The sequence below is a fragment of the Vigna unguiculata genome, chromosome 1 (genome assembly GCF_004118075.2).
Source record: "Vigna unguiculata cultivar IT97K-499-35 chromosome 1, ASM411807v1, whole genome shotgun sequence".
Taxonomy (NCBI): Eukaryota; Viridiplantae; Streptophyta; class Magnoliopsida; order Fabales; family Fabaceae; genus Vigna; species Vigna unguiculata.
This window is the reverse complement of record NC_040279.1, coordinates 11,603,563-11,675,651: the sequence shown is the minus strand read 5'-3', so window position 1 is coordinate 11,675,651 and position 72,089 is coordinate 11,603,563. Positions and strand designations below refer to the sequence as shown.

General features: G+C 33.9%; 2 protein-coding genes and 1 non-coding gene across 3 annotated transcripts; 1 reads left to right on the top strand and 2 right to left on the bottom strand.

Annotated features, from left to right (window-relative positions):
- Positions 1-23,392: 23,392 nt before the first annotated feature.
- On the bottom strand, positions 23,393-23,464 carry TRNAD-GUC. Its single transcript has one exon. It is a non-coding gene; the product is annotated as a tRNA-Asp (tRNA).
- Positions 23,465-43,614: 20,150 nt separating this feature from the next.
- On the top strand, positions 43,615-44,910 carry LOC114188206 (probable aspartic protease At2g35615). Its single transcript, XM_028076770.1, has one exon. It carries the CDS (start codon positions 43,615-43,617, stop codon positions 44,908-44,910), a length of 1,296 nt encoding a protein of 431 aa, XP_027932571.1.
- Positions 44,911-60,402: 15,492 nt separating this feature from the next.
- LOC114162847 lies at positions 60,403-63,090 on the bottom strand. The gene is made up of 5 exons (XM_028046829.1): positions 62,269-63,090; positions 62,089-62,146; positions 61,908-61,991; positions 61,684-61,819; positions 60,403-61,286 (listed from the first exon to the last, which is right to left on the bottom strand). The coding sequence occupies exons 1-5, from the start codon at positions 62,906-62,908 to the stop codon at positions 60,996-60,998; spliced, it is 1,209 nt and encodes a 402-aa protein (XP_027902630.1). The 5' UTR covers positions 62,909-63,090; the 3' UTR covers positions 60,403-60,995.
- Positions 63,091-72,089: the final 8,999 nt, after the last annotated feature.

Genomic DNA, 72,089 nt, shown 5'->3' with positions numbered 1-72,089 from the left:
TACCCGGAAGGATCGGCCTTTTTCCTGGACGGATGGTTGTGAGAGGTGCTTTGAGGAGATGAAGAGAAGGTTGATTAGAGCTCCAATCTTGGCAATTCCAGATACGGCTAAGACATTTGAAGTATACTATGATGCATCGTATCAAGGTCTAGGTTGTGTTCTGATGCAAGAGGGAAGACCGGTGGCTTATGCATCTAGACAATTAAAGGTGCACGAAAAGAACTATCCCACTCATGATTTGGAATTAGCTGCATTTGTCTTTGCTCTCAAAACGTGGCGGCATTATCTGTATGGCTCGTAATTCTAAGTTTTTAGCAATCATAAGAGTCTGAAGTACTTATTTGATCAGAATGAGCTAAACATGCGACAGAGACGGTGGATGGAATACCTCAAGGACTACGACTTTGAGTTGTTATACCATCCTGGTAAGACTAATGTTGTAGCATATGCATTGAGCAAAAAATGAGTACACATGTCCTCTATGATGGTGAAGGAACTGGAGTTGATTGAGAAGGTCCGAGACAAGAACCTGGAACTACAGATGGAATCATATCACATACGTTGTGGTATGTTGAAGGTTACTAATGATTTCCTTAGTGAGATTAAAGCAGAACAAGCGAAGGACCAAGAACTACAACATATTATGGGGTGGTTGGGCACAGAATAAGGTAAAGATTACAATATAGGACTGACGGTATTCTTCGTTTCAAGAATAGGGTGTGTGTTCCGTGGGGACCAAGGTTGAGGAAGAGAATTCTGGAAGAGGGTCACAAGAGTCGTCTTAGCATACATCCTGGTATGACTAAGATGTATGAGGACTTGAAAGACTCTTTTTGGTGGACTGGTATGAAGATGGATGTAGCAGACTTTGTAGCATCTTGTCTGGTTTGCCAAAAGGCAAAGATAGAACACCAGAGGCCGGGAGGTACACTAGAACCGTTAGAGATTCCTCAGTGGAAGTGGGACAACATAGCGATGGACTTCGTAACCCACTTACCTAAGTCCACTAGGGGTTATGATGCGATCTGGGTTATTGTAGATCGATTGACGAAGTGTGCCCATTTCTTGTCGATAAACCAGAAGTTGTCAGTGGATAAATTAACAGAGTTATATATGAGTGAGGTGGTCAGACTGCATGGAGTGCCAGCCAGTATAATATCTGATCGGGATCCGAGGTTTACGTCGAGGTTTTGGCAGTCATTGCAAGCAGCACTGGGTACACAACTAAGGATGAGTTTAGCATATCATCCTCAAACTGACGGACAGTCAGAGAGGACTATCCAGTCCTTGGAGGACTTGTTGCGAGCTTGTGTGCTAGATCATTTGGGCAGTTGGAGTGAGGTACTCCCTTTGGTGGAGTTTACTTATAATAACAGTTACCACTCTTGTATCGGGATGGCACCTTATGAGGCCTTGTATGGGAGGAGGTGCAAGACTCCATTGTGTTGGAATCAGGATGGTGAATCTGTAGTACTCGGTCCCGAGTTTTTACAGATGACCACTAACAAGGTGAAACTGATACAGGATAATGCGAGCTGCCCAGAGCAGACAAAAATCATATGCAGATAAGAGACGATGACTGTTGGAGTTTGAGGCTGGAGACCATGTTTTTCTCAGGGTGACTCCAACCACAGGTGTTGGGAGGGTTCTCAAGTCAAGAAAGTTGACCCCCAGATTTATTGGGCCGTATTAGATCACTCGAAAGATAGGTCCAGTAGCTTACGAGATAACATTACCACCTCATTTGGTGAATCTGCATAATGTTTTCCATGTGTCACAATTGAGGAAGTATATTGCAGACCCTTCGCATATATTGGAAGCTGACGATATCCAGGTTTGAGAGGATCTGACTATGGAGGCTGGACCGGTGCAGATTTTGGACTCACAAGTTAAGCAACTGAGAGGGAAGGAGATAAGGACGGTGAAGGTCCATTGGGACGAAGCCACACAAGAAATGACCTGGGAGATGGAGGACCTAATGAGACAGTCTTACCCGTATCTTTTTTCCTGATAAGTTCTAATTTTCGAGGACGAAAATTTTTAAGGTGGGGGGAATGTAAGACCCGAGAAATTTAAATAATTAAATAAATAATTATTTAATAAATGCGGGTAGTGGAAGTCTTTATGGCAATTAATGTTAACCTTCGTGATGTGGAAAAGTACTAGTTCAAGTGGTTGAGAGTACTTAATTGTGTAAGAGGACTTGTGTTTGAGTCCTATATGTGTCAATTTTGTGTTAATTGATTTTATTATTTTTATGATATATGGCGCATGATAAGAGAGCTGTGTGTTCGAACCTTGTCTAGAGCAAAATCATAATATTTAATTTTTGCCTTCTTAGGAAAGAATTTGAGTAGGTGAAGAGTTAGAGGTGAGTTCTACGAATCTGGACACAGACAAGGGAGTTATAGTCTTAATTAGACTTTAAGGACATAAATTAAGTAGAGAATTTTAATTTATTTTCGTTTTTATTTTATTAAAATTATATTTAGGGCAGAAAAGAGGAGGGGACTAGGTAAATTTGGTGTGGCTATTACCAGAGTGTTTAGAACCCTAAAAGAGTTGAGTTAGGAAGGTGTTAGAAGGCTAGGAGAAGGTTTCAAGGGCGGAGATTAAAGTTGGCGCAAAGAAGAGTGTTCGTGGATTAATTTTTAGCAGGAATTACAGGTTAGGGGAGCTAAGTTTGTTTTTTGTTTTTGTTTGAAGCCTTCTTTCTTTTCTTTTATCGTTATTGTTTGATGCGTAAAAGTGGATTGCTCGTGGTTGCGTTGGGTTTGGATGAGTTGTGACTGTGCATATGTATTATTGTCTGCGTGATTGAATTGGTGATTGGTGTTGCATGGTTACTGTTTGTTTCCATAAACTAGTGTTGGGGTTTTAACTTTTACTTTGCTTTCTTTATACTTTGGTTGTTATATGTTGTGTGGGTGTGCATATCCCGCGAATGGAACACATGGTTCCATTGCCATGATCCTTGTTGTTTAATAGGTAGTGAAAATTTCTTTTATGTGAAATGAGGATGCTTAGGTATCCTATCTTCTTTGCTGATATGCGTCTGGCTTTGAGGGATTCCTGATGCCATATGCATTATGGGAATCAACCCACATCCTAGCCCTAGTTGGATGTTTCTTTTATAAGAAAAGGAATATGGTGCGTGGAGGTGATTCTCTCAAGTGTTCGTGAGTTGGAGGGATGTTCAAAGCTGGTGCAGGGATGCTAATTTTGGGCTGTTTACGTGGTCGCGCAAGTTAGAATCAGATTAGTTCTTGGTGTTGCAGAGGAGTCACGTGAGACGAGTCGCCTGGTTTCGTTTCGTTTCCTTATACACCACACCACCTGTTTTCCTGTTGCATAAGAATCACAAGATGTATTCCAATTTTCCTTTCCTCGTTCATGCCATATTTTATTCCATCATCCTTGCAAATGTTTTATTTATCGTTGAAACATGCCTGGAGGAGTTGGGTGTGAACCATAACTTTTTCGTGGGACCCTTAGGATGTTTTTTTTCCTTATTTTATTCATGATGCAACTTTTCTTCATTTTCATACTAAGTTATTTAATAGGATTGGTGGCTGGAAGAAATAATGGGGTCCACTTACACATAAATGAACATAAATGAACTTTCTCCCTTTTCTTTTACCATATCCTTAGCATTCTCAAAGCAATCTTTTATTTCCTTTTTATTCCATTATGGTTAGGTGTACCTTTAATCACGTAATGATGATGATAGGAGAGATGATTTAATTGTTAACTTTTCTCATGGGTTATTCTCACGTGATGAATAGTTTTCCCTTGGTTTTATATATCACACTTTAATTTGATTGGTACATTAGTGTGTGATAAATAAAAGTACATTATTTTAGTAATTGGTGTAGTAGCATTTGTTTGGTTATAACCACGACAGTTGATTTCTTTTTTTTTCTTCTTTGCTACCATTTTTCACGTAAAGGTATGATTTAATAATTGTATGTGAAATTGTATGTAAACGAATATATGAATTTATATTCGTTAACGATTAATATTAATATAATTTGGTTTTGATATTAGAAATAATTAAAGTATAATTATATATATATATATATATATATATAATATAATATAATATAAAAAGGTTAGAAATTTAACCCATCTTGAGGAGACTGCAATGGGGTATTCACGAATTTTGAATGTTAAGGGTACTATGATTAAACACATATATTTGTATTTTGGTAGGAACTTGGTGCCTGGCGGTGTGAGATGCCCGCTAGGCAGTCTGGAACCAGATTCCGCCTAGAGGCGTGAGATGCGCGCCAAGCAGTTTTGGAGTTTTGGTGTAGTGTTTGTGCGTGAGGAGGATTTCTACACAGCTTTAGGTGATGTTCATGATGCGATGCTTTGGCTGGGGGCCAGTTACGAGTGAATCTTGTAGTGGGGAAACACGTGGCCACTTTAGGTTGTAGCCTGGTGGTTTAGGAAGTCCAGTGGAGTGTGCGAGTTGTGGCTTGTACAACGAAGTTTTAGGTGATTGCCCTCTTTAGTGCATCTGTTAGAGTTTTTGGTAGTTTGGGAACAACAACAAACTTATGTTTTTTTTTTGGGAGCTCCACTTGGTGTCACGGTGAGATGCTGTGGCAAAGTCATTCCCACGTGTGGACTATCAGGTGGTGGCCTGTTGTCGGAGGGATGAGTAGACACTCGTGCAGCAAAGATTGATCATTGATCTCACCTAAAGGGTATAGAAATGTTAGACGTCTAAAGCATCTGTTGGAAATGGAGAACTAATGATAAAGGCAAAATACTAACCCGAGTTATAACATTGAGATGATGTACTTATTTATGATATTTGTTTGGTTTTATTTAAATGAGCTAACCCTATCTGTGTGTGTGTGGCGATGATCATGTAACTTGTTACATGGGAGTAGATGTTGATGCAGGTGAGCAGGCTGAGGCGTAGATACGGAGTGGGGATCACTTAGGGATTTTTCACTGATTTATTTTTTCAGTCTGAGGATTTATTGTAATAGCTTTATAAACAATTATACTTGTAATACTGTAATGCCATGAATTATATTTTCTAGTTTGGCGCGTTGATCTTAAAGACTTAATTTTTCCCGCGTTTTGGGGAATCGTATGAAATAAATGAAGTTGTTTTGTTAATTTTTATTTTATTTTTAAAAAGTAATTTTCGGCTAGGACGTTACAATATTCAATTGAAGCACAGTCAGAAAACTGTGTATACAAGATATCGAAAGTTCCTTCCTCAAAATCATCCTTATCGTAGAATGAAAAAAACATTTAATGGAAGCCTTGAGGATGAAGTTGTAGCGAGACCCTGCAATGGTGAAGAAATATACAACCAAGTGGAAAACATTGGCATTGTGTTTGGAAAACATCCAAAGAAAAAGATCACGGAGAAAAGCATTTGGAAGAAACGATCATTCTTCTTTAATCTTCCATATTGGTGTAAACTTGATGTACGACATTGTATAGACGTGATACACGTTGAAAAAGATGTATATGATAGCGTCATCGGGACTTTACTAAATGTAAAAGGAAAGACTAAAGATGGAGTTAAAGCACGACAAGATTTGGCTGATATGGGCATCCGTTCTGAGTTACATCCACAATCAAATGGAAGACGAACCTACTTGCCTCCAGCTTCTCACACTCTTTCTACAAAAGAGAAGCAAATTTTTTGTGAGTGTTTAAGAAGTGTGAAGGTTCCCCAAGGTTACTCTTCAAATATTAGTAGCCTTGTTTCTATGCAAGATTTAAAGTTAGTCGGTTTAAAGTCTCACGATTGTCATGTGTTGATGCAACAACTTTTACCAGTAGCTTTTCGAGCCATCTTACCTACTTTTGTCAGAGGTATTCTAACACGTTTGTGTATGTTCTTCAATGCCATATGCAAGAAAGTTATTGACCCTCGAGTGTTAGACGATTTGGAAAATGAGGCCAGTAGACTATTGTGTCAATTGGAAATGTATTTTCCACCTTCATTTTTCGATATCATGGTTCATTTGATAATTCATCTTGTGAGGGAAATTCGATTATGTGGGACAGTTTTCTTGAGATGGATGTACCTAGTGGAAAGATACATGAAGATCTTAAAGGGATATGTCAAGAATCAGTATCGACCAGAAGCTTCAATTATAGAGCGGTACATTGCAGAAGAAGCCATTGAATTCTGCTCAAGTTATATGGCAAGTTATGAACCATTGAAGTTCCTAAGACTAGACATGAAGGTAAATGTGAAGGTAAGGGTGTGCATGGAGTAAAGATTCAAAGTGTTAGTAAAAAATTAGTTGATCAAGCCCATTTGTACATGTTAAACAACACTGTAGAGGTCAATCCTTACATTACGCAACACATTGATGAAACGAAATCAGCACATCCACGAATGAGTGAAAAATTGGCACTTAATGAACATAACAAAACATTCTTATCATGGTTTAAGAAAAAGGTTTACGCGACTCCAAATGTTTATGAAACTCTATTGAGGCTAGCTCGTGGACCGAACACTGATGTCATTACATATGGCGGGTACTACACAAACAATCATTATTTCTATTCAAAGATGGAAAATGACAAAAGTAGCGTTCAAAATAGTGGGGTTACACTTCAAGCTGAATCTGTACATTTTGCCAGTTCTAAGGACAAGAATCCAATTACAACATCCATGAGTTACTTTGGAATAATACACGGAATATGGGAAGTTCACTATGTGACTTTTAGAGTGTCAGTTTTCAAGTGTAAATGGGTTGATAGTAATTCGGGTGTTGGGACAGATGACTTGGGCTTCACTTTGGTGGATCTTAACAAAATGAGTGATACAAATGAACCATTTATTATGACTAGTCAAGCAAGACAAATTTTTTATGTCATTGATCCAGTCAATCAAAAATTGTCAATTGTATTAGAAGGAAGAAACATGCACGTAAATGATGATGAAGATTGTCTAGACATACTTGAGACAACGTCTTTCTCATCAAGAACCACTCAAGACAAAGTTGATGATGTAACTGATGACATCCATGCTATTCGAAGTGATCACAATGAAGACATATGGGAGAACACAATTTCTTGATAGGTGTTTATTTAATAATGTTGTTACATTTATAATTTTTTATTTTTCTTGCTATTTTAATATAATAGAGGTTAATTGAGTATATTTTCATTGTTAACATTTCCTAATGATATGTTTCAGGTATGACAAGCTCCGGATCAGACCACGAGGGACCTGGTAGATCTGTGACTCGGTTGTCGGATGTCACAAACCGATGAGAGAGGATGCCGGTCCACATTGATCCTCGATCGGGTGAACCTAGTGGCCCTTGGGAAAAAAAGTATCGTAGCTACATAGGAATGTTGGCCAAAACGAAAGTTTTTATTGCAATTGCATGTTGGGATGACGTCGCGGAGGTCAAGAAGAACCTCCTATGGCAGGATCTTGTGGTATGTTTACTAAAACCAACTATAGTATTTTTTATGTTACTGTTAACATAACATATTTTATGTTTTAAACAACACAAATTTGAGATTACTCCGAACACTGAGCGAATTAGAAAGAAAGTCTTATCTCACATAGCCACCAGATGGAGGGACTTCAAGGTAAGGCTCACACGTCTATATGTGTTTGGAGACAGACAACATGACACTCCTTGTGCTAAGTACAAAATCTCTGAGGAGGAGTGGATGCAATTTTATGCATGTAGAGAGTCCGGAGACTGGCAGGTTTGTTTGTTAAATTTGTTTATAATGACACTAGTCATATATTTATGTATTAAAACTATTAAATAATGTTATGTGTGACAGGAAAAAAGGACAGCAGCCCAACAAAGACAAAGGCTTAATGATACATCACATGTACTCTCTCGAGGTGGCTATGCATTATTGGAGAAAAAATTGAAAAAGTCTCGTGCAGTCTCTGGGACTTGAGTCCCCTGACCTAGTGGATGCAATTCCTAGGTACAAGATGTGGAAGGTTGCTCGGACTAAGTCCGATGGGCAAATGACATCACAATCAACTCAAATCATATCTCAAAAAAATAGTAAGTACAAAACTTATTTGACTATCATAGTTCATATGTTTCTCCTTTTGATTAAACTTTCTTTTGTGGTGCAGGATGAATTAATTGAGTAAGAGACTCAGGGTTCGTTTGTTGGCCATGGTCGGGACGATATACTCACAACGGCAATTGGAAGGCCAAAGCACCCAGGACGTGTGTGTGGTGTTGGAGGTGCCATTGGTCTTCGAGATTACTTTGAGTCAAGAGACCTTGAGGAAGATGGAGCAACAAATGGAGGAAAGATTCAACCAACGCATGGGAATTATAGAGCAACGTTTTATGGAACAACTTCAACAACAACAGCAACAAATACAAATAACACTTGAAGAAAAGCTTCAGTCCATGCAGCAACAGAACATGGAATATCCCACTCAAGCTCCAACAGCATAACGTGTGAGTACAAAAGGCTCATGCTATGATGTAGATCATATTGACTACAGAAGTCAGTATGAGCTATTGGTTGATGAAGACCCCCCGCGCGTAGTGGCCATAGGACGACAACTTCAAGGTGGGGAGACTATCCATGGTGTTCCTCTATTGCCCAGTATGCACGTGTGATGATTGATGAAGTTCGAGATCCCCATGCTCAAGTGCATGTGCCAACTTCAGAAATCCAATTTGTTGGGGAGGCTTTAGGCACATTTATTGCTTGGTCTAAAGCATTGATCATGCCATACTTTAACCCACCAAAGGTATTATGACATCATGTTTTTAGTAGTTCAATCTTACAATTTATAAAACTTTTAACGTCAAACCTTTCTAAATCTTTATTTCAGTCCATTCGTCCTGAAAAACAGCCAGTCCGACGTCCACGTGTTATACGTGAAGATGATGAAATGGCAGAAGTAGAAGATGATCCTCTAGGAAAGTTGCTTCTGAAATTACACAAGTTGAAAAGAGAACCAGTAGAGCTAGAGTGGGAGTTAAGAGTATTTGGCCTCCATTGTCATGTCCCATTGTACATTAACCTGAATGATGCACTAGAGATCATTACAGGAGACAAGATGTTAAATATTTCAGTTATACAACTATGGTGCATGTCAGATTTTTTTATTGTATTTCATATTTAAAGCAAGGAATTGGTACCTTTTAATATTATACCTAACTGTCTTCTTGTAGGTACATGGACAAAGTCATTGTGGACCAAGGTCGACCTTTCGTCTATGGATTCATTGAACCTCAAACAATTCAACCTTCGGGAAACTCACCTAACCACATCAAACTTTATTTGCAAACATGGATGGTTGAGTCAAATAGAGAGATCTACTTTGCACCATACATTGATGCGTAAGTGTTTTTGCTAATAATATTTTATGAAGTATTATTAATTATTTCGGCTAAGTACTTGTGATTGATGGTAGGTATCATTGGCAACTATGTCTCATCATTCCAAGACAATGCCTAATTGTATGGTTTTGTTCATGCCATAGGAAGATTCCTCCTGCTTTTAAAAACATGTTACAAGAGTAAGTATTATTTTTTTTCAATCCTAACCTATAAATCTACTTAGTTATAAAAACTAACATATGTTTTATGTTTCCAAAATTTCATTAGAATTATGGGTAAGCCTAGAGGCCAACAACTTAAAATATTATATCCAAAGGTTATAACTCATTCATTTTAAAGTTATTAATTTATGTATGTCAACTTATGACTTTGATGTGTTTATTTTATTTGTAATGTTCAATGTAACAAGCAAAAAGATTCATGGGAATGTGGATATTATGTCATGTCTTGGACAAGAACAATCATTCGAGTTGCAATTGAAGATGAATGGATAGAGGTAATTATATATATCTTTCACATATTATAAATCATATCAAACTTTAAAGAATGATATTCATACATAATGAAATTGTATTACTTTTTCAGCGATTTAAGAATTCATCACCTCTACCAGATGACATTATCCACACACTAAGACATGAGTGGGCAGCATATCTATTGGAAAGATGGAGTTGATACCACATGAATTAGACCTCCTTTCAAAAACTTTGTTGTACAAGAATTTCATGTTGAAACTTTTAGTTTGATGTTATTTATATTAGTTTAGAATATATGTATAACTGTAACTCTAGAATTGTGCTGCAAGTATTATGAAACTGTTCTGGGAATTTTCTGATTTTCAGGTGTAAGAATGTTGTAAAAACAGCCAATTTTTTTTTAAAAAACATAGCATTTTAACGTCTGGTGGTGCTTTGACAAACGTTATTTAACGTTTGACCATACCAAGGCCGACGTTATTTAACGTCTGGCAGGCATTGACAGACGTCAAATTGCTCTCATTTTGGCTCCATTCAACGCGAAAATTGATGTCTGCTGTTATTGGCCTCGACGTTGGATAACGTCGGACCCCTAATGCACCGAAGTTAATTGACGTATACTAATTTTTTGACGTTATTTTGACGTCACCCAATACGACGTCGGTGTTTGGGCAGACGTCAAAGGTCAAAAATATCGGACGTTAAAAGACTTTTTTGTGTTAGTGAAGGGACCTAAGAAACATGTATTTTAATTTTAAAAGAAATTCATTTATTAGAAAATTTGGTGTATGACAATCACATTTATTTATTCATTAAAGAAATCTCATAAAATTTATGGAAAATTAGATGATCAAAGTGGACAGATAAGCAATTACAATTTCAATGGCAAATGACATGAAAATACTAGTGTTCTTAATTTCGTGTTATCATTTGTTTTGTATTAGTGAGAGCATGAGATTGCATTAGTAAATACCTCTAAATTTCTCATTTGTTTTGTATCTTCAACTTTTTGTTTTTCAGAAGATCTTGCAATGTGTCTGTATTGATGCTCCAATGCAATCAATTTTTCCAACAAGTATAGTGGGTAGTTTGTAGTACAACAAGTTTGATTTGAATGAAACAATGTTTGGTTTGCAAAGGAAATATGAGAACAAATTTAATATGAAAAATATTGTTGATCTAAATTAATAAAGTAGATTAAGGTTTAATTAGTCGAATGGTCCCCACTTTGGTAGGGATGTGTCAATTTGGTCCTCGCTTTTAAAAACATTTCAATTGCACCCCAACTTTTGAAAAAATGTCTCAATTAGGTCTTTTCAAAATAAAAATTAATAACGACGTGTTATCTGTCAATCTGTAATTTTTTAAATTTTTATTTTATTCTTTTAAAGTTTTTATTTATTTTATTTTTGAAAAAACAATATTTGCCACGCGTCAGGTCCTTAATGTGACATGTGAAACTCTTAATGCCACATGGCTAGACAATGTAAGGTGTTAGTGTCACTACCATGTGTCATTATCTTAATTTCAATTTAATCCACACATATGTCTCTTTGTTTCAGTTTAGTCCCCATATATGTTTTTTGATTCAATTTAGTCCTATTTTTTTTTTTCAAAATAAAATAATATTGTCTCTCTCTTAAATTTGATTGGCGACCAAATTTATTATTATATAAATGTTATATTGATATTTTTTATTGAAAATCACTTACAAAATTAATTATTGATATTTATATTAAAATTTAGTGGTAAAAGTCATGATTAACAAAACATGAATTAACAATTAAGAAAAATGGAATATGTTAAAAATGTCATTTTCAATAAAAAAAATATCAGTATAACATTTATATAAATAATAAATTTGGTCTCAAATTTAAGAGATACAATATTACTCTATTTTGAAAAAAAAAATGGGACTAAATTGAACCAAAAAGGCATTTGCGGAGACTAAATTGAATCAAAGAGACATATGTGGGGACTAAATTAAAATCAAAACAATGACACTTGGTAGTTATACTAACACATTGCATTGCCTTGCCACGTGGCACTATCACACAAGGAACCTGACACATGGCAATTTAAAAATTTTAAAAAAATTTAAAACAAGTGAAAAAAAACAAAGATTGACATGTGGCACGTTGTGAATTCCATTAGTATTTTTTTTTAAAAGAACCTAATTAAGATACTTTTTCAAAAGTTGTGACACAATTGAAATGTTTTTAAAAGCAAGGACCAAATTGATACATTCCCACCAAAGTGGGGAGCATTCGACTAATTAAGCCTCAAATTAGAAACATATTTGAATAAGGGTTGATTTCAAAGTTAAAAATACGTGTTGAAACTAGATTTCACCACTTTGTCCTTCTCTTGTATTGATTCAACCATCATTTATAAAGATACAATAATTCATGTCCTGAGTGTTCTCTTAAATGTATTGGCATCTAGAGCCTAGGATCATCAAACTTCAGTATGATTCCTCCGTGACTGCTTAGATTAATCACCTACATTAAGATTAAGACTCTATAATAAGCTAGAGCCTTAGATTTATTCATAACATCTAAACAAAAGAGGAGAATTAGTTGTTCCACAATTTAGAACTAGTTCCCACTTAATCCCAAGCTAGTGAAATAAGATAAGTGATCATTTCATTCAACACCAAGCATAAACTAATTCACAAACATGTAATGAAAGCATACTTTAATAAATATAGTAGTACCAATACAAGAGAGTTCCAAAGAGTTTCATCTTTGCTTCAACACTTAAAGATGTTAGCACAAGTGACCTTAGTGCATGAATTTCATAAAGCAAGTGCATGAAGCTCTGTGTTATTCAATCAGTTGAATTGTTATATAATCTACTAATTTCACTTAAAGTCAAGTTAAATCAATAGATTGTACGGACAAATCAACCTGTTGAATTCCTTTATGAACAAGCTATATTAGCTAGTTTTGAAGAGAGTGGAGTAACACTTGAGATTTCTGAGCGCGAAATTCGTGAAACGGATTTGGAAAACTCTCACTAGATTATATAGTATGCAACTCGTGATTAAAGATTTTTGGATCTTAGAGCAAAGTCTTGCTTGTGTTAAAGCATTAAAGAATGCATTTTAGTTGGCAAGGGAGAACCACCACTTAGGATTGGTTTTTCTTGTGTTTCTAGGTGTTTCCTGGTGTGATTCCATGTATTTCAAGTTGGATCTTGCAGTGTAGGGGTTAAGGTTCTTGTGGGAATAAAGAAGCTTGATGTTTTAGCTTTATTCAAAAGTGTAATTTTTGAAGGATTTTGTAATTCTTTTGATATAGTACATGATGAGGCTCAAATTGTCCTGATAAACTAGATGTAGCTCAGATATTGAGTTAACCAGTATAAAAATCAGCGTGTGATCCTCTCTCCCTCATCTTGTTCTTCATTTAAATCTTAAGAAAACACATTTAATTAATCTTAGTAAGGTGTGCATGTGTTTTAATGTAATCTGGTGGTACAACTAAGTTGGATATATTGATTGGAACAAATCTTGGATGATAATGCATGATGTTTGAGATAGTTTGGTGTTTTTCGTATTTTTGTAGAATTTTATATTTTAACACGAATGTGCCTGACAACTAGGACGGGCCCAACGACCCGGACAAGCCTGACGACTCGGACGGGCCCAACGACCCAGACAGGCCTAATGATCCGAACGGGCCCGATGACCCAGATGGACCTGATGATCCAGACAGGCCGAACAACTCGAACGAGCCCAACAACCCGGACGGGACCAACGACCCGGACGAGCTCGACAACCCGAACAGGTCCATCCACCAGGAGGAGCCCGATGATCCGCACAGGCCCAATGACCCGATTAGGCCTGTCCATGTCGTCGGGTCCGTTCGGGTCGCCGGGTCCATCCGGGTCATCGAGCTCTTTCGAGTCATTAAGCTTGTCTGGATCATCGAGCCCATCTGGGTCATTGGGCCTGTTTGGGTCATCGAGCCCGTATAGGTCTTCGGGCCAGTTCGGGTCGTTGGGCCCGTCTAGATCGTCGGGCCCCTCCGGGTCGTGGGGCCTGTATGGATCATCAGGCCCGTCCGAGTCGTCAGGCTCATCCAGGTCGTTGGGCTCGTCTGGGTTGTCGGGCCCGTCTAGGTCGTAGGGCCTATTCGGGTCGTCAGGTCCGTACGTGTCATCGGGCCCGTTAGGATCGTTGGGCCCCTTCGGATCGTTGGGCTCGTCGGGGTCGTTGGGCTCGTCCGAGTCGTCGGGCCTGTCCGTGTTATCGGGCATGTTCGGGTTGTCAGGCTCGTCTTGGTCGTCGGGGCCATCGTGGTCATCAAGCTCATTCAAGTCATTAAGCATGTCTAGATCATCGAGCCCATCCGAGTCATTAGCCCCGTTTGGATCATCGGGTCCGTATGAGTGTTCGGGCTTGTTCGGGTCGTTGGGCCCATCTAGGTCATTGGGCCCCTCCGGGTCGTGGAGCTTGTATGGATCATCAGCTCGTCTAGGTCGTTAGGACCGTTTGAGTCGTCGGGCTCGTTAGCATCGTTGGGCCCCTTCGGATCGTTAGGCCCGTCCTAGTCGTCGGGCCCGTTCGGGTTATCAGGCTCATACTGGTCGTCGGGCTCGTCCAATTTGTCGGGTCCGTCTAGGTCGTAGGTCCCATTCGGGTCGTCAGGTCCGTACATATCATCGGGCCCGTCTGGGTGTCGGGCCTGTCTGGGTAGTCAGGTCCATACGGGTCGTCGGACCCGTTCGGGTAGTTGGGCCTGTCTGGATCATTGGGCCCTTTTGGATCGTCGGGCTCGTCCGAGTCGTTGCTTCGTTCGGATCGTTGGGCCCGTCTGGGTCATAAGGCACATTCGTCTCATCGGGCCCGTCCGGGTCATCGGGCCCGTTTGGGTCGTCGGGCCCGTCCATGTTGTCGGGCATGTCCGGGTTGTCGGGCATGTCCGGGTTGTCAGGCCCGTCCTGGTCGTCGGGCCAATATTGGTCGTCGGGCCCGTCCTTGTCATCGGGCCTGTCCTTGTCATTGGGCTCGTCTGGGTCGTTGAGCCTGTCCTGGTCATCGGGCCCATTCGGGTCACTCGACTTGATCTTTGACTCTGGCTTAATGTAGTATTATTTTGGGGGCTAACCCACATTAACCCTAAACCTAACCCACTAGAGAGGGGGCTTTGGGGGCTGGGGCTTTTTTTTGGCCCCCTAAAAGGGGGCTTTATGAAGAGTGGGTCAGGGTTGGCCCATGGACTAGGGGCCAAATTGACACCTCTACTGAAATGTATGGTCATGCAATAATAAAATTTTGATTTGTTGGTCAATTGAATTCAAACTGAAAGGGTTTTTACACGTTTTAATTGAGCATAATTTTTAGTACTTAGCTAATTCAACCCCTCTTCTTGGCTAAGAAAGACATTTTAAACCTACAATTGGTATAAAGAGCGGGTTTTTGAAAGGTATTCAAGTGTGATCATAAATAGTTTTTTTTTTTTGAAAAAATGACTGAAAACAAACTTCCTTTTGTAGAATGTGCTTCTATACATAGGCCTCCTACGTTTAGATGTATTAACTATCAAATTACACACACACACACACACACACACACACACACACACACACACACACACACACACACACACACACACACACACACACACACACACACACACACACACACACACACACACACATATATATATATATATAAAGAGATAAACATCTTTGGTGTCCTTTTTTATTTTTCAATTTTATTCTCTTAATTATTATATTTTCAATTTAAATAATTATTTATAATAAAGAATTATATTCAAATGTAAAGATAAGTGAACAATTAAACAAATAGGAAGGACAAGTAATTGAAACATGATTTTTACATAATAAGTAAAAGTAAAATATGTCTTTAACAATAATAATAAAAACAATAATAATAATCATAATAATAATAATAATAACTATTATAATAATTATAGTTAATAATAATAATAATAATAATAAATAGTAATAATAATAATAATAATAGTAATATAATAATAATAGTAATTTAATAATAAAAATAACTATAGTTAATAAAAATGACAATAATACTTATAAACGATAGTAATAATGAACATTAATTATAGTTGATAATAATAACTATAGTAATAATTATAGTTAATAATACTAATTATAATTATAGTTAAAGTTGATAATAATAATTATTATTATTATAATTATAATTGATAACAATAATAATATAAATTAAAATAATTATAATATATAATAATAATAATAATAATAAAACAATTATATTTATAATAATAATAATAATAATTATGGATAATAAAAATAATATTAATAATTATTATTATTATGGGGTTAATAATATAATATTTTTAAAATGTTAATTTTAAAAAACAATTAAATTAAATATGATAGTAATTATAATAATAATATAATAAGTACAGCTTTTAATTAATATAAGTTTTATTAGTAATAACAATAATTTTTTTATACTGCTTTTCTCATATCAATAATACGTAATATTTACTAATGTTAATAATACTAATAATAATAATAATATATAATAGTAATATATAATAATAATAATTACTATTATTTTTATTATTATTATTATTATAATATTAATATTGGTTATAATTTTACTACTATCAATAACATCGAAACTTTATAACAATTTAGTCATTCATTTTTAGAAATATGTGGATTTAGTCCTTTTTATCCAATTTTGTTAAGTTTATTTGACATTTTAAACGCATTTTATGATCATATTTGAGTTAACATTGAAGCAAAAATGTGTCAAACGGTATAAACAATTCAAATACTATGACGAAATTTGCTTGAAACGTCATATAAACTTAGCAAAATTTGGTTAAAAGGACTAAATTCACGCATTTTTAAAGATCAAGGACTAAATTGGTCAAAAGTTTTAAAAAGGGACTAATTCCAAATTTCACTGAAACTTGAGGGACCAAAAACATATTTAACCCATAATAATATTATTAATAATTAGAAATACTAATACTTATAAAAGTATTACAAATAATAATATTATAATTAATATTAAAGTTGAAATTATAAATAAATTAAAATGTAAGAACAAATTGACTTTTGTAGGATTTGAATCCGGATCCTTTTATATCAGAGCTAGGAGACTGGCTCGTGCGTATGCACGGGTTGTATTTTTTTTTATTTTGTATATTAAGTAGTAAAATATTATGTAATGAAATATCATGAAAATTATGTTATATAGTTGTAGATGTTGTTATTAAAGTAATGAAGTAGTAAGCAGTAAATCTAAATGATGTAATAATAATTTCAGTTTTAAGTATAATAAATAAAATTGATATTAAATATACTACAGTTAATTAATTTTACGAAATAATTATAATAGCTTATGACCCAAGTAGGGATGACAAATAAACTCGTTTCTCGTGAGTATTGCCTGAACCCGTACCCGTTTTGATGGAAATCTCGACATTGACTGGTATGGGTATGGATATGGGAATGTACATATTTGTCCCGTCCTCGTCCTCATACCCGTCAGAATACTACGTAATATAAAAAATTTATCCTTTTTACTCTATTATTATTATTATTATTATTATTATTATTATTATTTATTTAAAGAACTATTTTGTTTCGCTAAAACAATTTTCATTATTTCTAAAGCATTGGTTATGTTGATATTTAAATAAATTTTATTTACTATAATATAAAAGTTTAATGTAATTGTCATGAATTTTCTTTTACCACCCCCAACATATATTGAAGTTCAAAAGATACAATATTTATGTTAAAATATTATTATTATTATTATTATTATTATTATTATTATTATTAGTTTAATATTTGTTCTTTACGTTATTTGGGTCAAGTGATTTATTATAACTTTTATTAGTATATAAAAAAGAGATTCATTAGAATTTAAAAAATAAAATTGAAGTAAAGATACATTTAACATATATTTTAATTTGAATATTTGTTTTTGTTTTATATTTATTTACAAATTAAATTTTATCAGCTACAATTAATTAATGTTTGCAAATTTAACAGAAGTTTTGGTTCTCATGAAATTTTGTTTGGTTTTCTAATTTAAAATATATACAATTATAACATAATTTCTTTATAAATATTTGATATTGGAGAAACAACCCTCCTCTTAATATTGAATATTTAATAATATTATGATTCTTTTGTCATAATTTTTTATTATTTTATAATAATTAATTAATTAATATTAAAATAGTAAGAAAGTTGGTATGGGTATGAGTACAAGTATATACCTGTTACCCTGTGCGGATGGGGATGAGATAAAAATTTGATACCCGTTGGATTGGGTATGGGGATGATGATGAATTTTTTCGGTGGGGATCAATATGGGATAGTGAAACTTGTCTATTCCCCATCTTGTTGTTATCCCTATATTAAAATAATAAAATATTGAAAGTATTATGTAATGAAATATTATGAAAATTAAGTTATATTGTTGTAAATGTTGTTATTAAAGTAATTAATAAATCTAACTGATGCAATAATAATTTCAGTTTTAAATATAATAAATAAAATTGATATCACAATATAATATAATTAATTGATTTTACGAAATAATTATAATAGCCTATGATCTGTGCGTATATTTTTTTTATTTTAATTTTTTTAAAATAATAATTTAATTGTTATTATATTTGTTTAACCATTAAAAATACTAATAATAATATTATATAAATTATAAATAAATTAAAAAGTAAAAACAAATTGACTTTTGTAAGATTTGAATCCGGATCCTTTTATATTAGAATTTTAAAATGACGAAAAAAATATTTTTTATGACACATGTCAATAAAAGAAAATGGATAATATACTAATTTTGGTAGTATTTTCTTTCCTTAATATGTAATAGATTAAAAAAAAAAAACCATCTACATTTCACATAAACTCTCAATAACTAATATTAAATACTAATTAATTTTGCATTATTCCATCCTCATTATGAAACATTATTTTCTATATTTAATTAAAATATAAAAAATACAAAAAAAAAACTCAAAAGACCCTTGAATATGGTATCATTCCATCCTTCAAATACATTTGTCTTTAAATGTCATGGGTACACTTCTTTTTCTTTCACCTCTTGAATTTCTTTCTCTAAGCTCCTTCTCTTGAACTTTTATCTCTCTATCTCTCTCAGCTCCTTTTTTTGAATTTTTTTTCTTTCTCAACTCTTTTTCTTTAATTTCTTTCTCTCTCATCTCTTTTCTTGTAATCTCTTTCTCTCTCAACTATTTTTCTTTAATCTCTGTAACTCTCAACTCCTTTTCTCTAATTTCTTTTCTCTTAACTCCTTTTCTTTAATTTCTTTCTCTTTCTTCTTCCTCGTCTCTCTCTTTCATCATAATTTGAGCATATCTTTTCCGATATTCATTAAACATTTTTTCTTTGTTTCTATATCTTTTCTTTTTTTTTCTTTTTCTCTCTTCAAAATTCTCTTTTAATTTAACTCTTTGTCACTGAAACAAACTCATCAATAGACAATTTGAGATAGACATCGAGTCGAGTTAAGGGGTACTTTTAGCACAAGTACTTACCATAAATCTAAAAAATACAAATAAAAATTAGAAGTATATATATACAAAAAAAAAACTCACTGAATCTGAAGAGTCAAAACTTTGATACCAACTGATAAGAAACCAAAGATACGACCGTTTTGATATCTCGTTTGAGGAAGGATATTGACATCACACTCAAGAAGAAGAGAAGGTGAGTGATAAATCATGAATATGATTGCCACATGTTACCCTAATAAGATCAAAGTGGGGTTCTTGGGTTCTTATAACTCGGAACTCCACAAAACTCTCACAAAGAAAAAAATAATAATTTTTCTGACAAAATTTATATATCCATTTATATTACAAGTGTATCATTTTATAACATAAATTAAACAAAACCCTCTACATTTCACATTATCTCTCAATAACGAATATTTAATACTCACTAATGTTACATTTAATCTATTCTCCTTATATGAATCATTATATGAATTATTTTTTCCTATATTTAATTAAAAGATAAAAAAATACAAAAAAAAAAAAAACTCAAAACACCTTTCAATATCAAAGAATTCGAAAAAGTGGAAATTTGAAATGGCCATGGTCAGACTAGTGGATAATATAGCAACTAGGGTAGGTGGGTTGTTTTAAATCATGGGCGGGAACATTTGTATTATTTCTGCTATGTTTGCATGTATTTTGATTGTAGGATTAAACAATGATAAGCAACTTCTATGGATGTTGCTGCTGGATTTTGGAAACTCTGTCTAACTTGGTCAACAATGTTGTTTTGTTTTTGTTTCTAATCTATAATCTGGATTTTTCTGATCTTCTTTATTGTGTGATCTTTACCAAAAAAAATTAACTCGAGATGTATTTTGACGAACAAATATCTTAAACTTATGTGTTGTAATAGGAGAGTGTTTGATAGGTATGCACAAATGGAGTTAAATTGTTGGATTTTTTTTGTAATAATTTTGTATAAGGATTGATATATATATATATATATATATATATATATATATATATATATATATATATATATATATATATATATATATATTTTGCTGAGAATAAAATATATGAAAGTGTCCTTATATTTGTTTTTTTTTCATATCTTACTATTTTTTAATATTTAATTTTTCAAATAAAGTGAATTTCACCAGAATGAAATTAAAATAATTTTTACTCAATTTTATAATATTTATTTTTAAAAATTAGTTATTAGCTTTTAAAATGTTGTTTTATATTGGTAATAGTCTTCTCATTATTATGGTCAAAATTACTATTTCTACCCAAGGCTTTATTTTTATTTCATCATATTAATATTGTTCTCAGTGACACTTTTAATACCATCACCAATATCATTATTATACAAATATACATTTAAATAATTTTAGAATATTTGAAAAATTGGATGAAAAAACTTATTTTTAAATCTAAATCACCTTAAACTAAAAATTAATTCCTAAAATTTAAAAATCAGGTGTAGTTTTGAACATACAACTAAACACTATCCTGAACATGGTCATCGATTTTTACAAGTTTTCCAATGATTCATCTAGGTACGATTTCTTATTTATACTTTTGTTAGCATGTAAAAACTAAGTTACTAAAGAATTTGAAATCAATTAATATGAAATTGGATTTGGAGTTCTAAAAGTACATTTGGTTTAATATCTCGTAATGATGCCATTGGAGACAAATGAAATCTACCCATGTAGAAGTATATGTAATTTTTAAAAGATGTAAATATTGAAGTGGGATAAAGTTAAAATAATTTATATATTATATGTTTATAATTATTTGGTCTTCCGAGAGAGGATCATCGAAGTGATACAATATCAATGAGACATGAGATCGACGACCTACACATAAAGGATTGACATCATTCTTCACCCAAACCTTAAAGCAATAACTTCATGGATTTTTATCATTATATAGTGCTAAACGTTTTCATTTTTACTCAATGTGGGACATAGACTCACACTTGGATTCCCAACAATCTCCGTATGAGTCCTTTCTCATTGGATTCCCTCTCGAGCTTAAGCATTTCAAGTCATGAGTACCCCTAGGGACTCGTCTGAGCCCAGTGGTGGATCTTGGTCAATAATGTTGGGGGAGTCAAAATAAACACTCAAAATTTATATATTTAATTATGGTCATCAATACAATAAACGTTAATATATAATTTAATATAACTATAACTAAAAATATTATATCTACAAAAGAAATCATATGTTATAATATATTGTAATTATTCTTTGAACCTTAACAAAAGACTCCTCTAATTGAGCAATTAGATTATTAGTATCATGGTAAAGAAGTTAAATCTATTTTTCTTTTAAAAATAAATCTATCCTTTTATTTTTCACCAATATATCTATTTTTTTAAGTTTAAGATTAAAAAATAATTTATTATAATCAAATAAAAAATTCAAAAACGCAATTACTAAAAGAAAAATTTATGATAATTGAGCAATAATTAAAAATCGTTATGAAAAAGAAAACAGTACATTATATTATTTCTTTTATATTCATAAAAAGTGAATATACAAAATTAAAAAGATAATGTTAACTATTAAACTAATATTTCACTCTTAAGTGGAAAAAAGATAGTTACTTTTTTTTTTCTTTAAGAATAGAAGAAAACAAATAAAAGATGAAAATAAAAATAATGAGTGTGTCTAACTTACTTATTTCTTTGTAAACAAAAAGGAAAACATGTGAGAATGGAAGATGAATACAATATGTGATAAATTTAAAAGACAATGAAAAAGAAAATAAAAAATATCTTAATAAATATTTTTACTTGATTTATTATTTATTAATATTAAATTTTGTGTTATAAAAAATTAAAAAAAAAATACCTATTTTAATTTGCACCAATTTCTAATATATAAACTACATTATACTTTAAAAAAAATTAAATATATAAATATATTAATTTTAAAAAATTTTGGACGGGCCATGGCCCCCTAGTCTGATAAGTATTAAAAATACTTATTATTCTTATTTGATTGGACCTCTTAATTGTATTTATTCACGTGTTTTGTGGAAAGTTTTAGGTTGTTTTAAGGTTTCTTTTAGGTTAGATATATTTTGTGTTTTATTGAAGATTATTGTATAGGAGAATGAAGGATTGGAGAACAAGTGTGGTTGTTCTGTCAGGACCCAGTTGCCCAGCGAGCATGCCGAGTCGCCCAACAAGATAGCCCTGATCGCCCAGCGATTAAGTCATCTCGCCCAACGAATGGACGGTTTTCTGAAGTGGTTATAGTTTCGAAAGTTACACGAAGCTGCAGTGTGCTAGAGTGTGTGAATGCAACAAGAACAGGAAAAATACGAAAAACGCCATTCTAGGCCAAGGAGAACTCACATCAATTCATCCATTCCATCAAATTCATCCATCCTTCATTCTCTAGATGCCTAGGAGTGACTAAACTTCTCTTTCATTGGGGTTGGATGTAATGAACTTATACTCTTTGTAATTTTCCTATGCAATGTGATCTCTTTCGTTGTTCATATGTTCTATCTCAGATTATTAATGTGCATGAAGGAAATCCTTGCTATTTGGTTGTATCTAATTATTGGAAAATGAATTGGAACTTAACCTTGGATAGAACAACCATGAGATTGGGTTCTAGGAATAGACATAATCTCTAGGTCATTCTATATATCAAATCTTAATGCAAGTTATGTGTTAAAATAATTAAGGAATTAATGTTTTGACATATTGGACTTAAAACTTGCTTCTAAGGAATTAGGGGCTAGTATGCTTATGATGAGGATGTCTAAGCAAGATAGAGAAATTGTGTAGGAAATATTGCGTTAGTATGGTTTATGAAATCCAACCTTGGTGAAGTCTTTCCTAAATTCTTCTATAACTTTAGTGTTTATTAAATTTGCATGTTGTTCTTAACTTAAATCTTGCTAAAATTAGTAAATAATCACACTTAGACAAACGAACACAAATCCCTTGGGAAAAGGGTACTTGGACTTTCATTTTTACTACTTGTAACGAATTGATATACTTGCCAAAGAGTTAACAAGTTTTTGGCGCCGTTGCCAAGGATCGAACCAGGGTCATCCGCGTGACAGGCGGAAATACTTACCACTATACTACAACGACCCGGGTTTGATCCCCGGCAACGGCGCCAAAAGCTTGTTAACTCTTTGGCAAGTATACCAATTTGTTACAAGTAGTAAAAATGGAAGTCCAAGTATCGTTTTTCCAAGGGATTTGTGTTCATTTGTCTAAGTGTGATTATTTACCAGTTTAGGCTTTTACATTCATTTATACATTCATCTTTGTTTATAGTTTGTATATATTTAGTTTGTCTATGCTTATTTGTCTTTTCTAGCGTTTTTGTTCTGTATGAGAAGAAGGACTCGAGTTGATAATTTACTATTTGATCCTGAAATTGAAAGAATAGCTCGGAGGAACAACAGTAGAAGACGAAGAAGGCAAATCCAAAAAGTTAAAGAAGAGAAAGAGGCAACATCTACATCTAAACAAGCTATCTTCTCCTCAACTGATCAAGAGGAGGTAGAAATGGCTGGTGAAGGACATGGTGAAAGGCATGTTCGACGTACTCTAGAAGATTATGCTTCATTCTCTGTAACGTCCCTAAGGAATATTACTTAATTAAATAAATAAAAAGGAAAATGAATTTAAAACGTCGTAATATTATTATTCCCAAAACGAGGGAAAATTTAAAATATTTAAACATCGCACCAAAATTTATAAACAGTAGTAAGAGAAAACATTACAATCTCCAAAATCCAAAAATCATATATAAAACATAGTAAAATCTCCTAGCTCTAATCCCAATTAGCCCTCACTCTATCGCCTGAGCATCCTCAGCATCACCTGTATCATCATCTGCTCCCGTGTGACGAATCACACGATCATCACCAATCACAAACAGAAAAGGTGAGTTGATAAAAATAGAAATAACATATATAATCACAACATAGAAGTATGACACCCATCTTATTTACTCCTAATAAGTTCTTGGCTAAGACCTTAAACCCCAAGGCTTTTCAACCTTCAATCACACAAATAGTTAGCCTTGGACTTAGGAATATAATGCTCACACGAACTTTCCCGCTCGTGGTCCTGCCTCTACGAACGTCCCCGCTCGTAGTCCTGCTCTACGGACCTGCCCACCCGTAGTCCAACACATGTGTTCCACCAGCCACGTACCTCCTCGCACGTAGCATCTTTCAAGTGTGAGCACGAAACATACGAACCTACCTCGCTCGTATCCCCACATGAGAGTAACTGGATATGAACCTCCCCGCTCATATCATCAGATGTTCACCACCATCCATGAACCTACCTGCTCATGGCACAACATCCTCTAATCCAAGTATAGCATCATTGCTTAAACGCAACACGCACACACAAGTCATAGTCTACAACATTATCGCCTGGCGCAGCCCCAAGCGCCACCAGGCGAAACTAGTATAGACCGCTTGGTGGAACCTTCTCACCGCCAGGCGCCAGACGCTTCCCAGACCCACTGTTTTACAAACACCGCCTAACGAAGCACACCTTGCCGCCAGGCGCCATGCGGTGCAGGGACCTCCCACACTGTTCCTATCGCCTGGCGGGTATCAGTAGGCTGCCAGGCGCTATACTAGAGGGACACTACTGCTGGTTTTGTCACTCAAATTGGTTGGTTCTACAATCCAGATTGCTCTAAGGTATATTGCGCATTTGCTTTTCAGGACCTGCTAGTTTTCCAACCATCCCACCATCACTTTAATTTCCTATATCTCATTCATAGGTTCTTTTATTCTCACCATTTGATTCACCAAAATCTCCCCTCAAGTATAATTGTTCAACCAACTTAATAAAATTTCCTAATCCATGCAATTGAACTTACTCAATTATGAAAGATATAATTCCTTCACCACATTAAGCTATACAACTCATATCAAATAATTTGTTAACTCCACAGTCACATACGTCCATTTAGCTCCAATTCCTATGCTTAACCCATTTAATTCATTCTTTCATCCTTCAATCCTTATTAATCATCATACCAAGACCCAAGAGCTTATAACTCGCTATTTAAATATGGTTATTCTCTCCTGCCACCATCTTCTTATATAAGATTATCTATCACCACCAAAGTTTTCATTTCCTAATTGACATCAATGCATTGCAATTTCCCTCTCCACATCATGCACTACCTACGCCATCACTAGTTTCCTATTCCTTCACTCTTATCGTCTAGTCGAACGGGAATTCCTCCCATTCTGGATTCACCACTCACCTCTCTCACAGCCACTACTCCAAGCGGTACATCAGAACATGGGTACAACTCCCAAATTTCTATACCTACGACGATCATCAATTTCCTCAAAACTTGATCCAACATCCAATTCTAACAGAATACAACCAGTCCCACATGGTTTACTAGTATCATTCCCAAAAGTATTATACTCTACACATCAAACACTTCTAATCACATCTTAATCTCTCATAAGAATCCAAAATTCAGAATGACCTCTTGGTCTTAACACGAACCCTCCTTGTCCATATTCCCGTTATACTCGCAAGCATCCAGACAGTAAAGATACCATGGCTTTATGCAATCGCACAACATAGTAAAACGATGGGAAGTTCATAACACAGACAGGGGAAATTTTCATACAATACAAATTGTGCAATGCAGTGCATGTTATATACGATAAAAACACACGAAAAACAACTCCCCTTACCTGGAATTCGTGCTCCAATTGAGTCTCTAAATCCAAGAGTTTCCCTTTTGTTCTTCACACAAAACTTCACTCTACCTCTCCCCAAAACGCCAATGAACCCACAACCCTTTAATCACAAAGTAAGTGTATAACCAATTCAACCAAATCATGTTTCGTGATAATTCCTATAATTTTAGGATTACACTATCACTACTCACATTCAAGTATATCAATAAAATAATGCATAAATTAAATAACACAAAATTGACATACATAGGACTTGAACCCAAGTCTTCTCACACAATAAAGTACTCTCAACCACTTGAGCTAGTACTTTTCCACATCATAGCATTATGCATTAAATGCCTTAAAGGCTTCTATTACCCGCATTTATTAAATAATTATTTAATTAACTATTTAATTTTCTCAAGTCTTACATTCTCTACTCCTCTTAATTTTAGCAGCATCGCACGACCTGTGGTGAATGCTGCCAACATAGAGATGAAGCCAACTTTGATTCATTTAGTCCAGAGTAACCAGTTTGATGGCCATTCACATGAGAATCCGTACACACATTTGGCTACTTTCTTGGAGATTTGTAACACAATGAAGATTCACCAAGTGCCAAATGATGCCATCAGATTGAGTCTTTTTCCTTTCTCTTTGGTTGGTAATGCTAAGGTTTGGTTGAATTCGTCCCCTGAGAATAGTTTGACTGATTGGGATGATGTTATAGCCAAATTCTTGAACAAGTACTTTCCAAAGTCCAAGGTTAATAAAGGGAAGCAAGAAATATCATCCTTTCAACAAGAAGATTTTGAGTCATTGAGCCAAACATGGGATAGGTTCAAAGGCTTGTTACGAAAAACCCCTACTCATGGTTTTGACATGCCTACGCAACTTACTCTCTTTCTTGGAGGATTGCAATCTCATACTATATTAATGTTGGATGTCTCGGCTGGAGGCAACATCAAGTGGAAGACACTCGAGGAAGCCCATGAAATGATTGAGAATATGACATCTAATGATAATGAAATGCAGAATGAGAGGGCTACTTCACAAAAGAAATGAGGTATGCTAGAGCTTCAGTCTCAGGATGCAATATTGACTCAGAACAAAATAATGACTCAAGAACTTGAATCAGTAATGAAAAAGCTTTCTCAATTGCCTAAGGAACTTCAGAATGTTTCAAAGGCTCAACACCAACAACTTGTGCAAGGATATGAGTTGTGTGGTGGAGATCATTCAAATGGACAATGTGTCATGAAGACCAATTCCCAAAAAGAGGTTAACTATATGGGTAACCAAGGCCGTCAGGGTAATTATGGTAACTACAACCAAGGTTGGAAGCCTCACCCCAGCATAGGCCAGCCTGGACCTTCTAACAAACCTCCACCTCAATCCCAACCATCTTTGACTGATAGGACCACTAAGCTTGAGGAAGCAATGCAACAGTTAGTGCAAGTGTCCATTTCCAATCAAAAGAGCACGGAGGCATCTCTCCGTAACATGGAAATGCAAATTGTGCAACTTGCTAAGAAGTTGGAGGACAAGCCAGAGAAGAACTTTGGGGCTAATATTGAGGTTAACCCCAAGGAGCAGTGTAAGGCTATTGTTACAAGAAGTGGTAAGGTGTTAGTGGAGAGAAATGTGATAAAAAAGAGTGAGAAAGAAAAAGGAGAGATGAGTGGAGAGAAAAGTGAGAATGATGGAAAAGTTGAGGGACAAGATGAGAAAGAAGTGGAGAGAAAAAACAGTGAGGAAAAAGAAATTGTGAAGCCACTTCCTTATCCTAAAACCCATTTTAGAAAAGAAAAGGAGAAACAATTCTCTAGGTTTTTGGATATTTTCAAGAAACTAGAGATTACCATTCCATTTTCTGAAGCTCTCCAACAGATGCCTTCCTATGCCAAATTTATGAAGGAATTGCTCACCAAAAAGAGGAAGTACATTGAGGAGGAGACAATCGAAGTGTAAGGCAATTGTAGTGCAATTATTCTAAAGCTCTTGCCTCCCAAATTCAAATATCTAGGTAGTTTCACTATACCATGCACCATTGGAAAGGCATTAATTGATTTGGGAGCAAATATAAATTTGATGCCTCTTTCCATGATGAGAAGAATTGGAGATTTGGAGGTCCCACGAGGATGACACTTCAATTGGTTGATCGGTCTATTAAGTGTCCATATGGTGTTATAGAAGATGTATTGGTGAAAGTTGATAAATTCACTTTTCCACTGGATTTTGTCATCTTGGATATGGAGGAGGAAACTAAATTCCCTCTCATATTGGGGCGCCCATTCATGAAGACTGCTAGGGTGATTATTGATGTGGATGATGGTCATCTAAAAGTTCGTGTGCAAGATGAAATTGTGACTTTCAATGTTGTAGAGGCCATGCAACATCCAAGTGATAGTGGCAATTGTTTCAGAGTGGAGGTCCTTGATGAAGTGATTGACATAGCTAAGAGTCAGATGCATGTAAAATCCTTTCTTGAGAGAGTTTTGACTGATTCTTGTTCTAATTTGACTCTTAAAGAGGAAGTTGAAGAGGAAGAAGTCACTATGCAGTTGGAAAAGACTAGAGAAGTATCTTCCACTCGTGTTAAAGTGGAGAATTTGACAAAGGAGAAATCTGATGATCAAGGCAAACTTGAGTTGAAAATATTACCAGATCATCTCAAGTATGCCTTCTTAGAAGAAGATTGTGAGAAATCGATGAAAATTAGCAATGCATTTTCACAGTTTGAAGAGTAGAGGCTTTTGGAGGTTCTCAAGGAAAATCAAGGGGCTATAGGTTGGCATATTTCTGATTTAAAGGGGATAAGCCCAACCTATTGCATGCACAAGATCATGTTAGAGAAGCACTACAAACCCATTGCACAACCACAAAGACGTTTGAATCCCACTTTGAAAGAGGTGGTGAGGAAGGAGGTGCTGAAATTGTTGGAAGCAGGGATGATATATCCAATTTCTGACAGTTCTTGGGTAAATCCTATGCACATTGTGCCAAAGAAAGGGGGAATGATTGTTGTCAAGAATGTGAAAAGTGAGTTAATTCCAACTCGAACAACCACTGGGTGGAGGATGTGCATTGATTATAGGAAGTTGAATCAAGCCACTCGGAAGGATCATTTTCCACTCCCTTTCATGGACCAGATGTTGGAACAGTTAGCTGGGCAAGCTTTCTACTGTTTCCTGGATGGTTCTTCAGGATATAATCTGATAGTAGTTAATCTAGAGGATCAGGAGAAGACTGCTTTCACATGTCCTTATGGTGTATTTGCTTATAGGCGGATGCCTTTTGGCCTTTGCCATGCACCAATTACCTTTCAACGATGCATGCTAGCCATTTTTGCTGATTTGGTTCAGAAGAGTATTGAGGTATTTATGGATGATTTCTCAGTTTTTGGTCCATCTTTTGATTCATGCCTTGAGAACTTAGATGTGGTTTTGAAAAGATGCATTGACACAAACCTTGTGCTGAATTGGGAGAAGTGCCATTTTATGGTGAGAGAAGGTATTGTGTTGGGCCATAGAGTCTCTTCTAGGGGAATTGGTGTTAATCATGCTAAGGTGGATGTCATTGAGAAATTACCACCTCCATCAAATGTCAAAGGCGTTAAAAGTTTTCTTGGTCATACAGCTTTCTATAGAAGATTCATCAAAGATTTCTCCAAGATTGTTAAACCCTTGTGTAATCTCCTTGTTAAAGATGCTCCTTTTGAGTTTGATGGTGAGTGTTTGCAAGCTTTTAATAGCTTGAAGGAGAAACTAGTTTTTGCCCCAGTGATAACTGCACCAATTTGGACTCAAGAATTTGAGTTGATGTGTGATGCTAGCGATTATGCCATTGGGGCTGTTCTTGGCCAGAGAAAAGAGAAAGTTTTTCATGTTATTTATTATTCCAACAAGGTTTTGGATGGTGCTCAACTTCATTATGCCACAGCAGAGAAGGAGTTTTTGGCCATTGTCTATGCATATTGAAGTTTAGACCTTACCTTATTGGGTCTAAAGTGATCATATATACAGACCATGCTGCCATAATGTATTTGTTGTCCAAGTCTGACTCCAAGCCACGAATGATCAGATGGGTTCTCTTATTACAAGAGTTTAATTTGGAAATTAGGGACAAGAAAGGGAGTGAGAATGTTATTGCAGATCATCTTTCTCGGTTGGTAAATGATGAAGTTACAAGCAAAGAGAGGGAGATTTGTGAGACTTTTTGTGATGAAAGTTTGATGCTCATTCAACAAAGGCCATGGTTTGCAGATATGGCTAATTTCAAAGCTGCAGGTGTTCTCCCTAAAGATCTATCATGGCATTAAAAGAAAAAATTTTATATGATGCAAAACAGTACCTTTGGGATGACCCTTTCTTGTTCAAGCTTGGTGCTGATAATCTTTTGAGGCAATGTGTCACTGCAGAGGAAGTTGCAGGTATCCTATGGCATTGTCATAATTCACCATATGGTGGATACTTTAATGGAGAAAGGACAACCGCCAAGGTGCTCCAATCCGGTTTCTACTGGCCCACTTTATTCAAAGATGCCTACCTCCATTGTACAATAATGAGTATATATTGGTTGCAGTGGATTATGTCAGCAAATGGGTGGAAGCAACTGCTTGCCAAAACAATGATGCTAAGAGAGTTATCAAGTTCTTGAAGAGACAGATTTTCTCAAGGTTTGGAGTTCCTAGGCTCCTTATAAGTGATAGTGGATCCCATTTTTGTAATGCTCAGTTAGCCAAGGTTTTGAAACATTATGAGGTTAGGCACAAAATAGCCTCTTCTTATCATCCTCAAACCAATGGCCAAGCTAAAATGTCCAATCGGGAGATAAAGAGGATTCTTGAGAAGACTGTGGCATCATCCAAAAAGGATTGGTTGGTGAAGCTTGATGATGTTGTCACTTGTGGGGCTGTCACCGTTCCAATTAGTATATGGCAAATCTTGTCATCTGTCAGTGGGGATGGAGCATAAGGCTTATTGGGCCTTAGAATTTCTTAACTTTGATTTATCTTTGTCTGCAGAGAAAAGAAAGTTGCAGTTGTAGGAACTTGAAGAAATGAGATTGACAACATATGACAACTCCAAGAGATACAAGGAAAAGGTAAAACTCTATCATGATAGGAAGCTTTTGAAGAGAGAATTTCACCCAGGCCAGCAATTGTTACTTTTCAATTCAAGATTCAAGCTCTTTCCTGGCAAGTTGAAATCTAAGTTGTAGTCGCTTAGCGAGTATGTTTCTGCAGAATGTGGTTTTAAAAAATTATGCATACTTGCCCAACGACCACCACTCACCCAACGAATATTTGCGTAAATTGACATCTAGAGTAGTAGCTGGGCGAGCCACTCTCGCCCAACGAATCTAGCAATCTGTGAATCCTAAAGTTATACAAACTCGCCCAGTTAGCAGTAGTCGCCCAACGAATTAGTGAAGAAATTTCACTTTGGAACAGTAACTGGACGACGCAACTTGCCCAGCGACCAAGCTTCGAAAAAAATAACAATAAAAAAATAAAAAAATAAATTTGAAATTGGAGGGAATTGGGACACTCGCCCAGCGAGCACCCTCAATCGCCCAACGACTGCGACATGCTTTAATGTTGTTAGGTGGTTGTTGGGTCAAATTTGACTTTTTTGAAAACGAGGTTGCTCGCCCAGCGAGTCGTGTTACTCACCCAACGAGTGCGTCTCGCTGGCCCTAAAATCTCAGATTTCCCCTCTTTTTCTTTCTCTTTCTCTTCTGAAAAACCCTAGCCATTTTCTCTTCTCTCCTTGGGTGTGAGTCGCGTTGCTCTTGTGTGTGCTTACTCCTTGCCATTCCATCTTCTTCTCGCATTCATCTTCATCCAGGTAGGTATTTCTCATCTTCTTTTTCCTTTTTCCTTTCAATGATTTAGGGTTTTAATTAGGGTTTTTTTTAGGATTTCTCATTGTTGATTTTGAATCTATGGATGTTTGTGTTACTAAGTGTAGTTCGAGTTTTGCATTTAGAGTAGTATGTGAGTATTGTGTTTGCAACCTTAATGTAGTTGCGTTCGCCTAGCGAGCTTGCTCGCGTTCGTGCTGCAACAGTGTATTTTCTGTTGTAGATTTAGTCACTCGCCCAGTGAGCTCACTCGCCTAGCGAGACTGCTACTACAGCCTTTATCGTCGCTGCTCGCCCAACAAGTGAACCTTTGCAGTAATGTTGTGTTTTGTTAAATATTGTTTGTTGAATTTAGCATTATTGTTTCTAACCTTGTTCTGTTGAAAGCTCTCTATGCTGGTTCTATGATATTAATTTTGCAGATGGCTCCTCCTAAGGCATCTCAGGATTCTAAGAAGTGGAAACTTGCTCGAGGGTCTACGTCCTGTGCTCCTCCCATTGATTCCATGGACGAAGACGCAGAGTTTGAGTATGATCAGCATAATTTTACATATGAAGTTGTTACAAGGAGATTTCTAGAGACCATGCCTGTCGGTATCTTACCGGAGAGGCATTTCAACTTGAAGGTGGGGGAGTTTGATGATTTCAGGTTGGAGCTGGAGAGACGACAATGGCATAGAGTACTGGGAAACCTTCCCAATGAGGTTGATGAGGTTCTTGTTAAGGAGTTTTATGCCAATGCCTACAATTCTAATGGTTATTTGCCTCGCCAAGCCAAGGTCTAGGGCAAAAATGATCTAGTTTGACCGCAAGGCATTGAACACCATCTTGAGGACTCTTGTTTTTCCTGCTGATAGGAACACACCTTATGGAGATTTTCTGAATGAAGATAAGGAATTTGAGGCCATTGCAACACTGTTGTGCATTCCTGGCGAGTCCTATGTGATTGGTGTTTTTGGAACTCCTGTTCGCATTTTGTGCAAGCATCTGAACTCCTTGGCACAAATGTGGAGTGTTTTCTCATATAACAACATATCTTCTAATACTCACACCTCAGATATCAATCTTGAGCGATCGTATTTGATTTTTGCGATCATGACCAAGATTGAAATTGATATTGGGGTGGTGATATCACAGGAGATTGCCCTCATTTGGAGTAATGCTACCAAGCTCGGGTTTCTAGCAGTCATCACGACCTTATACAAGGCGAAATGTGTTGTTTCAGACACACCAATACTGCTTCGCCTCCAACCCTCCATCAATAGTTGGTTCATTTCTAAACATTGTATGAACCCAGCAGTTGATCATGTTCCTGCACCTAGACCTGTTGCTCGCCCTCGTCCACTCAGTGTACCTCATGCCTCATCTTCTATTTTTGAGGCTACCTTCTAGGCAGCCATGAGTAAAATGTTTGCAAGGCAGGAGGACATTTGGGATAGCCAGGAAGTAGTTTGGCGTGGCACACAATGTCTCATGGACAACTTGCATAAGTTATCTTTGGTTGTTCCAGACACTCCAGATGATTATTTGATGACTGGTGCTGAGTTTGATGAGTATATTTCTTGGCCTCGGGGCAAGTCAGAATCTCAATGGGGGGTGGTGCTGTTGTTGACTCTGAGGATGAGGATGATGATGGTGCTGATGATGCTGATGATGTTGAGAATGTTGTTGAGGAGGAGGTTCCTCCTGATGATGATGCCTGAGATGTGTTGTGTTTAGGACTCTTTTTATTTGTTTAGTGATGTGTAGTTTTGTTATGGGTTTAGTACTTTGTTTTATCTAGACGTTATTGTTTAGTTATGGAGTTGAAGTTCGTGCTTATATTTGTATGACATTGTGATCTCTGTTCATATAGCCTTGCATGATTTTTGGTTATTTGCTTGCAACTTTGAATGATTGATGAAGTGTTGATGTGGTTGCAATGTGATTCAGTCCTTATCCAGAGTGAAATTTGGCTCAATGAATGAGATATTTGAGTGTTGACATAATGTGTTTAGTGAGAATGCTAGGAAGCTATCATTGCTATGAAGTTAATTTTTGCATGATTCTTTAAATGCAATCACACACACTTGGTTAGGGATGAAAAAGGCAATTGTTTGTTGTTATGTAATGAAGCTACTTGGCCAAATAGCTAACCTTTGTGCATAATGTGAAACCATTTGTGAACCCTTTTTTAGCCTTGATGTATTATTTCTCTACCCTAAGCCTTGTGAAATTTTATCTTACCTTACACCATGGAAGAAGAGAACAAGTTTTATGTTGTGAACATGGGTATGAGTTGAGATTAAGTTTGGGGGAAAGATGTGATTAAGAAATGAGAAATTATGATGATTGAAAAAGCTCAACATTCTCAATGAAAAAAAAATATCATAAAAAAAAGAGAAAAAGAGAAAAAGCAAAGGCAAATTAATGAAAAAGGTGCATGAAATGAAATTGAGAGGTTGAGCTATGGAAAGGATGTGGTGGATTGTATTGTTGGTATATGGGGAGTGAGGATGTTCATGAATGTTTATGCATATAATTGTTCTCCTCTTCCAAGGTGATTTGATTCCATGAAAAACCATAATTCTTTGTAGCCAAGCCAAGTTTCATGCCTAGAAAGACCTTTTGATCTAATTCAATGTGTGTGAAGTGTGTGAATGAGATAATGTGCAAAACTTTGATGGATTAGTTTTATAGTGTGCTAGTTGTGAGATTGTGTGGCTAACACATGTGTGAGGAAACACCGACTTTTGTGTGACTTAGTGATTCTCATTGTAGGAGTCATATCTAATTCTGGATTGAGGAATTGATTTTCATGAAAGCATCATATCACATCTTCTTGATTTTGAGAAATGCAAGTGAATTGTCTTTGATATGTGTAAAAGGGATTATGTTATGAGATCATATGTCTTGTCTTTGGTTCATTTTTAAGTAGTGTGTTTTGTTTATGTGTTTGTACAGTTAGGTTTTCTTTTCACGAGGACATGAAAAAGTATAAGTTTGGGGGAGTTTGATAAGTATGAAAAATACTTATTATTCTTATTTGATTGGACCTCTTAATTGTATTTATTCATGTGTTTTGTGGAAAGTTTTTGGTTGTTTTTAGGTTTCTTTTAGGTTAGATACATTTTGTGTTTTATTGGAGATTATTGTATAGGAGAGTGAAGGATTGGAGAAGAAGTGAGGTTATTTTGTCAGGACCCAGTCGCCCAGCGAGCATGCCGAGTCGCCCTGATCGCCCAGCGAGTAAGTCATTTCGCTTAGCGAGTGGACGGTTTTCTGAAGTGGTTATAATTTCAAAAGTTACACGAAACTGCAATGTGCTGGAGTGTGGGAACGCGACAGGACCATGAAAAATACGAAAAATGCCATTCTAGGGCAAGGAGAACTCACATCAATTCATCCATTCTATCAAATTCATCCATCCTTCATTCTCTAGATGCCTAGGAGTGACTAAACTCCTCTTTCATTGGGATTAGATGTAATGAACTTATACTCTTTATAATTTTCCTATGCAATGTAATCTTTTTCGTTGTTCATATGTTCTATCTCAGATTATTAATGTGCATGATGGAAATCCTTGCTATTTGGTTGTATCTAATTATTGGAAAATGAATTGCAACTTAACCTTGGATAGAACAACCATGAGATTGGGTTCTAGGAATAGACGTAATCTCTAGGTCATTCTATACATCAAATCTTAATGCAAGTCATGTGTTAAAATAATTAAGGAATTAATGTTTTGACATATTGGACTTAGAACTTGCTTCTAAGGAATTAGGGGCTAGTATGCTTATGATGAGGATCTTTGAGCAAGATAGAGAAATTGTGTAGGAAATATTGCGTTAGTATGGTTCATGAAATCCAACCTTGGTGAAGTCTTTTCTAAATTCTTCTATAACTTTAGTGTTTATTAAATTTGCATGTTGTTCTTAAATTAAATCAATCTTTTTATGTTGACATCATTGCTAAAATTAGTAAATAATCACACTTATACAAATGAACACAAATCCCTTGGGAAAACGATACTTGGACTTCCATTTTTACTTCCTGTAACGAATTGGTATACTTGCCAAAGAGTTAACATAGTCCCTCCTAACATCCGCCATTGTATGAGTCGGTCACCACACGAACCTTCAACTCTGATACCTCTTTCGAGAGAGGATCAGTGGAGAGATGCACACCAATGAGACATGAGCCCAATATAGGACTTAGACTCACACTTGAATTTCCAACAATCTCCTTCTCAAGTATGAGTCCCTTCACATTAGTATTTCCCTCTCAAGCAGAAGCATTTCATGCCACAAGTACCCCTTCCTTATATCGCTATTCATCTTAATGTGACACCCTTACCTGACCCTTTGTTAGAAAGACTTTCGATATAGTGACTCGTTTGAGTTGCTCACCACACGAACCTTTGGCTCTGTTACTAGTTATTGGAAATATATCAAAATTAACAGATAAACAAGCGGAAACAAAACCCAAATCAAATTTTCCCTAAATAAATAACATGCAAAATAATAAAATGCAAAGAACAAAGAAGGGAAGAACCCGCAAACACCAAAACTTTTAAAGTGGGAAAACCTCAATGTGGAGAAAAACCCACGAGACCTAGTCCAGTAAAATCTTCCACTAATAATAACTAATGGGTACACCACAAGTACTCTTCGAGATTCCGAGAATCAACAAAGCCATATTTTCTTCACTAACATGGTGGATAACAAACCCCAATAGGTACTTTAAATAAACAATAGAAGGAATCCCACTATATGAGAAACTTTTTTTCTAAGGTAGCTTTTCTACACAGACTTATATAGGACATTCTCTCCAAGGTAGCTTCTGTGCACATACTCGCACAATATTGATTGCTCTTTTCTTCTTCCTCACTCTCTCTGATGGGTTATGTTTTATTTTCTCACAAGAGTCACTCACAACTTCTATCTCTCACTCTATTTTCTCTTAACAAGTGTTATGTAAGAGTTGCATATTTAAATTACATAATGGGCTGAATGGAGTTGCATATTAAAATTGCATAATGGGCTGAATGGGTTAAGAGCCCATACAAAATACCTCATTTTTAAATTTTTCTTAATTAAATCAGTGTGAGCTCAATAAATTAGTGATTCACCTGACAAATCTCTCTCTCAGCAATCAATTGGGCAATTGGGCCATGTAACAACAATATATGTAGAAGATAGAACAACACACTTGGATTCCCCAACAATAATTGTCACTGTCATTAAAAAGACGGTTACTAGATCTGCCAAGCAAATGAAATTTATCTTTAAAATAATAAATGTTTTCAAGGAGAGGACAATTATTATAGGACAACAGTAATGTGACTCACTTTTTTTACTCTCATCTTTTACTCCTTGACGGACGTGGTTTAGTGTAAGTCATTGATTAACATAACATTATCTTTTCTTTTGAAGAATTAATAATCCACACTAAGTCACATCAAAAAATAAATGATGAGAATAAAATAATGGTAATCATAATATAATTTTTCATGTGTCAGGGAAGAATATAAAAACTGAGTAAGGTCAAACAATCGTTACTATTAACCATTTTTAGTTGTTTATTTATTCTGATCCACTTATATTTTTAATTTTTTTTTATATATAAGAGTACAATCAATCCATTCAAAGACTTGCTTATACACAGAACAAGTTGTATAGAGGAGGCTTTTGGGTGAAAGATTTTATGGTACATCTTCCAATGTTAACATGAGTAAGTTGATATTAATTTTTTTAACCATATGTTATTGATCTGAAATATTCAATAAGTTTATTGTTGACTATTTTTATTAAAATTTTGATTAGTTATTTTTAGTAAAGTATTATCTTTTAAATCATATTTTTATTTATAGTATTAGTTTAGTTTTTTATTTATAAATTGATATTTGAGTTAAAGTATTAGTTTTATTTTTTTATAATTCGTTTAAATCTTTTTGAATTTATATTATTAGCTTTCGAAAGTTGTTATTTGTGCATGAGTTTTGGGTTAGTCCTTCATGTTTTTTATATACTTTTTTCCTTATTTTTATAAAAAAAATATATCTTATTAATGAAACTTTAATGTTCTAACACAGAGATGCCAAAATTTCATAATCTCACATTTACTAAGGTTTATATTAAAATTTTAAGTGTTGTTGAAAATGTGGTTTTCATTCTGTTTTTGGGGTTGTTTTAATAATTAAACATTTAATCTATTTTTTTTTTTAAATAAGTTAAGGTTTAATTTTATTCCCTAAAAGTCATGAATGTTACATTAGTGGCTCTTCATAGTTTATTGTGTTACACTTAAAATTTACTAAATATAACTTACACTGCTTCCCCACATTGATTTCTATATGTGTCTTTTAGTTTATACTTAAAAGCAATCAAGTTGGAAATGCCCCTGTTTTGTTTAAAGATATAAAACTGGCTTTTCACATCAATTTACTGATTTTTATGATATAACAAATTTGGCTATTATGTTTTCATGCGACCAGTGGCCACTTTGATGTTAAGTTATTTACTTTTAAACCAAGGATTCGTTTAGTAATTTAGATAGCCAAAGATCGAATATAAGAAGAGTTTACTTTATAGGCAAAATATAGAGTTTTGAAAAACCAATGTACTAATTGATTCATTTAAAATATTGACTTAATGGTTGAGCGTTGAAAGTTAATTAGTTGATTTGGTATACATTTAAAAACATAATTAAATATTTTTTTCCTTAACTTTTAGAAAAAGTTGAAATTAGTCAATTTTCAAAACATTGATCCAATTTACTCTCCTTACTTTATAAATGCGTGAATTTAGTTATTTTAACCAATTTTGTTAAGTTTAGTTGGCGTTTCAAACGTGTTTTATGATAATATTTGAGTTGTTTATATCTTTTAATATATTTCTGTTTCAATGTTAGTTAAAAATGTTTCATGATAGCATTTGAGTTATTTACATCATTTGACACATCTCAGCTTCAATGTTAGTTGAAAAACGAATTTCAAACATCAAATAAATTTAACAAAATTTGATTAAAAAAACTTAATTCAAGTATTTCTAAAGTTGATATTAAATTAGATCAAAGTTTTAATTGCAATTTTCATTAAAAATTAAGGAATAAAATGTAATACTTAAAAATATAAATATATGTGTTTCTAATATAGTTTAAATAATATAAATATTAAATTTTTTATATAATAAAGTACGGGTGTATAAAATAAGAAATAAAGCTAAAGATATATAACCTGTTGTACTTTAAATTTTAAAACATATTTAGTAAAATAACTATTATGAAATAAAGTTATTTTTTTTTTATTCATGTGTTAGTATGTACTTGGACATGTAAAGTAGTGACACTCTAAATCACGAGATAATCATATACTATCACATGAAAATATTATTTGAAGGAAATAACAAAAACGATAAATATGGGGAGACCAAATCAAATGGATGTCAATATACAAAAACTTCCATTAAAACTAAACTATCTTAAAATTGAAAAATCTATGACGTAGAAAAATTAAGAGGGATCCTAAATGATATAATATCATATTATTTATATCAAATTTTGTTCTATAAATCAAAACAAGTCAATTTATTTGCATAATAATTATGTCTAGTAAGTTGAATATTTGAAATTCGTACTTGAACAAATATGCAAACACTTTTTCTATCTTACAAAATAAAATAGAGTCACTCTCCGGCCAAAAATAAAATAGATTATTTTTGCATATAATAAAATTCAACGTCCTAAAAAAGCAGAAAAATCTCCAATATACTACTCCTAAAAAGACCAGTCCATGCTCCAAACCAGAATTGCCACATGTTGCATAATCTGTATTAAGCTCAATCTAACCAACCATGTAAGAATCTCCTGTATAAAAAATGTATATTTTTTTTTCCTGTTTGGTATTTGTATAAAATTACTTCAAAATCATAAGTTATCATTCTGGGTTTATTTATCTCAATTCATATACAACACAACTCCACAAAAACATTTAAACATAAAAAATATATAATAAAAATTAAAAAATAAATTAAAATTTATAGCAGATTAACCGAATTATAGTGTTTTTACTCAATAATATCAAACCGGGTCGATCCTTTTCCTGTTTGAACATCAACTCTAACTGCTCTACCCACTTAGTTTGGATAAAATTAGTTTTAATTTTGGTCTATCTAAAATATTGTTTAGAGGCTTTTAGTCCCTTAAGATTTATTTTTTTGTGTGTTTTGTCTTTACAACACTAAAATGCGTACAATTTGATTTTGGGTAATAATTTAGTCAAAATAGTGATTTACGTGATAAAAGGGTAATTAATAAACATTTGAGATAAAATACGTCTTTCTGTACCTCAATTTTTTATCCTTTTTATCATATAAAACTAAAATATTTGTCAACTTTAGTTTGATGTTAATAACTTTCTTCCTAAGGTCCAACTTGACAATTAATGATGTCATACGAATATTATATTATTACTTATTATATTAGTAGTCCATATTTATTAGTTAATAATTTTTTTTAATACTTTATCGTATATAAGATATCAAAACTATATTTGTTTAATTTTTAAGTTTCCCCTTTATAAGTAATTGTTGAATATCTTTCTTCATAATTTTACTTTAAATGTTTTTAGTGTAAAAGGTGACAGATACAACATGATTAAATTAAGAGGAGAAATAAAACACATACATAATAAATTTTTGTTTTATGTTAGGAGGGTATACAATGAGAGCAATTTATCTTTTATAGACACTGAAATAACGGTATGTTTTATTAATGTGAGAATATAAAAAAAAAATCTCATACCAAATAATATTGTTTAAACTTTGGTCATCGATCGAGTCAAATACCTTCATGTGATTTATATTGTAACGTCCCAAAAATTGGATAACCTCAAATTAATGAAACATCGCGTACATAAATATTTAGAGAGTATGGAGTTTGGAATATGAAGGTCTACATTATACCAAACATATCCATACAAAAAGAGGCACCACACTGCCTAAAACAAGGTACAATAGTTCAAAGTAGCACAAGGTCTTGTCTAGGACAAGGGAATCATAAACTAATAAAGCTCCTCCAGCTGTGGGCTCCATAATGAGCTCAATACCTGTCTATAATCATCAAGCTACAACATCCCTATTGTTATTACCACTGTCAGGGATTCTCACATCTACTCACATCAACAAAATTGATGATCATCGCAAAGGAAAAAAATCACACACAAATATACAAACAAGCAGAAGGGTAAGCTAGTGTAAAAGATTCTTATATCATAACACTCAACATGCAATTTCAAAGTCAAGCATAAATAACAGTCATCCACACATGTGATACCAAACCATTTAAGACTCCAAGACTTGAGTATCTGGATACATAATGAGGCACCACCACGAGATCCGTGGAATTACGTCATAGCAGTGCGGTACCACCACGAGGCCTTCGTGGAATTACGTCCTTACATGAGGCACCACCATGAGGCCTTCGTGGAATTACATCTTGGCCTTGAGGCACCACCACGAAACCTTCGTGGAATTACGTCCTTACATGAGGCACCACTATGAACTCTCGCCACGAGGTTTATGGGATTACGTCCATCTGATGAGGTACCACCATGAACTCTCACCACGAGGTTCATGGAATTATGTCCATTAAATGAGGTACCACTATTAACTCTCACCAGGAGGGTCATGGAATTACGTTCTATCCATACCTTATCCATGTTTCACCAATCAAATATCGAGTTCTCATGCATACCAGCTTTATACCAATATTCAATCAACCAACAAACCTTGATTCACACATTTTCTCATGTTAAGCTCATAAATTCCAGCCCATAACTTACATAATACATGCATTTCACACTTTTCATGTTTTATATAGGCCAAGTCAAATAAATCATGCCATCAACCACTACAAACATGAAAGCATACAATTCTCCAAGCACACTACCGTCAACCTCACTCAAGCCAGCAGCTCTCGCTCAGGCGAGAGGGATCCCTCGCTCAACCTAACAGCTCTCGCCTGGGCGATATTTCGAACAGGGGGCACTTCGAGTTCTCGCTCAAGCTAGCCCATCTCGCTCAGGCGAGATTGCTCTCGCTCAGGCGAGAGGCCTTCGCTCAGGCGAGAGGCCTTCGCTCAGGCGACAACTCGAAAAAGAAGAGGGGCGAGCCACTGTTATTCTCGCTTAGGCGAGAGCTCCTCGTTTGGACGAAAGGCCCACTTGCTTAGGCGAGTTTAACAGGTCTCCCTGTTTTTCACGCGAGCAACATTCAAAACACAGTTCCAGTCATACCCAGCTCAGATTTCATGCAAGCACAACATCAACCAAACATTTGAAACACGATTCACCAATCAAACAAGCAATATACTACAAAACTTAAAGAACTCTAACTTCCCTTACCTAGAAAGGGTGAACAAAGGACTTTGACACCAACTGCGGAGCACAACAACTCCTGGAATAGACTAAAGAGATGGAAAAGTATAGCGGAACAAATTTAAATGGGTTTATTAGTACGAATCCTAGTTGGAACCATGAGAATAAGTTGAAGGGAAAAGAGCATGAGCTGCGAATTGACTAACATGGAGTAGAAAATAGATTTGAGCTAGCTGGAAGAGGACTAGGAACCAAACCCTAGTAGAGCTTGTGAAAGGAACAAAAAGCATATGAGAAGGGGCTGTTTTGCAAAGTGAGAGTTGAATGAGAGACCTTGGATGCTTTAGGGGCCTTGGCACCCTGAGACCTTGGATGCTTTAGGGGCCTTGGCACCCTATGGGCCAGCCTTTAGGCCCAACTGGTTTAAGACAACTTTAAAATATTGGGGAAAAAATAATTGGGCCTTACATATATAATTAACTTTATGCAATGAGATACGTAGTTAGTGTAAAAGCAAAATGATATTAAGAAAAAAAAAACTATAATTTGATTTTTACTATAGTAAAAATTAATAAAATTATATATGGCATAACAAGTATTTTTTGAACATGTACATGCTTATTTATAAATATTTTTTGAATTTTCTAGTATAAGTTTCTTAAATTCTTACTTTAATTAATTTATAAACTAATTTTTGTAGATTATAAAGAAACCCATCTCCTTTCTTCTTTTCTTTTTTACTTATAGAACTGTTCATAGAAAAATTGATCCAAATATATCCAATAATTCGTAATTAAATCACTGTAGAAAATTTCTTCAGGCAGTTTTATTAACTCCTCATTAAAGTAAATTTCTGTTTGCTATACTAAAAAAAATTTCATGATACACCCTTTTCTTTGAATTTGATATCAAAATTCTCTTTTATTTACTTCAATTCTCACAACTTTGTTTTTACAAGACCTAACACCGAAATCGAAGAATCTCACCGCTCGGTGCCGTCCACACAACGAGACAAGAACAAGACAAACTAACTAGTGAACACATTTAAAAAGTCACCGTAAAATGTAACTCAACAATATTGCACGAATCAAAATTTTGTTTCATTAAACTATAAAACTATCTTGTCACTTCGAAACAGAAAAAGCTTTCTTGATAGATACAACTCAAAAACTATAAATAGAAGCACTACAAGGTACTCTTCCCCACCATCCATTTCCCACTTTCTTGCTCTATCAATCATTTTCCTCTTTCAGTTCGCAGACATTATGCATCCCTTTGTGGTCACAACGTTAATCTTTTCATTTTGTAGTGTGTTGTTGGTTGATGCTAGCAAAACCCTAATGGGTTTTAGCATTGATCTCATCCCACGCCACTCTCCCATGTCCCCTCTGTACAACTCCAAAATGACTCAAACCGAGCTAGTGAAAGGTGCTGCAATGCGATCCATTGCAAGATCAAAACTACTTGACTTCATAGGTCAAAATGAATCTTCACCACCATCACCACCATCACCATCTTCACCTTCACCACCTTCCTCCTCCTCCTCCTCATCTTCCTCTGCTGAAAGTGCCATAACTCCTGTTCCTGACCATGGTGAATACCTCATGAGATTCTCCTTAGGCACCCCACAAGTTGAAAGGCTTGCAATTTTTGACACAGGGAGTGATCTCTCTTGGGTCCAATGTTCCCCTTGTAAAACATGTTACCCCCAAGATGCACCTCTGTATGATCCAACTCAATCTTCCACGTACATGGACGTTGCATGTGATTCACAAGCATGCACACTCATCCCCCAAAACCAACGTGATTGTGGGAACTCTAAGCAATGCATTTACCTTCAACAATATGGCGAGAGTTCAATCACCATTGGGAAATTGAGCTCTGACACTGTTAGTTTTGGGTCAACGGGTATGGGCCAAGCTGCAACCTTTCCAGAATCAGTTTTCGGATGTGCCTTTTACAGCAATTTCACCTTTGAGATAAGCAGCAAGGCCAATGGCATTGTGGGCCTTGGCCCAGGCCCATTGTCACTTGCCTCACAACTTGGTGACCAAATTGGCCACAAATTTTCCTATTGCATGGTTCCCTTCAGTTCAACCTCCACTGGGAAATTGAGATTTGGGAGCAATCCAAATCAAGCTCCAACAAATGGGGTTGTGTCCACTCCCTTCATAATCAACCCTTCTTTGCCCTCTTATTATCTCCTCAACCTTGAGGGTATAACTGTTGGTCAAAAAAAGATGTTGACTGGTCAATCTGGTGGCAACATAATCATTGATTCAGTGCCAATACTGACACATCTTGAACAGAGAATCTATGCTGATTTCATAAGTTCTGTTAAGGAAGCATTTAATGTGGAGGCTGCTGAAGATGCTCCAAACCCATTTGAGTTTTGTGTCAGCAACCCTTCCAGCATGAATTTCCCTGAATTTGTGTTTCATTTCACTGGAGCTGATGTTGTGCTAAACCCTAACAACTTGTTCATTGCCTTGGACAACAACATGATTTGCATGACAGTGGTTCCCACCACTGGTATTTCTATCTTTGGAAACTGGGCACAGATTAATTTTCAAGTGGAGTATGACCTTGGAGAGAAAAAAGTTTCCTTTGCTCCTACCAATTGCAGCAGCTATTAACTGGCTTTGTTATCCTTGCAGACCCTACACTGTTTTCTTAATCTAGGTTATTTCGATAAGAAAAAGGTTGTGTTCTTTGTTTTATAGTCTTTTACTTAACTAGGTAGGAACTCTGCTCGTAGGGTGATATGTGATGCCTCTACTTATATGTCTACTATAGTCTGAATTGAATTTTGTGTTAATTTTGGAAATGGTTTTGTTTATCAGCTCCTATGAATCAACTAGTTCTATATGTTCAAATGATTTGTTATATAGGAGTTATTCTTTAAGAGTTAACTTTTAGAAGCAACAAACTAAGCTAATATTGGGTTAATTTCGAACAGAATCCTCTACAATTTTTCTCAATAAGAAATCTTCATATTTAATATTTTATCGTGTTTTGTACATTATTTATACTTTTGGAAAAAACAAAAATATATGTTAAGATATGATAATTCTCTAGACTTTTCATAAAATTCAGAAAATGTATAAACACTTCCTTTTTTCTTTTGTGTTGGGTAATTAATTAAAAATATGTAAACACTTTTTTTTTTTCTTGTTCGCTTAATGAAAAATATAATTTTTTTTTTTAAATTTCTTGTTCGCTAATTCATTAAAAAGATGTATTCTATTAAAATTTAAAAGTCCAAAAACTGCTAATTGTACTTATTGTTTTTAAAACATTTCGTTTCACATTTTTTATTCTACTTATTTATTATTTACATTATATTAGTATATAAAGTAGATATTTTTCTCCTAAAATGATTTATCTCATATTCAAAGTATTTTTCCACATTTTATATTACATAAAAGACTAAAAAGCATTATAATTGCTTCATATCTATGACATATACACAAAAGCTTATAAAAGGAAAACTTTTACTATCGGAATTGAAATATTGCTAGACAGATATTTACAATTGAATTTTATATCATATCTATTTATCGATGTTGTTCAATTCTAATTGGTTTAATTTTTTTTTATCTTATATTTTCATTTCCATCTTGATATATAGTTAAATTTACACATATTATTAGTGCACACACTTTTACAATATTAACTAACAAAAACATTAAATATATTTTTCAAAATAATTATTATAAAAATAAATAAATTCATTCGTATGCCTCATTAAATTGATAAAAAAATAAAATAAAATAAGAGGAAATGTATTTTTCAACGTTTGGATATGTTACATTTCCTGGCCATTGGGAGAGTAACGATCACTCTACTATCGAAACAAGAGATTAGAAAACGCTTATGATTCGATTATGCTGCACGCCAGCTTACGTTGAGCTTAATAATTGAATCAGGGGTCTCTTCAACAATTCTTTTATATATATATATATATATATATATATATATATATATATATATATATATATATATATATATATATATAAATTTTTAACAATTGGATGTTAATAATGTTTTTCTATGTGGAGATTTACATGAAATTTTCCTTAGGTTTGAAACATAACAAAAAATCAAGTTTGACATTTACATAAGTCTCTTTATGGTTTTAATTATGGTAGTAGACAATGATATGCAACGTTTTTTATTTTCTTTTCACACATAAGTTCAATAAAGCCTATGTTGATTTATTTCTAAAAATTTTTGGCTAAAAAATAACAGCCTTATTAGTTTATGTTGATGATGTAATTATGATAGGAAATGACATTTCTGCAATAACATTACTTTTTTTTCTTTATCAAACTTTTAAAATGAAAAATCTAGGAGATTTAACATATTTACTTGTTTATTTACTTGGTTTTGAGGTGACAAGAACAAGAATGGAATACACTCGCGTTTGAGAAAATACACCCTTGTTCTCAATAGTGAAGCAAGAATGCTTATCTCTACATCAGTTTTTACTCTACGTATCGATTCTAGCACTATTGAATAATTTTTTATTTTTTATTTTATAAAAGACTCATAGAAAAACTTGTCTACATAACTCATGTTGTTCATCATCTTAATTAATTTGTTGCAGCTCCTACTACTTGGAATCATTAGGCTTCTTTTTGCATCCTTTAGTATCTCAAACAAGTTATTGGATGAGGAATTTTTCTTGTTAATAAAGTTCAATTTAAAGCTTTCAGTGATCCAGATTGAATCAAAATGTCCAAATTCTTGTCGATTTTTTAAAGGCTACATCATTTATCTTTATAATTCTCTCATGTCTTAGAAGTTAAAGAAGCAACGAAATGATGAGTTTGATAAATGAATTGAAATGAGTTTTTTTATGCATAAGTCTCACAATTTGATTTAATATTACTTTGTATATTTGATTATATAGTTTACAATCTTTAAATTCCTCTAAATGAATAAGATTAACATCAATACAATCTAAATGGATACTTAATCATTTTACACTCACATATGTCTCATACTTTGTTTAAGATCCATATGCTAGGAACTTGTCACAACATCTTTGCCTGTGATAGGAGTAATATATAAGATTATCTATACATAACTATTAGATCTATAACCTAGACTTTAGGGTCTAGAGTGGCTTGTTTTTTGCTTACAGGTGGTCTTAGCAAACGCATTTTACAGTTGAGTTCATGTTGATGACTTTTACACAATGGGGCTAGAGGCCCCTACATTGTATTAACAAGTTATTTTTGAATAGCATAGAATGAAGCAATAATTCCATGAATTCACTCTGGCTATATTCATAGAGTATCAAGTTGAGTTTTTTTTGTGAATATTGATTTCAAGATTAGCAAAGATTTGTTTGACTGTGTTGGGATATGTATAAGAGTTGGAGCATCCTAAGTGCTCCGCAATCAATATATTTCTTTACCGATAAAAAAACGATAAAAATTTATTTAACGACATATATGTTTTAATTTTTGTGCAGAAGAATTTATCAAGTTAAATATTTAGTCGGTGGATAAGAAGAATCAAATCACAATATTACTAAAAAGTCGTCCAACATATTAACCGAAGAGAGTATTAATAGAACAATACAAAATAGTGTAAAATCTTTGTATAATCTTGTACGTGAACAATTAACATAAAACTTCTTAAGATAATGGACTACCCTTGGAACGGCATAATATTATTAGCTATGGCAATTTGCTCAAAGTCAAAAATTGAGACGTGTACTAAATTATAGCTTCGGTAGCGTAATTCATGGACAATGCTTTTGGAAGAAACTTTGAACACTATCTTTAAAAATTATCACCATAAATTATAGTGATATAATATAGCCTTCGTTAAATCATTTAGCAGCACGTCCAAAGCGAAAGGATAAAATAAAAAATAATTAAACAAATTGTTCTTCATGGTCTTTTAGAGTTTCGATGGGCTATATCGTTTAATATACAAATTGACCATTCCTTGAGCATGGAGATTGGGAATTCATAAACTGTGGAAACATAATTTATTAAATAAAAGTTGTATATTTTTAATGGAAAGCGTTATTTACGTTGGTTCATAAAGATAAATTCATTTTGACCAAATTTACTTACATTATTTGTATCTTACGTTTATATGAAAATAATGTGGGTCATTGATTTACTGGTAGTCTTATTTAATTAAAGTAGTTAGAATAATAATTTTAATGCATGTCGTCATTCGACTACGATTCAATCAATTACTAAAATATCGTTTTAAAATGTGTGCCTAAACTAATAACTACATCGTGTGAGTTATGATATATTTTATTGGACTGTATAAGTTCAGCACACTCCTTCGCCTTTCAAGATACTCAGCTTGGACAAATACATGTCGATCCTCTAGGATGATATGCATTCGATTTACACCAACTAACCAAGATGAGACCACTCCTATTAAGAACAATTAAACCCAAGATTATTTGCATTAATCCAATTATAAGGTAATTAGTGTTTTGGATCAAAGTCAAACCACGTAAGGTCCATGAATAGTGGTATAAGTAACATGTTTTACGAAGTACACTAATGACGTATCACTACAAGAAAACATGAAAATAACTTTCATATATTAGTTTGGCATGGTGTAGGAAGCAAATAGCATTCCATTAACATGGTTTATAAAGAAGCAAAAGAAAAAAATAAAATACAAAAAAGTTAGCATGGGCCTAACACACCTTTAACCCACTCTAAAATATTATTTAAAATTTTAAAATAATAGAAGAAAAAAGTGCGGATGAAAAAAAAAGTGCACCACGTGTAGTTTTTTTAATGACCTACATAATAAGTCGCACATGTAAATTAAATTTCAAAAAATTCATTATTAAACCACGTGTCATTGTATAAGAAATGCATTATATTAGGGATGGTATAGCGTGGGCTCAACCCACGTTACTATTAATTTGGGTATAAGGGTTTGTCTGACGCAAAAGGGAACATAAAATGGAAATATTATTTTATTAAAGAAAAGCTGAAAGTTGTATTATAGCAAACACGGTGTATTATTTTATTCATGAAAGTTGCACAACTTTCTCTTACTCCTTGCACTTTGCTGCCTCCCATCTTTTCGCATTCCACTCTTTTATCTCATTTTTATTCATGAAAGTTCAACCTTTCCCGCTCCAACTTTTAGTCTTCTTCGCGCAACACAGTCTTGAATAGAGGATTCATGTTTTGCCGTAGTAGGTCGCAGCTTCGAGTTTCGAAGACTGGTTTACGAGTTGTGTCGTTGTGATGTATCAGTTTGGGTAAGCATTATGTCCCCTAAACCCTCATTTTTCTTTTGTTTCTTTTGGGGTTATGATGATCAACCATGAATCTGAATGTTGTTTTTCATGTTTCGAAATTATTGTTTGAAGGTATTGTGATTACCATTTTTTTAAGGGTGTGTGGTTTGTGTTTGACAATGTGCGAATGAGAAATTTAGTGTAGTCTTGCATTGTTTCTCCGTGATAGGGAAAAGTTTAGGAAGTAGTTTCAAAAAAGAGAAGATTTTTTATTTATTTATGGTGAATGAATGAGTGGGTATTTAGAAAATCGAGAGGAGTTGTGTGGATGAAAGAGAAAAGGTGTGAGACTTATGTACGAATAGTGGTGTGATTTATTTCATTTGTTCTTACATATTCCAAACTAATAATTGTGCCATTTCACCCACAAGACTATTGATAATGTTAATTTTTTACCATTATCTAAGTTACATTTTATTAACAAAATCAACTCTTCTATGACTTTTAATCTATTTAATCCTCAATTTTACCTTACTTTTGTAAATAAATACATTTTGGGTTACATTGATCTAAATATACCACTAATCTCCATTTTTTTGTCTATTTATAGATTAGAAGCTTTGTTCCAAAAACCCAGACAAATGAGTGACCCATAATAGCAAGGAGAAGATAAAAAATGTCATAAAAAGAAAGCAACATGTAGTGTTGGGTAGTTTAGGGCCAGGGCCAGGCGCTAGGCCACTTCCAGGCAGTCAACGCCTAACGGACAACGTTCAGCGCCAGGAGCTAGAGAGCTCCAGGGGCACACCGCCTGGCGGCACCTGGGGGCGACTCCTGCATGATTTCACTTTCTCCTTCTTTGCTTACGCCTGGCGATGGGAGGCTTCCGCCAAGCGCCACTTTCGCTGATGTGGCAAGTTGGCCCTTTTTTCTTCTGTTTTTGTAAGGGGAAAATCATCTTAGACGTTTTGGAGGTCGAGCAACACATTTTGGAGCGCTTGGAGGTTTGCTTGGGCTAGTGAGAACTATCCCTTCTTCCTCTTTGTATCTCCTCCCTCTTCCAATTCCATTTTGTAAGCTTGGGCGCTCCATGATTGTAACATCCCTGTCAGGGATGTTACAATGATAATGGAGAGCTAAACCCTTTTTTTTTTGGAGTTAGATGTAACCACTGAACTTTCATGTATCTGTGGATGATTTATATATATATATATATATATATATATATGTATATATATATATATATATGTATATATATATATATGTATATATATATATATATATATGTATATATATATATATATGTATATATATATATATATATGTATGTATGTATCTATATATATATGTATATGTATATATATATATATAGATACATACATACATATATATATATATATATATATATATGTATGTATGTATATATATATGTATGTATGTATGTATGTATGTATGTATATATATACATACATACATACATACATACATACATATATATATATATACATACATACATATATATATATATATATGTATATATATATGCTTCTTCCATTAATTGCTAGTATTTTTGTTTCTTTACTTAATGCTTGCTTTGTTTTAACCATCCATTGCATGATATTTGGGTCATTAGGTATTGAAAAATATATCTTGAAACCTAGAATTGGAACAAGATACTTAATGGAACTTGTACCTAGGAATGGAGCTTGATCCATTAGTATTCTTAAACCCTAGTGCATAAAGCGAGTTTGCTTATTTAGAGATTCAAGGAATTGACTCTTAATAAGGAAACTTAGGCTCATTCAACTAAGGGATTAGGGTTTGAGTAGACTTCTGAGTTGACATTAGTAATTTAATGGAGAAGAATTTTAGTGTTTTATATACATGATAGTGAATTCGGTGAAATCTAACCCCAACAATTTCACTCAACTTCATTTCTAGTCTTTTCTAGTTTCTAGAGTTTCAAATATCCAAGTTCACCTTTTACTTGTTTATGCAATATTTACTTTCTTGCACACAAAAACCCAAATTATGAATTCATTCTTTAATTTAAATTAGTTATTAATTGCACGATTATTTAGTATACATGAGTCTCTTGGGAAACGATATCCTGGTCTTACCGGTTACTACTTGCGCGATCTGATATACTTGCCAGAGTCTTAACATTTATTTAATTTGGTCCTCATTTTCGTTTTGTGTTCAATTAGGTCCTCATTTTCGTCAAATTTTGGTCAATTTATGTCCTTTTTACTTATGATGTTTAAATAGTTAACGTTTTTGAACAGTACATGCCTCGTGTCAATTCCTGGTTTTTTGCTTTTTTTAATATATTTATTTTTTTAGTTTAAAAGCAATTCAGAAACAAAAATCTTGATCAAATTGATTAAAAGCAGGTGATTTGAATACAAAGTTTTTCCACATGACAACTACATGGAGGACAATGAAGAATATGGTTAAGGGAATCAGAATTCAGGATGAGTAGTGCGAGGTACCAAGAACAGTCAAAATAGAGGTCAAAAAGTGTTTTCAAAATAGATTGACTGAAACTTCAGGGAAGAAAGTCACACTGAATAATATGTTTCCCACCCTTAGCGAGGATTATAATGTTATTCTCGCAAGAAGATTTTCTGAAGAGGAAATTAAGAAGGAAGTTTAGAACTGTGAGAGTACTAAAAGTCCAGGACCTACTGGTCTCAATTTCAGTTTCATAAAATTTTCCTAGGATATTATTAAAGATTAAGTGGTAAAAGCAATAAATGTAACATCGTAGGTGGATATTACTTAATAACAAAAAATTATAATTTAAACTAAATCTAAACATAAATATTATTCCTAAAAAAGCGAGAAAATTTAAAATCTTTAACCGCGAATAAAGTAAGGATACTTCAAAAATGCTTTATTACAATCTGAAAACTAAAATCCAACATAAAGAAAAATTATAAAATATCCAAAATCAATTTCCTTATATAAAAGCCAATAGCTATCCCTCACTCCATCTCTATGCATCGCCATCCTTACCTAGAAAATCACATATGCTCCTGTGTGACAAGTCACACGATCATCGCCAAACACAACTAGAAGGTACATAATAACTCCAATCTCATAACCTATATAAGATTATCACATACTCAATCATTGTCTTAAGGATTCAATATGCTTCCACAAACCTGCTCGCTCGTGGTCTAACTCTACGAACCTCTCAGTTCATAGTCCAACCTTTACAAACTTTCCCACTCCTAGTTCAACATGCATGAACATATCCTGTTATGAACCTCCCCGCTCATAACATCCTCGAGTGTGAGCTCAAAACATACAAACCTCCCTGCTAGTATCCCCACACAAGAGTACATCCAATACGAACCTCCCCGTTCGTATTAATCACGCGTTTCCAACTCCATCACGAACCTCCCTACTCGTAATCCATGCAAGCATATCCCAGACCAAGGACCACTACCATGAGGCATGCAAAACTCAACACAAACATACACTGCCACTGCATTATCGCCTGACACAGCCTAAACGCTGCCAGGTGAAGTTGTAGTGCAGACCGCCTTGTGGTCCAAACTCGTCACCGAGCGCCACACGCTCTAGGGACATCCTTGGTTACCCTATCGCTTGACAGTTTCTTCTGCACTACCAGGTGCTACACCAGTAGCATGGCAACTTCTAGTTTTTTCACTTCACCACATGTTTCAACACCTCAAACGTTCTAGGCACACATCCAAAATACGAAAAAATGTCCATAAAGTTAAACATAACTCAACTTACACTATCATACTTCATATGCATCAATCCCATATATTTTCACTACTTATTAGATGCCAAAAACTGACTTTGACAAGAAATAGAACATGCTAAAAGAACTTTCAAGACAAAAGCTAAACAATGCATACAACTCATGTGAGACCAAAACTTATGCTAAACATCACACTACAACGTTCCATTTATTTTAATACTCCAACCCCTTTCAAGACAACCATCATCACGCCTTCAGATTTCATGTTTATAAATCACATATTAAACACACCACTTCACAATTCCATACATTTTATCATCATACCTTTTTTCATGATTGAGAATGAACCCCAAGAGAACCCAAACCAACAACCATCACAACCAACACATAAAGTGCCTCTATGCACTAGCTGTCGCTTGGCAACAAACAGGTGTTGCTAGGTGGTGGATTAGTTCCTGGGTAAAAACTTAGGCTTTCCTACACCTACGAGAATCCTAATTTACCCAAGTCTCGATCTAGTTGTCCAAATGCATAAAATCACATCAAACCACGTTTCCAGCATACACACACTCAATTAAATCATACAATGATGAAGGATTGACCCCAACCAAGGATGAAGGCACATGCTTAAGAAGACTAAGCATGTTTAGAAAGGAAGTTCATTAATCCTTCATCCCTTTCATTTGTGTTTGTTATTTTTGATTCCCTAAGTTGACTTAGTTGAATCAACTTTAGTTGACTTGTTGACTTTTGACTAGGTTTGACTTGTTGACTATAGTTGACTTGATTTAAGCCAACATGCTAATCTATGTTTATTTGCTTTGTAGGTTAATTAGGAGTAAGAAAGCAATGCTAGGTGGCGCATGGTGATTGGGGAGCATAAATGATGTGGATGAGAGAGTAAAGCAAAGGCATAAAGCATAAAGTAAAAGGCATAAAACAAGTGTACCTATGTACCTTTGGTCTCCTTTGTTTTTAGCACACTTTGGCACTTTTTGGAGACATATGAGACACATTCTTTATCTCCTTTTGTGCTAGAACGAAATTAGCCTTGCACACACCATAGTTGGCTCTTTTGTCTCTCATTTTTGTAACCTTATTTGACCTAGTTTCTAGAAGCTAGAGTTAGGTTTTTGTAGAGACATGCTTAGGTATCTTTTATTTGCTTAGAGGCCCCTAAACTCTTCTATATACGGGGTGCTCCTAGACATGTAAAAGGGTTGAACATTTTGAAGTAAAAACACTGTTGTGTCTCAACCATTTGTGAGAGTTTCCTCCCTTGGGAGAGAATACTTTTAAGCCTCATCTTGCATAGCAAGTGGCGGCACACATCCACTCATCTTCAAGGTTGCCATGGCTTCTAGCCTAGCCTTGTAGTGGCGTGCTTCTTACATTTTTACCATTTCTTTCCTTTCCATTTTATGTTTTCTTCTTCCTTTAATTGTTCTTGGTTTTCTATGGTTTATTTGCTTTCCATTTCCTTTTTGTTTTGAATCAATCCATCATCTTCTTCTCTTGAGCTTTGTGAAAGAAACCTTCACATCTAGATAGCTTGCTATCTTAATGTCCATTGGGGATTTCACTTAGCTTTCTTAATCAACTCACACCATATTCAATAATCTTAAAAGAACAAGATAATCCTTCATCATACAATTACAAAAATCACCATCATTGGTATCTGAAAATCATATTTCATATTCATCCCAACCCTTATTGAAACCACATGTTGATATAATCATTCAATAATCAAATCACAATCAATAGTGGAATTCTCAATCAATTATATAAATACATAGTCACATAAGAGTATAGGAATTTATAAGACACTCAAAGATACCACAAAGCCAAAAAAATGAAAAACACGAACCAACCTAGTTCGTGTCACCTGGCAGGCCTTCATTTTCGCCAGGCGGTTTCTGGACAGAACCCAAAAACTACGCAAAAACGGCATGCATTGCTTGGCGATGTTCTTAACCCACTAGGCGGTTTCTAGGCAGAAACCCAGAAACTTGATTTTTCAGTGCGAAAAGAAAGAAGAACTAGGCATCCATGCTTCATCATATCACGAAAAACATAAATTAGAATAAAAACATGAATTACAACTTCCCTTACTTGGAATTCCCATCCAAACACACTCTTAGAGTTCCTTCTTGCCTAGAAATTGATCTACCCTTGCCTCTACCAAAGAGAACTTTTACCAGCCTTCTATACTCTCCTTAGGTCAGGTTTTGCTACTCTATAAAATTCCTCTCAGTTGCCACACGAATTTTCCCTCTTTCCCTCACTAAAATAACCCTTTATTTTTTTTAGCCCTAAAATTAATTTAATAAAAATGAAAACGAAAATGGCTTAATTGTCATTCAAGTGACATTACTTGGAGGTTTTTCTACCCATCCAAGTCTTATAACTACTACTTCTCTACTCCTTCAAGGACGACTAGGTTTGCTAGTCATCTAGCAACGTAGCAAAAATAATCAACCGTAAAAAAGAACTATTTAGTGCTAGCCAAGGTTCAAATTCTCAACCACACAATAACTAAGCATATACACAACCAACAAGCCATTACATGCTTCCTAACATTTCATGCACACATACATATATAATGCCACCTCACACACTCATACATACATACAAAAATAAAATAATAATTAAATATCCCACTACTGGCATACGTAAGACTTAAGCCCAAATCCTCTCAACAACACCCAACACACTCAATCATTTAAGCTATCATTGTTCCTTGTTATGATTAGCCCATTTAATTCCTTTAGGTGTATCCCTCATCCACAATTATCGTAATAAAATATTTATTCTTTATTAAATTTTCCTAGGTCTTACAATAAACAACTTCCATAGTTGGGGAAACTGGCCAAAAGGAAGTAATGCATCATTCATTACACTCATACTTAAGGTAGAAAATCCTCAAGAACTAAATGACTATATGCTTATATCTTCAGTGGGTAACATGTAGAAGATAATATAAAAAAATTTATCACATAGACTAAAGGAAGTCTTTCATAAGATTATAAATACAAAAAATAATATGTTTTCACAAAGGGTGGAAGACTTTTGGATAGTGTAGTTGTAGCAAATGAAGTGGTGGATGAAATTATAAGGAAAAGACAGAGCGAGATCATAATGAAAGTAGATTTGAGCAATCATCACTACCAGAAATTTTCATATTACATGAGATTTTTCTTGCAAATTTGTTAAAAATATTTGCAAGAAAAGATTTTTTTTTGCCATTTTTCCTAAGAATTTTAACTAGCAAGTAATTCCTTCGTGGATAATTATTTTGTACAAAATTATAAAATTCACAAGTATTTCCTACATGTTTTTTTTTTTTTGCAAAAAGTGTATTGTACAAAATATTTTCCAAAAAGATTGGTAGGAAATTCTTGCATTTTTTTCATAACAAAATTTATATGTATTTCTTATGAAATTTTTTTTAAACAAAATTGGTAGAAAATATGAGTTTTTTTTAGTAGTGCATATGATTTAGTCTATTGGGATTTTCTATATTACATGTTAGAAAGATTTGATTTTTTCTCTAAATGGATTAGATGGATTAAAGGTTGTTTAGAATCTGTCTTAATATCCATATTGGTTAATGGGATCCCAACATAAGAATTTAGTCCAACCAAAGGACTGAGAATAGGAGATCCACTAGCCTCATTCTTGTTTCTGATTATGGCAAAATGGTTAGTAGAACTAGTGAGGCAAGTAGTACATAAAAATAAGCTAAAAGGGATAAGGGTCGGGAAAATGAAACATAAGTGAACATGTTACATTTTGCTGATGATACTTTGTTTTTGTGTCAAGTTGAAACACACAATATTTTGGTTATCAAAAGCATTATCCGTTGTTTCAAATTTGCATTGGGGCTGAAGGTTGATTTCTACAGATCTAAGCTTGGGGGGATTGGGGTTGATCATTATACTTTAGATAGATTTTCAATTATGGTGAATTGTAACAAAATGATGAAACCATTCACATACCTATGAATGCCAGTGGGGGAGAGGGGTGGAATCATAGGAAATATCAGTTTTGGAATGTTATTACTCAAAAGAATTTAACAAAAGTTTATTTGGGGTTGGGACATAGTGGTAGAAAAATTGCATGGATAAGCTGGGAAAACTTATGCAATAGTAAGGAAGAGGGTGGGAAGGTGTGAGAGACTTAAAAGTGTTTAATCTAGCTTTATTAGGTAAAGGGAAATGGAGACTAGGCAAAGAAAAACATAGTTCGTGGAAGGATGTTTTTGAGCCTAAGTACGGATCTTGGAGAAGTTTAAACAACAATAATGAGACTAAATATGAATCCTTATGGTGGAGAGATCTTAGAAAAGTATATAAGAAGTGACAAAGAGGGAATTGGTTTGATAAAAACATTTCTTGGTGTAGAGGAAAAGGAAATCTTATTTAGTTTTAGGAAGATAGTTGGCTTAGCAAAGTTCCTATGTTATAAAAGTATCCCCGAATGTGTGCCAATTCCACTGCTAATGAGGCTAAATTAGGGGAGTTTGGAAGATGGAATGAGGAATCTTGGGAATGGAAATTACAATGGTGAAGAGATTGGTTTGAATAAGAGAAAGTTCATGTATCTAACTTGATGTATGAGCTAGGAAAGTGTACACTGGATAAGGGCAAAGAGGATGAATAAGAGAGGAAGGATAATGAAACTAATATTTTTACTAAGAAATTAGCATACAACAAAATTAGAATGGGGCAAGACGCTAATATTTTTGGACAATTTTGGAATATTAAAACTTTACCATTTGCTTTACAATTTCCATGGAAACTACTAATTAATAAAGTTGCAACTCGTGACAACTTGTCCAAAAGAGAGGTGGATGTGACAAGTTACGTGCATGTAATGCGTGGGAGGGGTGAGGAATAAAAGAAACACCTATTATTTGATTGTTCTATAGTAGGAAGCTTATAGAAGTTGTGCAAAAAAATGGGTTGGAATTGTCACAACACACCAAAATATGTGTTTTTTTAGTGTTTAAACCTTCTGTGTGTTTTTTAGTGTTCCAAATTAATATGTTCTTGATAAGAAAAAAGAACTATCAAATTTAATTTTAGTAAAGAACGTTTTTTATTTATATGAGCATGTCAAAGATGGGGAAGTACAACTATTTCAATAAGTTTATACATATAATAAATAAAACATAAGTTTTTAAGCGTATTATCAAATTTTATATAATATATTTAAAATAATAATTTAAGATATAAATTAATAGATGGTATTTTTTTATATATTTATCATTACTGATATATACATTACTGTAAATTTTAAATTTTATTTGTGTGTAATAGTTATATTTCTCATGGCAAATAAAAAATTTGAGAATAATTTTTTCTTAGCGGTAGTTAACAAGGTAATAGCTTTAGCGAACTTTTAGTTTTCGTTGTTTGTTTCCTTTCGATGTAAGCTTCCCACTAAAATAGACGACTAAGGTAAAACATAAAGTAGTTAATTTTGTAAGCTTTAAAACATAGAATCTTTAGATATATGAAAATAAATAAATAAGTAAAAGGTTAATAGAAATTAGGAATGCCAAACGCGTTTATTTAATCTAGCTCGTTAAAAATGGATTAGATTGAAGTTGTTTGTTTATAAGACTGAAAATCTTAACCTAATCCGTAGTGAAATTAGGTTGAGTAACTCCCAAAATTATAAAAAATTATATTGAAAACGACAACTCGTGAATGAATTATCCAAATAAACAAGAATATTAAAAATAAAAATTTACTGCTGGATTTATGTATAATAAATAAAATACAAATAAATTATGTCTGCAGTAAAAAAAAGCAACTCTTTAAATAGTTTAATTTAAAACTTGTAAGAAAATACATCTTATTTGGACATGTGAACTCAACCTACTCTGTCATTGTTCCATTGAGTTGGTTAATTGGGTTGAGTTAACATCTATTTAGAATTTCCCAAATTAGGTAATAATATCTGTTTCTTTGTTTAAATTTTTATACCGTTCAATAGTTACACTGTTTTTGTTTCGTTTAGATCAATTATCCTATTACACTTTTTTGCCTATTTCTCCTGTCTGTAATATATATTGTATAAAAATTATTTATAATCTCTTAAATTTGCAAGAAATATTATTTACAAATTAATGCACAACAATATTTTTTGAAGAAATTAGATTTACCTATAGTTATTTTCCAAAATTATTTATTGATGCACAACGACATTTCAACAACATTTGCCTATTATCTAGTATGAACTCATATTACCCTAGCCTGAAACTCTATACAAAGCTGAAAGTGCTTGATTTTTTGCTACAATAACTTCACCTAGGAGTTAGAAAAAGGGAAGAAAGAACAATGAAGATCACTAACGTAGAATAACACTTCTGAAAAAAACAGAGAATATGAAGGACATGGGCTTATAACTTTCTGCAGAATCTGCATATATATCATCCTACATAGCCTAGAAAACAATGAGGAAAAACCTATCTGCATTTGGATTGATGAAAGAAATGCATGAATATTATATTTCTCACTGTGTTCTTAATGTATCTGTTATAAGAAGATAGAGACATAATAGTCAACTTATTATTAACTTCTGAAAATTAAATAGTTGGTACAATGTTCGTTGGCATGGTTCACGAAGTTGCTTACACCTTGCAATAAAGAGATACTTGGTGAGTACTTTAGTGGATTCTCCTTGTTTTACAGATTTTGGTATTGTCAACTACCTCACATTAATTGCCCATTTATTCTTTATTGGATGCTCTTTTGTCTAGGATGTTATACTAGCCTTCATGTTAGGACCAATCCCACTAATAATAACACTCTCATGCATTTTCCAAGTCCTTGCATGCATGTGTACCATGTTAAATGCTGCTACAGTAGTGGTGGTAGCAATGAGTTTCACTATCTCTCAAAGTACTATCAGATAGGAGAAAATGAAATCTTGCTATCTCTGAAATCACATTTGTGATCTAAGTCTAATTCACATAAGAATTAACATCGATTCCTATTCAAAACTTTAAGAAAATAAGTGAATGAGCACATGGGGGAGGTAGTAAGATACTTATCTTATCTGGTTAACGTTTTGAAAAGTATGTTAGGGATGAAACAGTAGAGAAGCACATGGGAAATGTATTGAAGGGCACTCAAAACATCACACCAACTCCAAAATATATTAGGGTATATAATTTATATGAGGCAAGCCAAAAAGTTAGAGAATACAGTAAAGATAACAACCCCATAAACAAAGCAAGAGAAGAAAAAGGGAAGGGAGGGTGGTCCTACACTCCCCTCTTACAAGTATCACAAACAGGCTGTTAAAGGGAACCAAATAATGCAAAGTCTGATGGGTCACATGGTCTAGAAAGCAAACTGACACCACACATGCCCTTGCCTCCCAATTGCACATGCACATGCTCACTGTTCCCTAAGCCTCCTCCCACTACTAAATAACACCACCCTAATCCTTTTTTTCTTCTCTCTTATAATCACTTTTTTTTTTCTTTTCCATTAATCATGCAAAGAAAATCACACCCAAACTGTCATCAAAAGTTCTCACAACATCTCACAAATCAGAAACCCTTTTTGTCCTATCTAATATTATACACAACATTAACCGAAAAGTAAACTATTGTTAGCCACATTATTATATATGCACCATCTTCAGCATACATAATAACTCTTAATTTATGTCTTCAGCTCTTCTGGGTCAATCTCTTTTTCCTTATTTCTGAGTTGAAATTGGCTTTATTGGGAAGAGTCTATGGTACAATGAGGACGAGCTGCCAATAGGGTGCACTGCAAGTGCCTGTGGCATGTGATTAAGTGGTCATTGGTTAGACCACTTGCTTGCATGAATGAATGAACCACTGTTGGACCAACGTTCCTGAACCCTCTCCTCACCATGTCTTTGCTTATGCTCTCTGATTTTGAGGTCTTCACTGGGATCTTATGCCCAAACTTGTATTGTGTGGAGATGGGTTTATGATTCACAAACCCCCAAATGTACTTGTCAAATGATCCAAAGTCTTTCTTAATCTGCAACACCCCAATTTCAAAAACCTGATATTATTACCAGCTAAATGAACAGTAAACAGTAATTGTTAGCTAGTGTTAACAAACACCAACTAAAACTTTGTAATTTATGAAAAGATTGATGGGGAAACCACTGTGTGAATCAACTGGGTAGGGCCAGAATTAAAACTTGTAATCTGTTGGAAATTTCTTGTCATTAGGTACATTAAAGAGATAATAATAAGATGTAGCTGGAGAAGCCACCTTACCATTAATTAATACTCTTTAACTATTCTGTTGTTTCATTACAGAATATTCAGTTAAGCCAGCTCAAACTATAATTTTGAGGGACATAAGAAGAAAAGAAGAGAGACTAAGTTGAAAAGAGAGATGAAAAGTTACAGCTTTTGAGTTTCGTTACCTCTAAAATTTGGTTAGCATTATCTACTACTCCTCGGACTCTGCTTATGTCAATGCCATATTCAGAACTAATTGACATCATTTGCTTATCAGTTAAGTTGGCCACAGTTTCCGCGTCAAATTCTGAAAATGCAGCTCTGTCACATAATTTAAAAATATCAGTTTCTTCCATCCAAAAAAATTCATGAAAATTATGAATATGAATGTCTTTAAACAGAACTCAACCTAAAATCTTGGCGTTTCTTCAAAGTTGAGGTCCAATCAGATCCAACTTGAGCACCACTCAAGACTAAAAGCTCAAATAACATCCTGGATGGAGAATAGTGATTTTGTCAGTCATCATTGTCAGTTTCTGCATATTTCTGTGATGTGTTTGAGACAGAAAAAGAAAGAAGTGGTGGCTTACTTGTCATCGTGAACTGGAACTCCCCATTCCTCGTCGTGATAAGCAATATAGATGGGATCTATTCATCAAAAGACACATTTTTCAGTAATATGAATTTGAGTTAAAACTTAGTAGAAGAAAACTTTTGTTACATAATAGAAAATCCAATTCTAATGAAGAACAACATTCACTAGGAATTACCAGAATTGGGTGTAATAAAGCTGCATCTCTTCTCCTCCTCAGTTGGCTTTGAAGGATCAAGAGGAACAACTCTTTCAAACTTAGCAGACTTTGATCTTCCATAATGGGCAATCTTCATTTTCCTCTGGGCCTGCTGGAGTGCCATCTGTTCCCTCCTCACGGCAGCTATGCTTCCTGGGGAGTCAGTGATCAAAGAGGAGGAGTAGCTGAATGAAGCGTCTACAGAGGCTGGCGCACAGGACCCTTCCTTGAAGCTCTTGGACTTTTTTCTCTCCAAAGTCGGAGCTTTTGAGGAGCTTTTTGGGATGGCAATCTTTTCATAGCTAGTGTTGAGTCCATTGTTGTCACTGCCTCTCTTCACTGCAGGAAGCCTTGGTGACTTAGACTTTGGAGAAACTGGGGGTGTCAATGAGGTCTTGCTGGGAAGAGGTGGTGATGGTGGAGAAAGTGACTTTGGTGGCTGCACTTTCTTGATTGAATTCCTCCTTTCAAGGTTTGGGACACGGTTGCAAGTTGGTTGAAGGACCGGCCTTCCATTGATTCTAGCCACTGAAGAAGGCATCACAGTGGTGGTTGCAGCAGCAGCAGCAGCAGCAACAGCCTCTATGCCTACAGTAACTTTTGCCTTAGAGCTGCACATGTTGGTGCCTTTTGTTATGATATGAGTTCAGATTGAAAAAGGGTGTTTTGATGAAGAAACAGAGAAGATGAACCAGCAAAGCTACGAGGCAATGAGAATGGCAGAATGAGAGGAAATGAAGGGTGTGATGAGGAAGTGAATTAGGAGAAGGAAGAGAGGGTTATGGGTTTTTATAAAATGTGGGGAAGGTAGGGACAGGTTGAGGAGAAGTTGTAACATGGGGAGGTGGGGATCTGCCATACAACCTCTTGTGAGGGGCATTACTTTTTGCAAACTAAACCACGAGGGATGAGTGTGACACGCGCTTCTAACTTTTGCCACTTGGCAATTCTCAACATACTAATATGTTATTATTCATATTATCGAGTATATAACTGAATTATAAATCTATTTTACCAGATTGAGTTACGTTTAAAGTTTATGTATTGATATAGCTTAATATCAGAATTATAACTTATATAAGGTTAGAGAATCAAGGAAGCTTGTTGGAGGATTCGTTGGGTGGGATATTGTGCTGTGGCTGAATCATATGATGTATGTATGAACCATGTTAAAAATTTCTTACAGAGTGTTTTATGTATGCAGCATATGTGTGGCTTCCCATGGGACTTTTATCAGTGTTGGAGTGATGCATAAGAAAGGTCAAAATGCAAGGAAAAAGATCAATCATTGGGCCCATTCCTTTTATCTGTATGGAATCTGTCTTTTATTTATTTATTTTTTATGTTTATCTTCCTGTGAGTGTGAGAATGAGAGAGTGGAAACGGATTGGTAGAAAAAGTACATACATGATATCCGTTGTAAGCAACATTAGAAAGTGAGCATTGAGAGCGATGAAAGATTGTTGTTGGATTGAATAAAATGGTGGTGCTGTAGCACAAATATGAGAGATATATTGAGATCAAGTGAGAAACTCCTTTGTGAGACTTTGTTATGACACTCAACTCAGATCGTTTCTCTGGTTTTTTGTTCTTATATTCCCGGACACCAGATTAAAGGATTTTTTTTAGGGTAAACATAGTTTCATTTGCTTTTCACCAAAGTGGGATACTAATGATTATTTAAAAGAGAGAATTTTCTTTTCATGTTCTACAAAACAAACATGAAATAAATCCACTAAAGGCTCTTATGTGGGTTAGTTTCAATTTTATAACATCCTAAAAGAAAAACTATTTACTATTCCACCTTAGACATACGCATCACTACTTTGATTTACAAACCAAATTAAGAATAATGGATTAGGGTAAGAACTCTCCAACCTTTCACCACCTAATATTTTAATCTACCACTTAATATTTTAATCTATGTGACTTAGACCTGGAGGTGTCAATTTGTCCAATGATCCATGCGTCAGTCTTAGTCCACCTTTGAATAAGCCCACCCCTACATGAGAGGCCAGAAAAAAAAAGCTTCAATTTTCAAAGTTCCCTCTAAAGTGGGTTAGGGTTAGGGCTTATGTGCGCTTACCCGACTAAAATACTTCAATTAACTCTTAAAAATAATATCTTGAGTCTGAGTTAAAGATCGAGTCAAATCGTCTCGAGTCAAAGGCTAAGACGGGCAGACCAAACTGAAGGTCGAGATAGGTCATTTTGGACGGAAATTTGAAATAGGTCGTCATGGAGATGAGTTGTCTCAGACCAAGGATCGAGATGGGTCGGTCAGACCGAAGGTCGAGATAGGCCGGCCCGAACGAAAGGTCCAGATGGGGTGATCATGACCGAAGGTCAAGGCGGGTCAGTCTTGAAAGAAAGTCGAGATGTGTCGGCTAGAGTCGAAGGTTGAGATGGGACGACTTAGACCGAATATCAAGACGGGTCGACATGGGTCGAATGTGAAGGCATGTTCGGCCGGAGGTCAAGGCAGACCCCTACTCGAAGGTCAAGTTGGACAAGCTAAGGCGAAGGTCGAAATGAACTATTTTGAAAGAAAATTTGAAACAGACCGTCATTGATGGGTTGTCTCGGGCCGTTATTTAATAATTAATGTAATATAATATTTAAATATTTTACATCTTTAAGAATTTTGTGAACCAAAAATTGATTTATTTTTCTATCATATTACCCTTAAGAAGCAAATTATACAAGGATATGCTTTCACACAAGTGATTGGTATGTCTAGTAATGACCTTTCGACTTAACAATATCCCCACAAACCTTTCAATCCTTTGAAAGATTTGCTCCATAATTATCTTAGATGATATATCATGTTTTTTTTCTTGATATTTTTCTAACTTATTTAAGTCTATTTTTGTCACTCCTATTGTGGTCTATCTTGGTCATATCATTCTTCTAAATGAAGTAAAATCGAACCTAGAAGAGATTTAAACAATTATTGCATGCCTTAGTCCACTTTCCTCATTAGCTCTGAAAACAAGTCACAACATAAGAAGATAGGGTTGAACCGTGTTTTAAGATTTTTCAAAAACTTTTCACAATCTTTCATTTGATAAATACAAATAGACAAAGTTTAATATTGTTTCTCTTGAGAGATGCTTTCCAACTTAAGTTAGACGTAGATTGATAACATGAAATATAAAAGCTAAAAGATAGAATGACTTATGCAAAGTAGTTTGATACTAGTTTGTCTGAAACACAAATATTACATCCACTTCTTGATCTACGCAATCAAGCTTCGTTAAGATAGACTACCGCTAGAAGATACAAGTATTATATAAATGCAATTACTTTTTCCTAAACAACAATTATATTTTGGACACAACCACTTTTGGTTAACATAAGTAGTCTAGACATAACCATTTCTAGCTAAGCTACAAATATTGTATTGGCACAACGACTTTTGGCTAGGCACAAGTATTGTTTTGACCCAACCATTCCTAGCTAAACACTTTGATTACAAAGGGTGTAATCTATAAGATCACATGTTTCACTCACTAAAATAGATTGTCATCCTTAGACAAATACAATATAGTAACCACTCTTGTAATTGATTATAAACACAAACAATGTTCTTCTAAAAGATGATGTTCTGATGATGATTATACACAATATTTTTTTACTAGTAAGACTAATGTACAAAAACTATGTTTAGTTCTCAATCAATTGATGAGGTCCACTAAGCAGACTAATGCTGTGAACTTACAATATGAGTATTACTTAGGTTGTAGCCACTCCTAGTTAACCCCTTGAGCACTCTCTAGAAGTCAGTCCTAGCTCAATTAAGTATTATTTTCCATGTCCTTCTGACTCAACAAGAGTATTCTTTCGTCTTTTAGCCACTCCTAACTCAACTAACTATTCTTTTCCATGTCCCTTCTAACTCACAAGAGTATTCTTTCAACTCTTAGCCACTCATAACTCAACTAAGTATTCTTTTCCAAACTACTTTTGGCTCAATACAAATATTCACTAGGTGATAACCACTCTTAGTTGACTTCATTAAAGTATTTCACATGTCACTTAAGGCTTAAACATGAGTACTCTTTGAACAATAGCCACTCTTGGTTAATAACTAGTATGTTCTTTCTCTAACACTCACACCTAGCTAAGAAAAATAGGTTGTGTGAAGAGTGATCAAAGGATCACGTGTTTGCTCACTAAAGAGGTTGATCATTATAGATGCAAGTAGTAGCTTGAGCCTTCTCTACTAGTTTGCTAATTTGAACTACGGGTGAGAAAAATGAACTACATTGAACTGAACTATGTAAAGCTACAGTGAACTTAAAAGTTGTTTGCCTGAACTAAACTGAAAATTAGTCCAGATGAAGTAAACTGAACTATCTTTTGTTCTAACAAATTGAATCGAACTGAGCAATTTTTTAAATCCTTGAAAAAAGGAGAAAAATTAACTAAGTAGATAGCAAAGATTTGTCTCTACTCAAGAACATAAGTCCTCCCATAAACAACAAAATCAAAAAATTATTACATCATAAAATACACTACAAGAAAATCATTGAATTATAACCAATTTTAGTGACAAAAAATAATTATTCACTTTAGTGACCAATTTAGTTACCAATTTATAAACTAAAACATTATTAGTAAGTAAAATAGTTTCTATTATGAATTGATCTCTAAATTGGTTATTAGAATAATTTCTAGTATAAAATACAACTTAGTGACACATCTTCAAACTTAAAATATAAATTAAAAAATATATAAATTTTTCATATAAACTCACTCTGCTCAAATTTATCAAGTTCTTTAGTATCTTCATAAAAAAATATAGAGAAAGGTATTACTTTCAACCAATCTTGTGTGCATACAAGTATGAATATTTTTAGTACAAATTTGGGAAAACACAATTTTTCATTTATAATAATAATAATAGATTATTAAGTCTAATTATAATTTTTACTAATCTACATATATGATATTTAATTTTATAATACATAATTAATAATTGTATATACTTTCGAAAAGTTTTCTATAACTTTTAATCAATTTATCTTGTATTTTTTCCTTAAATTTATTTTCTTCCAATTGCATTTTTAATTGTTTCAATCTTGCTAAACATGCAAACGTGTTTCCATTTTATTATTTTTTAAATATTGGAAATATTTTTTACTTTAAAATAATAAAAAACCTTTTTTATTTTTTATTTGTGAATTGGTAGAAAATGAATAAAAGAAAAATAAGTAGTTTCAATTATTTGAGCAGTTAATTGTAATCTTAGAGATACAATTATTTAAAATTGAACTATAAAATGGTTCAGTTCAATTTTTACCTTAAATAATTCAATTATTTTAGTTTAATGTAGTATAGTTGATTAATAGGTTAGTGTAATTCAGCTAATTTTACTCACTTTTAATTTGAATATTGTAGTGTTCTTCTATGAGTAGCGTTTCAACACTTTACAACATGGTCTCTTGTCTTTCTTCTTCTTTCTTGATTTGCTTTATATAGGTTTAGAAGAAAGTATCCTTTGTAAATTTATTTTTTGTTATTGAGCATATTTATCTTTTAGGAGTGCATGTCTTTGTTTGACTAGTTCGATAATGATGGATGCATTTAATGCACTTCATGCAACTTTAATTTCCCTCCTTCTTTATTCAACAGCTAGGTTAGCTAGCGATACTTGGCTTCCTTGGTAGTAGAACGTTTTGCAACAATGCATGGCAAAAGTGCACACCAAATAGGATGGATAATTGAGCTAGAACTTGAATAGTACTTGTGTTAGATGTTGTTGAAGAAAGTAGCTTCAATTTTTTATTCGAGAGATCTTCTAATGTATTTTTTTTCTTTACTAATAAATCTCTTTAGTTAGAAAGGAAGAACTAGACATTGCCTATAACGTAGAATGAGCATCTATATGTTTTCATTTAGTATGATGCTAGCTTACTTCTATGTGATTATTGTTTAGAGACATTTGTATTATTTAAAGTAAACTAAAATTGCTCTGTGTTGTTGTTTATTTAAAACATCTTCTTTCCGTGAAGCATGATTATGTTTTATACATGTTGTTTTTTAGTACCTAATTTAAATCGTAGGGTGCTAGAATTTTTGTCCAAAAAAAATTCTTTGAAAGCTTAAAGGCATTTTTTCACAAGAGCGGTAAGTATTGTCAGCAACATGCCAACCTTTCATTTTCAAAGAGAACTTCTTTATATAGATCTGAGAAATAAAGAGTTATTGCAAAACCTTTCTAAGTCATTGTGAAGTTAACGAGTCTTTGATCTTTGTTGGCTTCGTCTGACCATGTTTAAGCACGTAGATGAATCTAAATACTCTTCAAGTAACATTAAATGCATGTGGCTTCTATGTGCAACATGCAAGGCATGGCATACTAACTTATTTTCTCTTTGGCGTAACGTGCAAGGCTTGACATAGTTAGTTGACTCTCTAACACTAACATTTTGCCCTTTTAGAAAATATGTGTGTGTGAATCGACATTAAGTAAAATATTAAAGGATCTCAATGATGACAAATCATTTTCAAATCTTGTCAAGAGAAACAACGTGATAAAGATTCCTTGCACAGAGAATAATCATTTATAAGTCTTCAATAAGTACCATTGTTGGTATCCATGATAACATTGTCATTGAAGCATTCAAATTAATACTAGTTATAACAACTTCAGTATTATTAAGAAAGTAGCCAAAAATATTAGTATAGATAAAGATAAGCCAAAGTCGTCTCCCAACGAACACAAAATTGATTTCTAACAAATTAGTTCTTATAAAATCTATGCAAAAGGGTTTGTCAAATAAAATAAAAATAATAAAAGACCATAAAGATAAATAAAATACATAAAAGATTAAATAACAAAATAATAAATGATAGAAAGAAATAAAATAGAAAAAGATAAAAAGTGATTAAAATAATAATAAAGAAAATATGTTTGTTTTTTAAAAATATGATTCATCATTGGTTTTCTAAATGTTATTGCTATTGAATTTTTGTCTAAGATTTCAAGTCAATCTATGTAACTTCCCAATTAATTTAGTGGTATCCTCACTTCTAACCAAAGTAACTTCTCTGTCAAAAGCAAAAACTTTTTAGATAATCATAACAAATTTAACAAAAAGTAACATCTCGATAAATATTACTATATCTAATCATGTTTATTCTTTTACCTCTTATATCAAGTAAAAATCCAATTAACCAAAGTGACTTCATGGTTCATTCTAATTAAAGTTTTCACCTTTAATTGAAGTAACTTCTCAATTATTGACAAAAACCCATTCAATCATATGAAAGTTTCTAACTTTTAACAAAGTAACTTCTGAATTAAAATTAAAAACCCTTTGACCCTATGATTGTTAACTTATGTAGATTTAACATTGTGCTAACTTGCTACAATATAAAAATCATCACTTTTACTTGATTAATAAACAAAAGACTTAAATAAACATAAATCAAAACAAGAATTAAAAAAAGAAACAAATTTATTCAACCTAACTTGGGAATCCAGTTAAGAAATTGCAACAGAATAAACCCAAGAGGCTTAGCACTCCATTAATGGTAAAAATAACATAAAAATAGGAGAAAATATAGGGGAGACACTAGTGCAAAAATCACTTTTTATGACAGTTATAATCCATCGGGCATAATATGTGACGTGATGCCATAATTGTAAATATTGTAAGACTTTCTATACCAGTTATCTAGAACCAACATAGAAAGTGGGGGTGGTGACAAATTCATAATAAAGTACAATTTTTTTATACCAGTTAAACATAGAACTAGTATAGAAAGTGATGTGGTGACACTTTTGTAATAAACCAGGTTACACAGAAACCTTTTCTCACTTTCCAAATCCTAGCAACCACACATATTCTTGCATTCTCCAAAGATGTCAAGCGTTTATGTGTGTGTGTCCATGCTCTGTATGTTCATGCGTGTGTCTAAATATGTGTGTGTCTGTGTGTATGCCCAAATAGTAAGATACCAACATAAACATAGTAGTATCTAAATCAAATCATTAATGAGTCATATGCATACAGTTGTAATAATTTCATAATCCAAACTCCTATTTATCCCATAAACCATAAATCAACACATGAATCTAGGTATCAAAATACACACACAAGGAATATCAATTTACGCATTATTCAAAAAACTCATATTAAGTACATCCTACCACATTTTAACACTTAACTCATTCTAAGCTACTCGGGTATGAAAACCTTAGTTTCATAGATCAAGGTACGTTTAAGACATCCATGTGCTTTAGGTGTGTAATGATAGAACAATTGGCCTTGGAAAAAGGGTTGAATAGAGCCTTAGGCTTTTTTTCGCATAGCACTAGACTAGATTTTCTAGCAAATGTTAATCAAGCAAACATAAAATTTTATGCTAATCCATCCCAACTCACATATTACGTCCAATTATCGGTGAGCACCTTACATAAGAGGTTCTAGTAATCAACCAAAGATTAAAAATAATATATAAATCTTTGCAGGTTACAACTAGTAGACAAGTCTCTCCGGGTTACCCCTTCTTAACCTCCCTTGCCCCTTCTTAACATCCCTTGATACTGAGAACTCTTAAGAATAATGAAACACACTCTCATAGAGAGTACAATTTAAGCTCACTCTGAAAATTTTGTTACGTGGGAAGAATTTAGAAAATTTTCTCACAACCCAATAAAATGAACAGAAGTAGTACAAGGCTTAGAAAAATATATCAATGTTGTGTTCTTAATTCAACTTGATCTCTTTATATAATTTCTTATAATTTCGTGGTTACTTGTATACAAGGTAAAAATTTGATCTTGCATTGTCTTTGTGTGAAGACTACAAGTTGTATCTCTACTTTTATGATTGTGAACTCTTGCTTTTGAATGTTCTTATATCTAAACCTATTAAAATTTAGCCTATAACATATAAGCATAAGCATATAAGATCATTTGTTTATTAAAAAACTTATCATAGAGAAGTTGAGTCATAAAAACAATTTGAATATCAATAGCATAGAATAGCATAGCCAATTCAATGTAACTTAATCTCTAATAATTATGGCTTAATTAGATTTTATAGAGTCACTTTATGATCTATTACACAAAGTCTTCTGGATTGTCTACTGAAACATTAGACAAGGTCAAAAGATTTTCTGATCAAAGGAAAATATAACTTATGTGAAATCTTTTAACTACAACAAAACGTGTGTTAGTAGGTTCATATATAAGAGTCCATAACACTTAGAGTGCTTGTTATTATCAAAACTATTTAAAGACTTATATGGAATAGACTATCTTCTAAAGTTCATAGGATTAGATGGTTCAGTCTTCATATTCAATAACCTCTTCAATTTTTCACCACTTTGGGTCTTAATGTATGTCATATACAGAATAAAAAAGTATTGATATCTTTGCTAATTCATAGGTTCATATACTTAAATATACAACACATAAACTACATCAATATATTGTCCTAAGTATGTGACTTAAACAATCAAGTCCAATGTACCAACATTAGTTCAATAAAATTTATCATATAAAATTTTTATATTCATGTACATGCCATATATTATTAATTACAATCACTCACATGTAATGTAATTACATTCATCATACTACTCAACTTATTTACATCACACAAGTTTCAATTTCCTTATAAAAGAGAAAGAAAATGCATGATAGAATCAATTTAATTCACTAATATTCAAAGAAAAATAATTGAGGAAGTAAATGAAAACACATACTGAAAGTATGTATTTCACATATCACTTAGCTCATACATGTATTAAAATCATTTTGTTGAAGTAATTAAGTTATTTAT

Coding starts and splice junctions, on each gene's coding strand:
- LOC114162847 (XM_028046829.1), bottom strand. CDS start 62,908: ATGTGCAGCTCTAAGGCAAAAGTTACTGTAGGCATAGAGGCTGTTGCT. Junction 62,147..62,268: donor CTTTATTACACCCAATTCTG/GTAATTCCTAGT, acceptor TTTGATGAATAG/ATCCCATCTATATTGCTTAT. Junction 61,820..61,907: donor AAGAAACGCCAAGATTTTAG/GTTGAGTTCTGT, acceptor ATTATGTGACAG/AGCTGCATTTTCAGAATTTG.
- LOC114188206 (XM_028076770.1), top strand. CDS start 43,615: ATGGGTTTTAGCATTGATCTCATCCCACGCCACTCTCCCATGTCCCCT.